Source organism: Eurosta solidaginis, chromosome 3 (genome assembly GCF_040869045.1).
Source record: "Eurosta solidaginis isolate ZX-2024a chromosome 3, ASM4086904v1, whole genome shotgun sequence".
Taxonomy (NCBI): domain Eukaryota; kingdom Metazoa; phylum Arthropoda; class Insecta; order Diptera; family Tephritidae; genus Eurosta; species Eurosta solidaginis.
This window is the reverse complement of record NC_090321.1, coordinates 171130499-171202587: the sequence shown is the minus strand read 5'-3', so window position 1 is coordinate 171202587 and position 72089 is coordinate 171130499. Positions and strand designations below refer to the sequence as shown.

The 72089-nt window shown below is 37.9% G+C and overlaps 1 long non-coding RNA gene across 1 annotated transcript; it reads left to right on the top strand.

Annotated features, from left to right (window-relative positions):
* Positions 1-11528: 11528 nt before the first annotated feature.
* LOC137246785 (uncharacterized) lies at positions 11529-35486 on the top strand. The gene is made up of 2 exons (XR_010951695.1): positions 11529-11871; positions 35214-35486. It is a non-coding gene; the product is annotated as an uncharacterized lncRNA (long non-coding RNA).
* Positions 35487-72089: the final 36603 nt, after the last annotated feature.

The window sequence follows — 72089 nt, the reverse complement described above, 5'->3', positions numbered from 1 at the left end:
GATCCTGTATAAGTCGAGAAAAAATTCCGAAATTACTCCGACGGGATCCCGGACGGATCACGAAAACCATCTAGAATTGATACCGGAAGGTACCCCAAATGATGCCGAAATAGTCCCGAAATGACATCGACGGCATCCCGGACGGATCCCGAAAACCATCCAGAAATGATGCCGGAGGAGACCCCAAATGATCCCGCTAAAGTCCCAAAATGACCCCGACAGGGTCCCGGACGGATCCCGTAAACCATCCAGAAATGATGCCGGAAGAGACCCCAAATGATCCCGCAAAAGTCCCGAAATGACATCGACGGGATCCCGGACGGATCCCTTAAACCATCCAGAAATGATGCCGGAAGAGACGCCAAATGATCCCGCAAAAGTCCCAAAATGACCCCGACAGGGTCCCGGACGGATCCCGAAAACCATCCAGAAATGATGCCGGAAGAGACCCCAAATGATTACGCAAAAGTCCAAAAATGACCCCGACAGGATCCCGGACGGATCCCGTAAACCATCCAGAAATGATGCCGGAAGAGACCCCAAATGATCCCGCAAAAGTCCCAAAATGACCCCGGCAGGATCCCGGACGGATCCCGTAAACCATCCAGAAATGATGCCGGAAGAGACCCCAAATGATCCCGCAAAAGTCCCAAAATGACCCCGACAGGATCCCGGACGGATCCCGTAAACCATCCAGAAATGATGCCGGAAGAGACCCCAAATGATCCCGCAAAAGTCCCAAAATGACCCCGACAGGATCCCGGACGGATCCCGTAAACCATCCAGAAATGATGCCGGAGGAGACCCCAAATGATCCCGCAAAAGTCTCAAAATGACCCCGACAGGATCCCGGACGGATCCCGAAAACCATCCAGAAATGATGCTGGAAGAGACCCCAAATGATCCCGCAAAAATCCCAAAATGACCCCGACAGGATCCCGGACGGATCCCGTAAACCATCCAGAAATGATGCCGGAAGAGACCCCAAATGATCCCGCAAAAGTCCCAAAATGACGCCGACGGGATCCCGGACGGATCCCGTAGACCATCCAAAAATGATGCCGAAAGGTTCCCCAAATGATCCTGTATTAGTCGAGAAAAAGTTCCGAAATGACCCCGAAGGGATCCCGGATGGATCCCGAAAACCATCTAGAAATGATGCCGGAAGGTACTCCAAATGATGCAGTAATAGTCCCGAAATGACATCGACGGGATCCCGGACGGATCCCTTAAACCATCCAGAAATGATGCTGGAAGAGACCCCAAATGATCCCGCAAAAATCCCAAAATGACCCCGACAGGATCCCGGACGGATCCCGTAAACCATCCAGAAATGATGCCGGAGGATACCCCAAATGATCCCGCTAAAGTCCCAAAATGACCCCGACAGGGTCCCGGACGGATCCCGTAAACCATCCAGAAATGATGCCGGAAGAGACCCCAAATGATCCCGCAAAAGTCCCAAAATGACCCCGACAGGATCCCGGACGGATCCCGTAAACCATCCAGAAATGATGCCGGAAGAGACCCCAAATGATCCCGCAAAAGTCCCAAAATGACCCCGACAGGGTCCCGGACGGATCCCGAAAACCATCCAGAAATGATGCCGGAAGAGACCCCAAATGATCCCGCAAAAGTCCCAAAATGACCCCGACAGGAACCCGGACGGATCCCGAAAACCATCCAGAAATGATGCCGGAATGGACCCCAAATGGTCCCGAAATGACACCGACGGGATCCCGGACGGATACCGAAAACCATCCAGAAATGATGCAGGCAGGTACCCCAAGTTATCCCGAAATAGTCCCGAAATGACCCTGACGGGATCGCGGACGGATCTCGAAAACCATGCAGAAATGATGCCGGAAGATACCCCTAATGATCCCGAAATAGCCCCGAAATGGTCCCGAAGGGATCCCGGACGGATCCCTAAAACCATCCAGGAATGATTACGGAAAGGACCCAAACTGACCCCGAAAAAGTCCCGTAATCATCCCGGAAACATTCAAGAATTTATCTCTTGAAGGTACGCAAATGATCCCGAAAGTACCCCGACGGGATCCCGGACGGATCCCGAAAACCATCCAGAAATGATGCCGGAAGGGTCCCCAAATGATCGCGAAATAGTCCCGAAATGATTCCGGAATAGTCCCGAAAATGTCCCAAAATAACCCCGACGGGATCCCGGACGGATCCCGAAAACTATACAGAAATGATCCCGGAAGGGTCCCAAAATGATCCCGAAATAGTCCCGAAAAAGTCCCGAAATTACCCCGGCGTAATCCCGGACCGATCCCGAAAACCATCCAGAAATGATCCGCGGAGGGTCTCGATATGACCCTTACGGGATTACAAATAAGGTGAAGCTAATTATAAAACCATGTTAATAAGGCAGCAGGCGCATTGGAGCGAATAAAAAGTTACATAGAAACATACAGGTAAAGCTAATAAAAGCGTGCTAATAAAAACAATTGATGGAGGGCGGTTGGCGGGAGTAGAGGAGAGGACCACTGATCGTTCCTCCAAAATTGTCTAGATCTCGTTCTGTATGTACCAGATACCAAAAACTATTGATTTAGGAGAAAATTTATATTGAGTTATAGCAATTTATAGATTTTACACCAGAGGGGGAGATAAAGGAAGGGGGGCGGGCGGAGGGTGTCACTGCTTACTTTGTAAGCCCTCGACTTATTTGACCCCTTGAGTCTGTGATATTGGTGAAGGCTGTATACGTAGTTATAATGTGTAAAAATTATTGAAAAATAATTTCTCGAAGGGGTCGTGGGACCCCCACCCCTCTTTCCATGTTCGAAAAAAATTTCGCTAGTATACTACTGTCTGTGTCCCAAATTTCATCAAAATCCGTGTAGCCATTCTGGCGTGATTCAGTCGCAAAGACGAAAAAATATAATAATTGGAGTTTGCAACGGGTCAATTTACAATTTACAACGTTTAAGTGTGGTCGTAAATGAAGTTTCCTTAAATTTATGTATGGGGTATTCCATCCCATTTCGACCAATTTTGAACCCGACCCCTTTAGAATTGGCTGAAAGTTTTTCTTCTTTTTCTAGATTACGAAAGACGTTTTTCAGAATTTTTTCAAATTTTTTCATCTAACTCAAAAAAAGTTATGAATTTAAAAAAAAACACTGTTTTTGTTTTCAAAATGCTATAATTTTTCAAAAATTGACCGTTTGGGATCTTTTTTTTTAATTTGTTTTTAAATCTACTTTTCGGAAAAAATACAAAAAAAATAAAAAAAAAAATTTTTTAATTTTTCAGTTTTTCGAGATTTTTCGAATTTCGCCATTTTATTTTTTTTTCTCATAAAAAACTTCAATCAATTCTGCAATCATCCCCACTAATCCCGGAGTGGGCCGATTTTTTTTTATATTTTTTTTTATTTAATTGAAAAAAAATTTTCAAAAATAACAATTTTTTATCAATTTTATTTATATAACAAAAAAATGTAAGAAAATGATTTTTAAGTATTCTTTTCTTTATATATTATGGTAATCTGCGATTAAAATAACCAGTATTAATGACTGACACAGTAAACATGTAAGTTTTCTAAAAATAATGTAACAAATTATGAATTTATTTATTAAAAGAAGACTTAAAAACCATTTTCTTACATTTTTTTGTTATATAAATAAAATTGATAAAAAAAAACTTTTATTTTTGGAAATTTGTTTTTCAATTAAATAAAAAAAAATAAAATCGGCCCACTCCGGGATTAGTGGGCATGATTGCAGAATTGATTGAAGTTTTTTATAAGAAAAAAAAAGAAAAACAAAAAAAATGGCGAAATTCGAAAAATCTAGAAAAACTGAAAAATTAAAATGTGGAATGCCCCGCAATATTTATTTTAATACATACATCAGGTGATATAGTATACATTGCGGTAACACCGTTCTAATACATAAATCAGGCGATCCAGCATGCCCAATCATGAGAAACAATTTTAAGAATAAAAGCATAAAAGGAATACATAATCACCAGTTTCTCAACAACAGGTTTTTCGGCCGCTATAAAAGTCTTCGCGCAATTTCTGTACATGAAGTTAAGTCAGTAATTTATAATACTTTGTAATGTTCGGATCACTTAAATAAAGAACGAAGAACCTAGTTTTCGTTGTTTAGTTATTGGATAGCCAAAGCCACCACAACTGGTGACCCCGACGTGATCGCGTGATTAGTTTTTAGCAGTTTTGGAAGTAAATTATATTGCGTTAACTATCCCGCGAAAATGAAAGTACATTTTTTAGTGCACTTTGTGGTCTGGTTTTGTGAACGCACGCAAACGTAGTTCTATCGTCCACGTACAAAGTTCAAACTTCCTTTGGAATTTTTGAGAATTAATATCTTTTTATGGTGGTGTGATTCACTGATATCGTCATGCCAAACAACACTGATACACCGCCTGATAGTACGGCGCCACTTCAACGTGTTTCGATACGGTGCCCCGCTTTCAATGCGGAACGCCCAGCTTTATGTTTCGCCCAACTTGAAGGGCAGTTTCATCTTGCCGGAATCACTGAATAGCTAACAAGGTATCACTACGCTTCATCGCAGCTAGACGCCAAAGCCGCCGCTCAGGTTGAAGATATCCTCTTAAACGTGCCAGTAGATACGCCTTACAGTCGCCTCAAAGAAACGTTAGTTGATAAAGAGACATTGGGGGACAGAAAACCATCACAGTTTCTCCGGCATCTCAAGAACCTAGATGTCTCAGTGCCTGAACATATTTTACGTACCAAGTGGCTCTGCAGATTACCGATGACAACGCAGTCTATACTCGCATCACAGCAGATATTAATCTAGAAAAGCTGGCAAGCCTTGCTGACAAAATCCACGAAATCGCTTTGCCGACAGCACACATAAATACCGTACAGGAGCCAACGACAACAGCATTAGAAGCACGATTTTTCCGTCAGGAAGTTTCAGTTAATGAATTAGCCTCTGCGTTCAAGGACCACATGCTCGGTGCACGGTCTCGCTCTCGCTCCAGACCTCGTTCGAATTCTCGAGCAGCCTCACCAGCACCCGAAAATAATATGTGTTGGTATCATCAACGCTATGGTAGCAAAGCCAAACATTTTGGAACTCCTTGCTCGTTTCAGGGAAACGCTACAACGGACCGTTAGCGGCGGTTAGCGGCCGCTCATTTAAATCAAACCGCGTTTTCGTAACTGATCGTGTCACCAAAGTCCAATATCTGGTAGACACTGGCGCTAACCTCTGCACATTCCCGAAATCTGTTGCTCCTGGTGCATTAAAACGAGTAAACTACTCCCTTATTGCGGCCAACGGCTCAACCATCAACACATATGGCTGTATAACCCTATCGCTGAACTTGGGCCTGAGACGCGATTTCAAATGGCGCTTCGTTGTAACTGACACGACCAAACCTATTATTGGCGCAGATTTCTTAGAGCTTTTCGGCATTTTACCTGACCTGCAGAACAGCTGACTCATCGACTCAACAACTGGCTTAACAACCTCATGCAAAATGTCGATATCTAAAATTGTATCAGAAATCAAAGTCGCACCACTTGATTCTTTATGGTCGGATCTTCTCAAAGATTTCCCAAATTTGACGAAACCTGAAGGTATATGCTTACCAGCGAAGCACGCTACAGTACATCACATAGCCACTACACCTGCACCTCCCATATCTAGCAAAGCGCGACGTCTCTCTCCTGACAAACTAAAAATTGCCAAGGCGGAGTTCGATAAAATGATGCAACTGGGAATTACTCAACGTTCGAAGAGCCCCTGCTAAATGCCGTTTTGGGCAGGCAGAAATAGACTTCCTTGGGCATCGCATTTCTGCACAAGGAATTTTACCGCTCCCTGCGAAAGTAGAGGCGATCGTCAACTTTCCTCGCCCTACAACGATACGTAAACTGCGTGAGTTCTTTGGTATGATTAATTTGTATCGTAAGTTTCTTAAAAATGCCGCCAAGTTTCAGATTTCGCTTCACGAGTACACTCAAGGGGCATCTATTAAAGGTTCTAATCCGGTAGAATGGACACCGGAGGGCGAAGCTGCTTTTGTCGCAAGCAAAGAGGAATTACGAAAAGCCACGTTACTGGTATATCCGGATACAACGCTTCCGTGGGCTATTTTCACTGATGCATCTGAGTACGCTATCGGAGCTGTCCTCCAGCAACGGCGAAGACAAAACTGGGAGCCACTCGCGTTTTTTAGCCAAAAACTACAACCCGCACTTCGGAAACACTGCCCATACGATCGTGAGCTCCACGCTATCTACGCCGCATTACGAAAATTTCGTTATATTTGTGAGGCTCGGCACATCACGATCTTTACGGATCATAAACCATTGCTTCACGCTTTTGCCAAGGATCCCGACCGAGCGACGCCGTGGCAGTTTCATCGCTTAGACTTTATTGGTCAATTCACCACCGACATCCAACACATAGCTGACAAAGATAACATCGTTGCTGATGCCCTTTCCCGCAATGAAGAAATCTCAGCAGCAGTGTCTGTCAATGAGCTTGCCGATGCACAAGCAGGCGATGACGAACTTCAACGACGTATAAAGGGCCAACAAGACGATGCACTTGCCCTGCGTCCGGTAATTATTCCAGGATGTGATAAACCTATGTACTGCGATGTTTCCGGTGACTTAATTCGCCCATTTGTTCCTGAACCTGTGAGGAAGAGAATTTTTGACGCCCTTCATAGTGTCAGTCATCCTGGGGTACAAGCTTCTACAAAACTGGTAACACAACGCTATGTATGGTCCAACATTAACCGAGACTGTAGACTGTGGGCTCGCACATGCATATCTTGCCAGCGAAATAAGGTAACGTGTCATGTCTTATCACCTATTCAAGATTTGCCAGGACGCACACGCCGCTTCGAACATATTCACGTAGACATTATCGGACCATATGCCCCATCTAGAGACTACCGTAATTGTCTGATGATCATCGATCGTTTCACGGGGTTCCTAGAGGCGTTCCCTATCGATAACATTGGAGCTGGATGTGTTGCCCGCACGCTTTTTGCGGGGTGGATATGCCGCTATGGAGTACCACTGCGAATTACTACCGACCAAGGAACACAATTTGAAAGTCAACTTTTTAACTCCCGCGCTCGTCTCCTGGGCAGCAAACACATACACACCACCACTTTCCAACCACAGTCCAATGGAATGGTGGAACGCCTACACCGCCATTTGAAAAATGCGACACGATGTCATGAAAATAATTCATGGGTGGGCATGCTACCTATCGTGCTACCCGGAATACGCGCTTCTTGGAAGGAAGACCTTCGAGCAACTCCAGCCGATCTCGTTTACGGTGAGCCGCTTCATTTACCCGGAGAATTTCTTGCTCCTTCGCCTCATCCTGAGCTGCCACCTTCAAATATCGCAGAACATTTGAAAGATCACTTCGCTAACATCGCTCCTCAACCCATCACCCGACATGGTCAGAGAAAAACATTCATTTTCAAGGAATTAGCGAATTGTTCACACGTTTTCGTTCGTCGGGACGCCCCGCACCCTGCGTTCCCCATATGAGGGGCCTCACCGAGTTATTTCAATATATGATAAATATTTCGTGGTAGAGATCCGAGGCGAAAACATTGTAATTTCTATCGACCGCCTAAAACCAGTATTTTTGCTAGCAGAACATGATCAGCCTGCTAGTGAAAACACCATTAATTCGAACGACAGCGATAGAACACTTACCGAACCATCTTCACCTGAGTCACCTCAATTCCGAAGATCTGGCCATTCTTCATCTTATCGTCCATCTGAATCCGATTCCAGCTCAACTACGCCGGCAACTCCAAAACGCGTCAGATTTCAATAAGCTAAATCAATTGTTCCCAACATGTAATACTATTAATACTTTTTTTCGAAGAAGGGGAGTACTTGTGGAATGCCCCACAATATTTATTTTAATACATACATCAGGTGATCTGGTATACATTGCGGTAATACCGTTCTAATACATAAATCAGGCGATCCAGCATGCCCAATTATGAGAAACAATTTTAAGAACAAAAGCATAAAAGGAATACATAATCACCTAACAGTTTCTCAACAACAGGTTTTTCGGCCGCTATAAAAGTTTTCGCGCAATTTCTGCACATGAAGTTAAGTCAGTAATTTTTAATACTTTGTAATGTTCGGATCACTTAAATAAAGAACTAAGAACTTAGTTTTTGTTGTTTAGTTATTGGATAGCCAAAGCCACCACATAAAAAAAAAAAAATATTTTAAAAATTTTTTTGTATTTTTTCCGAAAAGTACATTTAAAAACAAATTTAAAAAAAATCCCAAACGGTCAATTTTTGAAAAAGTTATAGCATTTTGAAAACAAAAACGGTATTTTTTTAAAAATTCATAACTTTTTTTGAGTTGGATGAAAAAATTTGAAAAAATTCTGAAAAACGTCTTTCGTAATCTAGGAAAAGAAGAAAAACTTTCAGCCAATTCTAAAGGGGTCGGGTTAAAAATTTGTCGAAATGGGATGGAATACCCCGCATATATCCCTACAAAATTGGAAGTGGTACTTTCGGCTTCTGATTTACGGCTTCAAAAAGCTTAAAATTTTCTTCTTTTCTAAAATTTTACCAGCTTTCTATTTTACTTCCTTCATATTAGTTTCGTTTCATGTTTGTCCGCGAATTTCAGTACAAAATTGGGGAACCTAGTAATCCATTTTGAGATACTTCCCGAAGAGCTAGAACCTTGATACTTGGAACACTCAACAGACCCCTATGAGAATTTAACTTTAAACGTTGCTCTGTAGCTCTATTCGGTTGTAATATTTAAGATACTTTGACGAGCTTTTTATATGATACAGGGCAACATGAGAAAATTCAAAAAATCGTCCGAACTTGGAAACTTTGCTTTCGTGTTTTAAGGAACTTTTCTATAACCCGGACACCCGAAATTTTGAACGTAGATTTGGTCTTTACCAGGTTGTATTCTTTGGATAAAAATGTTTTCTATATGGGACAGGTATCGGGATACATATATAGAGATATTTAGAAAATTCATTTAGAATATGTGGATCTTGCGATCGCGATTTGAGTAACTTCCCGTAGAGCTACATAGGTGCTTGACACTAAGAACATACTTTTAAATCCCATGACAATACAATATGAGGGAAAAAATGTTCCCTAAGTGGTTCAGGGATCGAGGAAACTTGAAACCTTACACTTAGTTTATGATAAATTTCAAAATCAAAATGCCTCAACATTGTGTTTGTGTTTAAGTACACACTTTGCAGTGCCTTTTGATACATTTATATATAAAGGAAGTACTAAAAAAATGTGTACTTCCTATTTATTTTTATTACTTTTCAACTTTTTATGTTTACTAGCTGGAGCTTTCGATGAAACAAAACAACGTAAGTTCCACCAAAAACTCGCCTGCACTATTAGGCCGGGGTACTGAAGTACTTTTTAGCAGGGGCTGTACTAAATAAAAGTACGTTTTTATCGAAAATTCCATCACTCATTAATGTACATCACGAATACATATCTATGCGAGCGTTTATGAACAAGAACTAGCGAGATGAACAAAACCTAGCACAGATCGTTTGATCTCTCTGTTTGCTCAGTACGAGAAGATAAATTGCATTGTACTCTAATAAAGCATTGTTCAGTTAAACTTTTTGGTTATCAATTGAAAAATGTCACGCTCATTCGTAACAGCCACTTAACGCCACCACCAAAAACTACTCCAGCGAGAAGTGGTGGCGAAGGAAATTTGTATAGATATAAACGAAAACAAAGATCAAAATGGAAATATGAATCTTAAATAAAATTTGTATTGCATACAATACAATAACATAAGGCACAGAAAAATAAAACCAGACAAACATTTCGGTGTGTATGTACGTATGTATGTATGAAGTATTTATTTTTGTACAAAAATTATTATTTGCATGGTTTTTATACTCAGCGTGCTTTGTATGCAGAGTATATTAACTTTGTTAACATAACGGTTGGTTGTACAAAGGTAAAAAGGAAGCGGGATAGATATAGACTTCCATATGTATATCAAAATCATGAGTATCGAAAAAAAAATTGATTTAGCCATGTCTGTCCGTCCGTCTGTCCGTCCGTTAACACGATAACTTGAACAAATATTTAGATATCTTCACCAAATTCGGTATACGGGCTTATCTAGACCCAGAATAGATTGATATTGAAAATGAGTGAAATCTGATGGTAACCACACCTACTTTTTATATATATAACATTATGGAAAATACATAAAACCTGATTAGATAGTAAATAATACATCTAGAATGTTGAAATATTATGTGTGAACTGATATTAAGACTCTTTATAAAAATTTTAAAAACTTTTTGAAAATGAGCGTGGCACCGTCCACTTGTGATAAAATAAATTTTAAAAATATTATTGATCATAAATCAAAAACCGTTACAGCTACCAGAGAGCAGAGAGCTTTCCTTTACTATAAGGAATGCTTTGTAGAAAAATTAACGATATCGGTTAGGGACCACGCCCACTTTTATATAAAAGATTTTTAAAGGGGTCGTGGGCGTATAAAATAAGCTACATATATATTTCTGAAAAAGCTTTATATCAATTATATTTCTTTTCCCAAGTGGAATTATAACAAGAAGTAGGAAAAAAATGTTTGAAAATGGAAGTGGCACCTCTTACGACTAAGCAATTTTCTATATATGGGGAGCCACAACTCGAAGAAAAATTACCGGAGCGTAATGAGATTGAGTACACATATTTTTCTTATAGCAGGAAATATTTATAGTAAAAATGGACGAGATCGGTTAAAGACCACGGCCACTTTTATATAAAAGATGTTTAAAAGGTTGTGGACTAGAATGATAAGATATATTTTAGCGAAAAATAGTTTTGTATCAATGATATTTCACTTACCAAGTTTTATTGTAAGATGAAATTGGGAGACATTTTTCTTTAACCCTAGAATATCATACTTCGTCGAAACGACGACGCATGTTTTTGTTTTTGGTTTTTCTGCTTAAATTTTATGTTTTTTTTTGCTGACTTTTTGTATAGAGTCAGTGTTTGCTGAGCTCTCTTACTGTGCGCATGTACAGCTCCTTTTCGTTGGGTAAGTTTGTTTTTTTTTTGTATTTGCGTCGTCGAAACGACGAAGTATGATGTGTAATTTTTAGTGACTTGGCATGTGATTTCATAGTGTTTATTTTTTGTGTAGTTTTTTAGTGTTTACTTTAATGATTAAAATTGCAACTAGTACACGATTAACTGATAAAGAAATTGAACAATTTCTTGCAATTTGCGATGAGGAAATCGAATTGGACGATGATCAAGATCAAAATTTTGAAGATAGCAATGTATCAGATGATGAGCTATTAGAAGAAGATGAATATAATCCATCAGATGAACCAATCATTCAGATAACGACGATGTACCTTTGAACACTTTAAATGTGCGATGCCACGTGTTATGTAGAAAAGTAATTTATTTGAAATGAACTGTACAATTGAAGCTCACGCTGAGTATATAATGTTCGGTTACACTCGAACTTAAGCACCCTTATCTATTATTTTTAAATTTATTTTTACAAATAAAAAAATGTTGATTCATATGAAGTTTCAGTGTTAAAGTGTTAATGAAATAGTAAAGAGGCGAAAGTCAATGGAATCGAGCTCGAAATATTGAAATATATCATTAAAAATCATTACTTTCATGAACAAAAAATAAATATTTCAAAAGTGAAGTGAAATGAATTCGACAAGAAAGTGCGTTCTAGTTTTGTTTTGTCTGTGCGTTCTATTTTTCAGCGCCAAACGTCAAATTGAAGCAAAGCCGAGTAATGCTCTCTCTTGGGTGCTTCGCAATGCTGCGGTGTGTGTTTTTAATATAATAGGGGGACTCATAGGAACATATAAATTTATAAGGTGTAAAATTATATTCACCTAGTAATATTCTTTTTTGAACTTAATTGTCAATCAGCTGTATTATTGCCAAAAAAAAATTTTTTATTGTTATACCAATTAAAAAATGCCAAGATTAATTGAAAAAATCAAAACTAAAACGTCTCTACTAAGATATTCTTGTAAATGACTTGCTGATGTTGGAGATTTCTGATGAAAATTAACATGAAATATGATCGTAAATTTATACAAATTGTGTAAATGATTTTTCATACAAAATTTTACTGTTTGTTTACACACTAGATTATAAATTTATCCAGTTTACACAGTTTATAAGGCATTTATGAGGTTAATTGAGTCCCTTAATATTATAACGTATTTTAATTATTTAAAATTGGAGATAAAAATTAGATTACAAAATTTAAGCACTTCCTTTGATTTTGAAATTTAAACAACATCCGTTGTAAACAGGTTATCAAAAACAAAACAGTAAAGGTGGAGCCCAAACGCCGAACTTATTTTCAAGCTCATGTAGATTGGAAACTTCGCAATTACATATATTAACTGACCTGTCTTCATAGAGTATTTGCGGGTATAGTGGTTGACACTGGTAATGTAGTTCACAAGCTTTAATCGAAAACTACAAATGTTAAAGAACCTGGGGGTCAATTCACGTTCGATGAAGTGAAAAAAAAAATCATGCTCGCCTGTGAAATTTATTTTTTCACTTTATCACATCACTTTTTCATGTTAGGCGATTTGTGTTCTTTGCAATACTCGTTGTGAAAATCTAATAACAAGCACTGTGGTGAGTAAAAAAAATTATATTTTCGGTCAAAAAAAAAATGTTATTAATAAATGTAGTAAATATTTTCAACTTTTCAATAAGAAAAGAAGAAAATGCCCAATATTCGCCTTTTTAATTCTTTGAATTCTCATCTAAAATATTAAAGGTAAGTGCATTTATTGCCACTTATTATATTTAGTTATCATAAATGTACAATGGAGGGAGGAAAGAGGATAGAGAGATGGTTGTAAATAGGGAGAGGGAGAATGAGAAGTAGAGGGAAAGTAGGGACAGACGGCGTGTGGGAGAGGACTGGAAAAGGATAAGAAAATGAACAAGGAAAGAAAAGGAGAGACGAGAGGAGAGGGGGAAGACACTGCACTAGATAGATACATATGTTGTGAGGTTAAGTACTGCGACCTATTGGTTTATTGTACCCTCATTCTCTTCACAACACCTCGTCCAAACCGTGTTCTCTGAGAAAATCCAGAATGGTTCTCGGCTTCAAAGAGTGTATGTGACTATTTTCTAATTTTGGTGATCTTAGGATCCTAAGACTTCCTCTCGCGACTGCATCGCATTCCATCAGGATGTGTTCTGCAGTCTCATTTTCGCAATGCAGTGACCTGTGAGTATGCCTGTTAAAATTCTAAGGCTGCCTTTTATCTCGCTTTATATCGCTTTGAGTTGTACCCTCCTATCCTGGACTTTCGCGCCAGTGTTGTTCTCTGAGGAACGCTTATTTTTGCCTGAACTCTTCCCTTGTTGTATTTGACCCTATCGGCACGATGGACTCGGGACCTATTGGCTTTTCAGCCGCCGCCAACCTGGCAATCTCGTTGCCATCCACTCCTCTGTGCCCAGGTACCCAGGCTAAACGGATGGATATTGGCCCCTAGACTGTTTAACCTCTCTACGCACTCAAGGACTGTTGATGATTTAATCTCAACTGAAGATAGTGCCTTGAGCGCAGCCTGACTGTCGCTGAGTATAGTGATTCCCTCGTTTGTATATCCCCGCTATAAATTTATCTCTGCACGTCGGCTTATGACGAAAACTTCGGCTTGGAAGATGCTCGGATATTATCCGAGTGATAGGAACATTTTGGTTCGAGGGCCGAAGATCCCCGCTCCTGTGGCCTTCGGTGTCTTCGCGCCATTGGTGTACCATATTAGAGTGTGTTCCTCGTGAAGCACTTCAATTCTGGAGATGTCCCACATACACTTGTTCCCCAGCTCTATTTTGAAGCGCTTCTCAAACTTAATTAGCTTCCTCGTGTCATCACTGGGAAGTTGGATGAGTGGAACCTGCTCGTTCAGCTTCTCCATGTTCCGTTTCTGTATCACTTTGCCTCTTCCACGTCCTTCTTTAGCTATGTTTACTACAGTACTCCTGGCTGCCCACTCCATTATTATATATAGAGGCGTTAACTTGAGCAGCACCTCTATTGCCGCCGTCGGGCATGTTCGCATGGCTTCCATAATGCAGACACATGCCAAGCGTTAAAGCTTAGTAAGTGACTTCTGTACGGTCACCATGGTTATCCTTGATGCCCACGCAACTGCTCCATACACTATGATAGGTCTAAGTATAGTAGTATACATCCATCTTAGGATCTATGTGCTGCATCCCCAGGATCTTCCTGCAACACGTCTACACATCATTATTGGTCTTGTGGCCTTTGATATGGTGTTGTCCACGTGCTTTCTCCATAAGAGCTTAGAGTCGAACGTGACTCCCAATTATTTCACCTCGGTCGTGTGCTCCAACTGTACTCCATCCATTGCGATGTGCCTCATCCAAGCGTTAAAGCTTCGTAGGTGACTTCTGTACGGTCCCCATGGTTATCCTTGATGCCCACGCAACTGCTCCATACACTATGATAGGTCTAAGTATAGTAGTGTACATCCATCTTAGGATCTTTGTGCTGCATCCCCAGGATCTTCCTGCAACACGTCTACACACCATTATTGGTCTTGTGGCCTTTGATATGGTGTTGTCCACGTGCTTTCTCCATAAGAGCTTAGAGTCGAACGTGACTCCCAATTATTTCACCTCGGTCGTGTGCTCCAACTGTACTCCATCCATTGCGATGTGCCTCATCCGTTCCAGTTTTCTTCTCCTGGCGAAGAGCACAATGGCTGTCTTGTTAGGGTTGATACTTAGCCCTACTTCAGTACCCCATTCTTTCGTTAAACTAAATGTTCTTTGCATTGTGTCGCAAGGGGTGCTCTCAAATCTGCCTCTTACAATTATAAAAATATCATTCGCGTACCCCTGACATCGGATTCCGTTTTCTGAGAGCCTCTGTAGAAGATCATCTACTTACAGGCTCCACAGCAGGGGTGACAGGACGCCCCCTTGTGGACATCCCTTCGTTGTCTTGATCTCTACTGTAGCGTCCCCACTCAAGATTTCGTTAATCCTCGTACGCTGTAGGGCGTTTATCTACATACGGATCGGACGTTGTATCTCTCTCCTCTCGAGTGCCCCATTCACACTCTCGTGGGCCGTGTTGTCGAATGCCCCCTCTATGTCCAAAAATGCGCAGAGCGGAACGTCCCCGCATTCGTACGCACTTTTGATTTTGTGGACAGCTGATACAACGCAGTTTCTGTCGACCAGCCTGTCGTATATGCATGCTGATCTCAATGTAGTGGTATTCTATCTAGAGCCTTTGATCTAATCTAGTGGTCTCCAATCTTCTCCGTTGCTTTCAGAGCAAAGGATGTCAGATGCTGCAGTGACCAGCCAACTTAAATTTGCTGCCTATATATAGATCTTGACAAAAGAACCCCACCTACCTTTTCGTCCATATTCGGCCCATCCCTGAACAAGTAAACCGGTCCCCTTCCCCGGATGAGTCCTCTTCCCAATTCCTCTCCCGGGGAATGCTGGGGTGAATGATGCACAGGGAACAGTTATCGGCATACAATAGTCCGTCCTGTCAGGGATAAATTCGAAGGCTAGAGTGTCCGAAATCAGACAGTCCATAGCCCATATCAGTTGATCCCCTAGTAAATAATAAACTTTGGAAATTTTGGGCATTTAGCATCTCTTTAGCCTCATTCTTATGGCTCTTCCTCTTCTCCATCTTTTTATCTCCCTCCCACTCATTCTACTTCCCCTCCCAACACCCCTCTCCCTCCGCATTCCTCTCCTCTCCCTTTCTTTCCCCTCTTCTTTTCGTTTCCTTTTTTCTTCCCCTTTACCTTCTTTCTTTCCTTCACCTTTTTCTTTTCATTCTCTTTTCCTCCCCCTTCTCCTTTTCCTTATCTTTCCCCTTCTCCTTTCCTTCCCCTCTTTACGTTTCCTTTTTCCTTCCTCTTTTCCTTTTCGTTCTTCTTTCCTTCCCTTTTTTCTTCCCCTTCTCCTTTTCTTCTCCCTTACCTCTCCATCCCCCTCTCCATCTCTTCCATCTTTTTATCCCTCTCCTTCTCAGCCTTTCTCTCGTTCGCCCTCCGGATCTCTTACTCTTCTCCATTTCTTTTCCCTATACTTTTTAGTTTTCGTTTCCGTTCCCTTTTCCATCTCCTATACATTTTTCCTCTCCCTATTCCTATGCTTTTTTAACCTTATCTGTATTCTTGTATCTATTCTTATTCGCAGGATAGGGACCATTCCCAAGAAATGTGTTTACCTCAAGTGGTATGCATCACTCTTTATCACTATATATTATACTAGCCTTTGCCCGCGGCCTCGTCTTCAAAGAGAAAATAAAATATATGGACTATTCAAGCTAATCTGCTTATCAAGTTATTTGTTTAAAAAAAATTTTCATATAATAGAGTACAAAAAATAACTAAATGAGCTGATAACCTTATAGGATCCCCAAATGAATAAAATTGTCAAGAAAAAGCCACGAAATAACCCAGACGGTATCACGGACGGATCCCGAAAACCATCCAGAAATGCTCCCGGAAATGTCTCCAAATGGTCCCAGAATAGTCTCAAAAAACTCCCGAAATGACAACGACGCGATTCTAGACTGATCCAGAGAACCACACAGAAATGATCCCTGAAGGGTACCCAAATGATCCCGAAATAGTCTCGAAAAAGTTCCGGAATAACCCTGACGGGCTCCCGGGTGGATCCCTAGCACCATCAGGGAAACGTCCCTAAATTATCCCGAAAAGTCCCAAAATGACCCCGACGTGATCCCGGCCGGATCCCGAAATCCATCCAGAAATGATCCTGGAAGGGTCCCAATATGACCCCGACGGGATCCCGGAAGGGTCACAATGATCCCGAAATAACCCTGACCGGATCCCTGATAGATCCCGAAAATCATCCTGAACGGATCCCGAAAATCATCAAGAAATGATGCCAGAATAGTCCTAAAATCATCCCGAAGTAGTCCCGAAATGGCCCTGAAGGGTCCCCAAATGATCCCGAAATAGCACCAAAATGTTCCGAAATGACCCTGACGGGACCCCGGACGGATCCTGAAATAATCCCGGAATACTCCCAAAACAACCCTTACGGGAAATGATGCCGGAAGGGGCCTCAAATGATCCCGAAATAGTCTCGAAATTACCCTGACGGATCCAGAAATGATCTCGGAAGGATACCGAGAATGTCCCGAAATAACCCCGATGAGGTCACAGATGGGTTCCGAAAACCATCCAGATATGATCCCGGAAGGATCCCCAAATGACCCTAACATAGTCCCAAAATAACCCCCACGGAGGGATCCCTAAAACTATACAGAATTGATCCCGAAATGACCCCGACGGGATCCCGGACGGATCCCGAAAACCATCCAGACGGGATAAAAAGTATCCTATGTTCTAAGCAACCTCTCGCGCCAATTTTCAGCCAAATCGGCTCTTCCGTTCTTGAGTTATAAACAATGTAACTAACACCACTTTCTTTTATATATATTGTCACGGATATTAACAGCACTAAGTTATACCATCACTAAGGCGATGCCAAGGCCACGATAAGCAGTATTTACGTCAATAATCAAATCATGTATACACATATATAAGGCAGCCGAAAGATGTCACACACAGATGCATTTACTTATACGCCTATGTATGCGCGAGAGACTGTAAACTACAAACATTCACATAAATAATTCAATCATTATGTATCTACATAAACGAATAAATAATTGCGTCTACACATATGTACGTATACGAGCAGCGGAGCGGCAATGCACAAACACATGCATATATCTTATCTGAGTTGTCACAAGAGAGAGCAATAATTTGTGCACGTAGTTGTGGCTGGCAATTTTGTAGCCGAACTAACTAGTAACTTCTGGAAATCGAAGAGCCTAGAAGTATGCAGCGTAAACTATAAAAGCGGAGCAGGCGAGTAAGAAGTAATTCAGTTTGATTCGAGTTGTCAAGTAGTTTGATTAAGACGATATCTAGCGAGCAATAGCAGTATTATTTTGAATAGTAGAGTTTCATTGAGCTATCAATCTTACTTACTTAATTGGCGCTTAACCGTCTAAACGGTTATGGCCGTCCAACAAGGCGCGCCAGTCGCCCCTTCGCTCCGCCAACCGGCGCCAATTGGTCACACCAAGGGAGTTTAAATCGTTTTCCACCTGGTCCTTCCAACGGAGTGGGGGCCGCCCTCTACCTCTGCTTCCATAGGCGGGTTCCGATAGAAACACTTTCTTGGCCGGAGCATCAATCAGTGTGGTTATTAAGCAAGCTATTCGTTTCACAGTTTGTTATTGTGAAGTACTTTAATAAAGGCCATTTTGCATTATTACAAATTGGAGTTATTTATTCAACAGTTTAGTGATTCGAACTTAGCAGAGGATTGCAAATAAGAGGATTTGCAGCAAATTCGTTACAATATATATTTTTCACGGGCTAATTCAACGGTGAAAATATATTCGTTAAATGAAAAAAATTTGACAATAAATATAATTTTTTTTTAACTGAATCGCATATCAGCTTAAGTGGTGAAAAATGCTTTCACTTCACCACTTCATAGAACGTGAATTGACCCACAGGATCTATCTAAAAAGCTGGGCGTTCTTTGATGTTGTGAGTCAGATTTTATAAAAGTGTTTTTTGAGCATACATGGATATTCTGTTGACTTCCAAAACATTCAATGTTCCCAAACTGCTCTGCAGGGCATGTGAAGAAGTGAGAAACCCATCGATGAACTATTGGAATCCTAACTACGGCAACCTCCAATTTTAACTGCAGCAATTATAGAAGGCAAATTGAAAAGTTTGTAAGAAATGAGTCGAGATATCGGTGGCTAACATACTGTAACGAACATTAGCAGCACTATGGGATACTATCATCTCTAAGCCGATGCTAAGCAGTGACTTGCATGCACATCAATAATTCAATCATTATGTCTACACAACCACATGCATAAATCTGAGATACTCCCGAAAGTATGCAATGGTTGTGCAAGTTTCGCTCACACATACAAACACATGCAGATATCTTATCTGAGATGTTCCCAAAAGTATGCAGTTATAATTGTGTTCACACATACATACACGCGCATATGAGAAGCTAAAAACTTAGTAATTTTATAGCTGATGGCCAACTAGTAGATTCTGGAAATGGAAGCGCCTAGAAGATGCGAAGGAGAAATCAAAGCGTATAAAAAGGCAGCAACAGCGAAGGCGCGACAATCAGTTTCATTTAAGCAAGCTATTGGTAGTGAAGTATAAGGGTTATTGTGAAGTACTTTAATAAAGGCCATTTTGCATTATTAAATATTGGAGTTATTTGTTCAACAATTTGGCGATACGAACGTCAGTAGAAGGTTGCGAATAAAGAGCATTTGCACTAAATTCGTTACAATTGGTGTCAGAAGAGGAATTGTTGAATAAATTCCAGAGGACAACAAGGACATGGCAAAGTTAATTGAATTGAAGATCCAGCAACTGAAGAAGGAGTTGGAGGGCCGTGGATTGATCACAAGCGGCATTAAACTCGAACTTCAGGCACGACTGCGAGAGGCAATGGAAGCAGAAGGAATTAACGTGGAAGAGTATGTCTTTCATCTCGATGTCGACGAGACAACAACAAAAATTGAAGAGAAAAACGAAACATCGAAGACACTTACGAGCACAGACTTGAACACTATTTTGGCTGCAATATCTGCTCAAACATCGACAGTCTCATTTCAACTGGCAGAACAGAAGACATATATGGCATCGCAATTGGAACCACAGGAGACACGTATAACCTCCAAGATTGAAGCCCAGGAAAGACAAATGTCATCTCAACTGGAATCGCAAGAGACACGTTTAACATACAAGATGGACTCACAGGAGACACGTATATCCGAAATGTCGTCAGAAATAGCATTCAGGATTGAAGCACAGGAGGCACGTATATCCCAAATGTCGGGACAAATTTCAGCACAGGTATCATCGCAGATCTCTGCACAACTAGAAGCCCGTTTAGACGAAAAAATAATGCAGTTTAAGAACAAAATCGAGGTTGAGATAGATGCTTTAAAAGGTCGTATACAGGAGCTGCAACTAAATCGCCCAGTTGTTTCAGCAAGCAATACGAAGGTAAAAGCGCCATCTTTTGACGGCTCTGTTCTTTTCCAGGTATTTAAGCTCCAGTTTGATAAGACCGCAACAGTGAACAACTGAAATGCTGAAGACAAAGTTGCTGCACTATTCGTGGCATTGAAAGAATATGCTGCTGAAATACTACAGACGATTCCCGAGGGAGAGCGGAACAACTACGAAACTTTGATGAGTGCTCTAGAGAGGCGATACGGAAGCGAGCATAGAAAACAGATATACCAAATTGAGTTGCAAAACCGTCTCCAAAGAGCGAATGAGAATTTGTAGGAGTTTGCCTCGGATATTGAAAGATTGGCGCATCTCGCAAATGCGGACGCACCCGTGGAATACACCGAGAGGGTAAAATCCAGAGTTTTATAAATGGCATATGGGACGTGGAAACGAAGCGTGCTACATACGCAAACCCAAAGCTGACATTTGTTGAAACAACACCCCAAACACTGACTCAGAAAACAGCCTCACTTTTAAGCAAGCCAGCGTACACAGCCCATCGTGTGGAAGTGAAAAGGCCAGATTGGGTATACAAAATTTTGGAAGCACTGAAGGGATCACAATAGAAAAATACGGGAGTTATGAAATGTTTCAAGTGCGGAAACCCAGGTCACATTATACGCAATCATATTTGACCAGGATGGTTCCAAACCAGGCCGCACCAATGTTTTGAAACATCAAATTGACACTAGAGACGCGAGGCCGATACGTCAAGCTCCTCGTCGTGTTCCACTGGCCAAGCGGGAAGTTGTGAGTCAAATCGTACAAGAAATGAGCTACAGCGGCGTCATCGAACCATCAGCTAGTCCATGGAGCTCACCGGTGGTACTTGTGAAGAAGAAGATGAACGTCGTCACGAAAAAGGATAGCTACCCATTGCCAAGAATTGACGACACTCTGGACTCGCTCTCTGGTACGAAATGGTTTTCCACACTGAACTTGAAAAGTGGCTACTGGCAAGTGGAGGTGAAGGAGGAAGAAAAAGAAAAAGCAGCCTTCAGCGTCGGAGATGGTCTTTTAAAATTTACAGTAATGCCTTTTGGACTTTGTAATACACCAACTACTTTTGAGAGACTAATGGATCAGGTATTGAAAGGACTGAATTAGAAACCATGCTTGGTATACCTGGACGACATCATCGTATTGGGCAAGAACTTCGATGATAATCTTAAAAACTTGGAGGAAGTTTTCCAGAGAATAGCTGGCGCTGGTCTGAAACTAAGTCCCAAGAAGTGTGCGCTGTTCAAAAAGGAAGTAAATTATTTGGGTCACAAGGTAACGACAGAGGGTATCTGCACTGCGAACGAAAAGATAGAGGCAGTAAAGGATTGGCCAAGACCACAGAACTTGCATGAATTAAGAAATTCCTTAGGCTGTGCACATATTACCGCCGATTTGTACCAAACTTTTCCTGCGTAGCCCATAGCCTCCATGAGCTTACAAGAAAAAATAAAGCTTGTGAATGGAAGAAGGAGCAAGAAGTGGCTTTCCAAACATTGAAAGAGCGTTTGTGCACTGCCCCAATGTTGGCATATCGGATTCCAGGAGCAACCTTTATTCTAGATACAGATGCGAGTGGATATGCTATAGGAGGCATTTTATCACAACTAGTCGATGAACAGGAGAAGGTAGTTGCATACCACATCCGTTCGATTGGAAAACCAGAGAGGAACCATTGCGTTATACGGAGAGAGCTGTTGGCATTGGTAGAGTGCATTAAATATTTTCACAAATACCTCTACGGCCAGCGATTCCGCGTCAGGACAGATCACGCAGCGTTGAAATGGCTTCTGCAGTTCCGTAATCCAGAAGGACAATTGGCACGGTGTATCGAGCTACTACAAAGCTATGACTTTTCCATTGAGCATCGAAAAGGTAGTACCCATGGAAATTCTGATGCAATGTCACGAAGACCATGTAGTTTGGAATGCAAGCACTGCTCAAAGGCCGAGGCTAAAGAAGACATTATAGATATCCGGCTAATGGCTATAACGTGTATGGATGAATGGGACAAGGAACAACTAATAAAGTGTCAGCTAGAAGATACAGATCTGTCACATGTTATGCAAGGGCTCGAACGAAACGAAAGACCAAACAGAGAAGAGATGTCAGCAGAGAGACCCATTGCGAAGTCATATTGGGCACAGTGGAACAGTTTAGAATTGATATCCGGTTGCTTGCATCGAGTATGGGAGAATGAGAATGGTCAATTCAACAAGAAACTGATAGTTGTTCCCAGAAAGAGGATTCGTGACGTGCTCAGCGAACTGCATAATGGTCCAAGCGGAGGTCATTTTGGAATCAAAAAGACGCTCGAGAAGATTAAACAGAGATTCTCTTGGGTTGGTTGCCGTCAGTCGGTCACTGATTGGATTGTGAACTGTGAGGTTTGCAGCAGAGCGAAAGGGCCCAAAACCCGAAGTCATGGCCAGATGAAGAAATATAACTGAGGTGCGCCATTTGAAAGGATCGCTATGGATGTCGCAGGTCCATTTCCTACTAGCAACTGCGGAAACAAATATATACTGGTGGTTATGGATTATTTCAGCCAGAGGTATACCCAATCCCAAATCAAGAAGCGGAAACATTAGCAGAAGTGTTTATAAACAATTGGGTTGCAAATTATGGGGTACCAATGGAGTTACATTCTGACCAAGGCAGGAATTTCGAATCAGCTGTGTTCCAGGAAATGTGTAAATCATTGGGCATTCGAAAAACACGGACAACTGCATTCCATCCTCAGTCCCATGGTATGGTGGAACGTTTCAACAGAACCTTGGAGGAGCATTTAAGGAAAGTAGTAGACAAGTACCATAAGGAGTGGGATACCCGCATACCATTATTCTTGATGGCTTACCGATCAGCAGTGCATCAGATAACGGGCCAAACCCCTGCAAAAGTAATTTTTGGCAATGACCTTCGACTGTCAGCTGATTTGAAGTTTGAGATAGATGCCGATGCGGAGAGAAATGTCAAGAAATCCACCGGTGTCTTGGAAGAAGAGCTGATCATGTACCTCTATCTTTTAAATCAACGAGCAAAGATTATTAGTGACAAGATGAAAGCCAGATACGATAAAGCGCTTAATTCGGAAGGTTTTCAGGAAGGAGATTTGGTGCTGTTATGCAACCCACAACGAAAAAAAGGTTTGTCCCCGAAATTGCAGTGTAATTGGGAAGGCCCATACAAAGTTATAAAATGGATCAACGATGTAGTTTACAGCATACAAACCACGAACCAAAATGAAAGTGGTTCATTTGGAAAGGCTGGCAGCGGGACGATCAGGCTTAGGTGGAGAGCAGTGTAAAAAATATTAGCAGCGGGATACTATCATCTCTAAGCCGATGCTAAGCAGTGACTTGCATGCACATCAATAATTTAATAATTATGTCTACACATATGTACATATACGCAGCGAAGAAGCAACGCACAACCACATGCATAAATCTGAGATACTCCCGAAAGTATGCAATGGTTGTGCAAGTGTCGCTCACACATACAAACACATGCAGATATCTTATCTGAGACGCTCCCAAAAGTATGCAATTATAATTGTGTTCACACATGCACGCGGATATGAGAAGCTAAAAACGTAGTAATTTTATAGCTGATGGCCAACTAGTAGATTCTGGAAATGGAAATTCCTAGAAGATGCGAACGAGAAATCACAGAGAATAAAAAGGCAGCAGCAATGGAGGCGCGACAATCAATTTCATTTAAGCAAGCATTTGGTAGTAAATTATCAGTGTTATTGTGAAGTACTTTAATAAAGGCCATGTTGCATTATTAAATATTGGAGTTATTTATTCAACAGTTTAGCGATACGAACGTAAGTAGAAGGTTGCGAATAAGAGGATTTGCACTAAATTCGTTACAATATTGTGACGAATAATAGCAACACTAAGGCATACTATCATCTCTAAGCCGATACTAAGCAGTCACTTGTATCTACATAAACAAATCAATCATTATGTCTACACATATGTGTGTACATACAAGAAGCGGAGAGATATGCACAAACACATGCATATATCTGAGATAACTCACAAAAGTATGCAATCATCAATCACATAAACACGATCATATTGCTATGCGAGAAGCTATAACGTGCATCTATAGTTTATAGCTGGTAATTTTAAAGATGGTAACTAAGTAGTAAGTTCTAGAAACACCTAGAAGTATGCGAACGAGGAAATCGAAGAGTATGAAAGAGCGCAAGCTGAGCATTCATGGATTCAGTTTGATTTGAGCACGCTATTGGTTGCGAAGTATAAGTCTTATTATGAAGTGCTTTAATAAAGGCCATTTTGCTTTACTGAATATTAGAATTATTTATTCAACAGCTTAGCGATACAAACGATAGTATAAGGTTGCAAATAAGCGGAATTGCACTAAATTCGTTACAATATGTAAATGTCCGATCAAAGTGCGAAAAAGAACAATAAATTCTGACATCATAACTCGCGTTAGTGCTGTTTTTATATTTCCGGAATATAAAAACCAAAATATTCTTCTCCAAAGAACGCACCGCCTGCACAGCGTCTGTTTGTCATTTGTCAGGGTCAGTTCACATTTCTAACTTCACAGTCGTTCAGACTTTTTTTAAGTTTTAAAAAACCAGCTGCATCTGAACCTGTGCCTTATATCGGGTCATTATTGTCACACTCGCAGTGAAGTTACTGATCTTGCATGCGAACACAAGGTCACCATCGTTACATTGCCCTCTCAGTTCGACCGATCTTTTCTTATGCAAAAAATATGCAACAAAGGCCATTAGCAAAAAGTGGAATGCCTCAGATTATCCACCTGCTAAGAAATCGAATTAAATAATCATTCCTATTAAGTCATTTGCTAATTGAAGTTCAGGTGGTAGTGTAGAAACTCCTTCCGACATTCCACCAACAAAAAAAAACCTCATATAACTGTTGCGAAAAACTGTTTCGGGATGAGGGTATTATAAAGCCATAGGTGTCCTGTTTACAATGCGAGGAAATTTGGGCGCATCAACGAGGTACTCTCAACCGTAGTGCTACTTTTCTTAGCGTTTAGTGTAAGTGAGTCTAAGATCCTTTTTTAAAATATCAAACCAATTTATTTGCAATTTTTTGGAAACGAAATGAAATTTGGCTTTGCGTTCCTTGTCAGGAACTATCTCAGAGTCTTTTCCTCATCTGAACTTTAAATTTTATCTGCAATATAAACACAAATTTTGTTCACCAAAAATTATTTATCGGACAGGTAAAACCTGCAGTTTACTTCAGTCTCATATGATTTTTTTAAAGTTTAAATACATTTCGTTTTTAATTTTTCAGTTTTTAAGGCGGGTTGCCTAAGTTGCACCTAAATACACAAAAAACCTAAATCACTGGAAAATGTCGGCAAGGCAGTGCAAAATAAAAAGAGAAGACTATATTCACTTGCTTTGCATACTTCATTCCATGTTTCTTCCACCAAAACAATTTTCGGGAGCTCGAAAAACTTATTAAAAACATTCTTTTCTAGGCAGATATCTATATATACATATAAAAAGAAGTGTACATTTTGATTGTCACTCCATAACTCGAGAACGGATAGAAAGACTGCCATGATAATTTTAGTTAAGATACAGGAAGGAGAGATGATGGTTAGTTGATTTTGAAATCCCAAATCGGTTTAGCCATAAGAATATAAAAATCAAATTCTGTGTATATGTTCGCTATGAAAACGTATTTCCCACACTTCAATCATCACCAAATTTTGGTTATAGGTTCTTTCGACCAACGGGAAGGTTTTAGCCTAAAAATAATTTCGATATATAAAAGGGGCGTGGCACCTCCTATACAAATGGTATCTTTGGTACTGCATAACTCTGAAGGTATACATGCCAGAACATTGAAATTCAGTAAGGAGTTATATGAGGTCAATTCCTAACACCACCAAGAAAATGTGGGATTGGGAAAACGGGGCGATGAAGATAAAATTGTGAATTATCCAATTGAATTTCTAAACTCTTTAGAGCCACCTGGAATACCTGCGCATATATCAACTTTGAAAATTGGCTCACCAATCATGCTTCTTCGGAATTTAAACCCACCAAAATTGTACAAATGGACTTTGCGTTTAGAAATTAATACCGAATTTAATTGAAGCAAAAATCATCAGCGGTAAAAGCAAAGGTGAAGATGTGATCATACCACGGATCCCAATCATTCCTACAGATTTGCCATTCAATTTTAACCGCTTACAGTTTCCTGTACGCCTTGCTATTACAAGCACAAGGACAATCGCTTACTATTGCATGCTTAAATTTAGAGTCCGTGCTTTTCCCATGACCAGCTATATGTTGCTTCCTCTAGAGTTGGAAAACCAAAAAATTTGCTTATCTTTGCACCGAACGAAAAAACCAAAAATATTATGTACCCACTTGCATTACAATAAGATACAATAATAAAATGTTTTAAACGAAAATTTTACCAAATATGCGTACAAAATTCAATTCAATTTACAGAACAATAAATTAAATTATCAGAAAACAAGTAAGGAAGGTTAAGTTCGGGTGTAACCGAACATTACATACTCAGTTGAGAGCTATGGTGGCAACATAAGGGAAAATAACCATGTAGGAAAAAGAACCGAGGGTAACCCTGGAATGTGTTTGTATGACATTTGTATCAAATGAAAGGCATTAAAGAGTATTTTATGAGGGAGTGGGCCATAGTTCTATAGGTGGACGCCATTTAGGGATATCGCCATAAAGGTGGATCAGGGTTGACTCTAGAATTTGTTTGTACGATATGGGTATCAAATTAAAGGTATTAATGAGGGTTTTAAAAGGGAGTGGTGGTAGTTATATAGGTGGTCGCCTTTTCGAGATATTGGTATAAAAGTTGACCAGGGGTGACTCCTTAGTTCTATAGGTGGACGCCTTTTCGAGATATCGCCATAAAGGTGGACCAGGGGTGACTCTAGAATGCGTTTGTACAATATGGGTATCAAACGAAAAATGTTAATGAGTATTTCAAAAGGGCGTGGGCCTTAGTTCTATAGATGGTCGCCTTTTCGAGATATCGCCATAAAGGTGGACCAGGGGTGACTCTAGAATGTGTTTGTACAATATGTCTATCAAAACAAAGGTGTTAGTGAGTATTTTAAAAGGGCGTGGGGCTTAGTTCTATAGGTGGACGCCTTTTCGAGATATCGCCATAAAGGTGGACCAGGGTTGACTATAGAATGTGTTTGTACGATATGGGTATCAAATTAAAGGTATTAATGAGGGTTTTAAAAGGGAGTGGTGGTAGTTGTATAGGTGGTCGCCTTTTCGAGATATTGGTATAAAGGTGGACCAGGAGTGACTCTAGAATGCGTTTGTACGATATGGGTATCAAAAGAAAGGTGTTAATGCGTATTTTAAAAGGGAGTGGGCCTTAGTTCTATAGTTGGACGCCTTTTCGAGATATCGCCATAAAGGTGGACCAGGGGTGACTCTAGAATGTGTTTGTACGATATGGATATCAAATTAAAGGTATTAATGAGGGTTTTAAAAAGGAGTGGTGGTAGTTGTATAGGTGGTCGCTTTTCGAAATATCGGTATAAAGGTGGACCAGGGGTGACTCTAGAATTTGTTTGTACGATATGAGTATCAAAAGAAAGGTGCTAATGAGTATTTTAGAAGGGAGTGATCCTTAGTTCCATAGGTGGACGCCGTTTCGAGATATCGCCATAAAGGTGGACCAGGGGTGACCCTAGAATTTGTTTGTATGATATGGGTATCAAATGAGAGGGGTTAATGAGCATTTTAAAAGCGTGCAAATAAAACTAGATTATTCCACTATTATCCCAACGTTTCGCTAATCTTTGTTAGCATCTTCAGGGGGGTATTTATTTTAAAAATCCCTGCCACAAACAAAGGTTAAAATTGCAAGATAGTTAAATGAGTAAAAATTTTTTTAACAAGAAACACTTACACTATTGGATTTCGTATCGAAAACATGAACATAAAACAACAAAAACATTAGTCACTTAAACATATACATGAATAAACTATAATCAGTACCATCTAACCATCATGGTAGTCTTGTCAATACTAAATATTCTTATTTTTATATTTGTAAACATGCTATGTAGGCGGCAGCAATGTTTTCTGTATCCTCGCGTTTTTTCATTGTCTTTTCTCGTCTTTCCATTATTCTCAGGCTTTCCAATGTGTATCTTGTTGTTATTCTCTTTTCTTTGTCTATAATTTTCGCGTTTTTAAAATCAGCTGTATGACCACTTGTCAACATTTGCTGTGATAACGCTGTGCTGGTCTTTTTTTTTTTATGTCAGCTTCATGTTCTCCCAGTCTAACAGCTAAGGCTCGCTTTGTTGTGCCAATATATATTTTATCGCATTTTTCATGTCCTCTTCCTTTGCATTTTATCTCGTATATAACGTTGTTTTGTTGTTGAGGCTGTATAGGATGTTTTGTTTTTGTATATATTGTAGAGACGGTGTGGTTTGATTTGTAAGCAAGGGTTGTGTGTTGTGTTGTTGCTATATTGTGATGAATATTTTCTGTCAACTTTGGAATGTATGTAACGCTGTAGAATTTCTTTTGTGTTTGTACTTCAGTACTTGTTCTTTTATCGGGTTGGTTGTTGTTTTTCATGGTCTCCTGGTCTATAAGTTCGCGTATTAAATTTATCGGGTAATTGGTTTTTCTTAGGATTGATAAATTTTATTTTAAAAAGAGAACTGATCGGAATATACAATTAATACAATTAGTTATATTTTGCGTCAATAAACTAATCCAAATACCATGTTTCATCCCTTTTTTCGTATTTGGTATAGAATAATGGCATTTTTTTCGTTTTTCGAAATTTTCGATATCGAAAAAGTGGGTGTGGTCATAGTCGGATTTCGGCCATTTTTTACGCCAATACAAAGTGAGTTTAGATAAGTACGTGAACTGAGTTTAGTAAAGATATATCGATTTTTGCTCAAGTTATCGTGTTAACGGCCGAGCGGAAGGACAGACGGTCGACTGTGTATAAAAACTGGGCGTGGCTTCAACCGATTTCGCCTTTTTTCACAGAAAACATTTATCGTCCTAGAATCTAAGCCTCTACCAAATTTCACAAGGATAGGTAATTTTTTGTTCGACTTATGGCATTAAAAGCATCCTAGACAAATTAAATGAAAAAGGGCGGAGCCACGCCCATTTTGAAATTTTCTTTTATTTTTCCATTTTGTTGCACCATATCATTACTGGAGTTGAATGTTGACATAATTTACTTATATACTGTAAAGATATTAAATTTTTTGTTAAAATTTCACTTTAAAAAATTTTTTTTAAAAGTGGGCGTGGTCGTTCTCCGGTTTTGCTAATTTTTATTAAGCGTACATATAGTAATAGGAGAAACGTTCCTGCCAAATTTCATCATGATATCTTCAACGACTGCCAAATTACAGCTTGCAAAAATTTTAGATTACCTTCTTTTAAAAGTTGGCGGTGCCACGCCCATTGTCCAAAATTTTACTAATTTTCTATTCTGCGTCATAAGTTCAACTCACCTACCAAGTTTCATCGCTTTATTCGTCTTTGGTAGTTAATTATCGCACTTTTTCGGTTTTTCGAAATTTTCGATATCAAAAAAGTGGGCGTGGTTATAATCCGATATTGTTCATTTTAAATAGCGATCTGATATGGGTGCTCAGGAACCTACGTACCAAATTTCATCAAGATACCTCGAAATTTACTCAAGTTATCGTGTTAACGGACATACGGACATGGCTCAATCAAATTTTTTTTCGATCCTGATGATTTTGATATATGGAAGTCTATACCTATCTCGATTCCTTTATACCTGTACAACCAACCGTTATCCAATCAAAGTTAATATACTCTGTGAGCTCTGCTCAACTCAGTATGACAAAACAGAAAAAATAACGCAACATTCATTCTATCTCGGGCGTTACAACGTACGCCTGGTAAAGCTAGTTTCATATTAAACAAGTAAGGAAGGCTAAGTTCGGGTGTAACCGAATATTACATACTCAGTTGAGAGCTGTGGAGACAAAGTAAGGGAAAATCACCATGTTGTAAAAAGAACCTAGGGTAACCCTGGAATGTGTTTGTATGACATGTGTATCAAATGGAAAGTATTAAAGAGTATTTTAAGAGAAAGTGGGCCATAGTTCTATAGATGGACGCCATTTACGGTTATCGCCATAAAGGTGGACCAGGCTTAACTCTAGAATTTGTTTGTACGATATGGGTATCAAATGAAATGTATTAATGACAATTTTAAAAGGGAGTGGGCCTAAGTTCTATAGGTGGACGCTTTTTCGAGATATCGCCATAAAGGTGGACCAGGGGTGACTCTAGAATTTATTTTGTACGATATGGGTATCAAATGAAAGGTATTAATAAGTATTTTAAAAGGGCGTGAGCCTAAGTTCTATAGATGGAGGCCTTTTCGAGATATCGCCATAAAGGTGGACCAGGGGCCACTCTAGAATTTGTTTGTACTATATGGGTATCAAATGAAAGGTGTTAGTGAGTATTTTAAAAGGGAGTGGGCCTTAGTTCTATAGGTGGACGCCTTTTCGGAATATCGTTATAAAAGTGGACCAGGGTTGACTCTAGAATGCATTTGTACAATATGGGTATCAAACGAAAGGTGTTAATAAGTGTTTTAAAAGGGAGTGGGCCTAAGTTCTATAGGTGGACGCTTTTTCGAGATATCGCCATAAAGGTGGACCAGGGGTGACTCTAGAATTTATTTTGTACGATATGGGTATCAAATGAAAGGTATTAATGAGTATTTTAAAAGGGCGTGAGCCTAAGTTCTATAGATGGTGGCCTTTTCGAGATATCGCCATAAAGGTGGACCAGGGGTGACTCTAGAATTTGTTTGTACTATATGGGTATCAAATGAAAGGTGTTAATGAGTATTTTAAAAGGGCGTGGGCCTTAGTTCTATAGGTGGACGCCTTTTCGAGATATCGCCATAAAGGTGGACCAAGGGTGACTCTAGAATTTGTATGTACGATATGGGTATCAAATGAAAGGTGTTAATTAGTATTTTAAAAGGGCGTGGGCCTTAGTTCTATAGGTGGACGCCTTTTCGAGATATCGCCATAAAGGTGGACCAGGGTGACTCCAGAATTTGTTTGTACGATATGGGTATCAAATGAAAGGTGTTAATGAGTATTTTAAAAGGGAGTGGGCCTTAGTTTAGGTGAACGCTTTTTCGAGATATCGCCATAAAGGTTGGCCAGGGGTGACTCTAGAATTTTTTTGTACGATATGGGTATCAAATGAAAGGTGTTAATGAGTATTTTAAAAGGGCGTGGGCCTTAGTTCTATAGGTGGACGCCTTTTCGAGATATCGCCATAAAGATGGACCAGGGGTGACTCTAGAATTTGTTTGTACGATATGGGTATCAAATGAAAGGTGTTGATGAGTATTTTAAAAGGGCGTGGGCCTTAGTTCTATAGGTGGACGCCTTTTCGAGATATCGCCGTGAAGGTGGACCAGGGGTGACTCTAGAATTTGTTTGTACGATATGGGTATCAAATGAAAGGTGTTGATGTGTATCAAATGAAAGGTATTAATGAGTATTTTAAAAAGGAGTGGGCCTTAGTTCCATATGTGAACCCCTTTTCGAGATATCGCCATAAACGTGGACCAGGGGTGACCCTAGAATGTGTTTGTACGATATGGGTATCAAATTAAAGGTATTAATGAGGGTTTTAAAAGGGAGTGTCCCTTAGTTGTATATGTGAAGGCGTTTTCGAGATATCGACCAAAATGGGGACCAGGATGATCCAGAACATCATCTGTTGGGGACCGCTAATTTATTTGTATATGTAATACCACGAACAGTATTCCTTCCAAGATTCCAAGGGCTTTTGATTTCGCCCTGCAAAACTTTTTCATTTTCTTCTACTTAATATGGTAGGTGTCACACCCATTTTACCAAGTTTTTTTCTAAATTTATATTTTGCGTCAATAGACCAATACAATTACCATGTTTCATCCCTTTTTTCGTATTTGGTATATAATTATGGCATTTTTTTTCATGTTTCGTAATATTCGATATCGCAAAAGTGGGCGTGGTCATAGACGGATTTCGGCCATTCTTTACACCAATACAAAGTGGGTTCAGATAAGTACGTGAACTGAGTTTAGTAAAGATATATCGATTTTTGCTCAAGTTATCGTGTTAACGGCCGAGCGGAAGGACAGACGGTCGACTGTGTATAAAAACTGGGCGTGGCTTCAACCGATTTCTCCTTTTTTCACAGAAAACAGTTACCGTCCTAGAATCTAAGCCCCTACCAAATTTCACAAGGATTGGTAAATTTTTGTTCGACTTATGGCATTAAAAGCATCCTAGACAAATTAAATGAAAAAGGGCGGAGCGACGCCCATTTTTAAATTTTCTTTTATTTTTGTATTTTGTTGCACCATATCATTACTGGAGTTGAATGTTGACATAGTTTACTTATATATTGTAAAGATATTAACTTCTCTTTTAAAATTTGAATTTAAAAAAAGAATTTTTTTAAAAGTGGGCGTGGTCGTTCTCCGATTTTGCTAATTTTTATTAAGCAGACATATAGTAATAAGAGTAACGTTCCTGCCAAACTTCATCATGATATCTTCAACGACTGCCAAATTATAGCTTGCAAAACTTCTAAATTACCTTGTTTTAAAAGTGGGCGGTGCCACGCCCATTGTCCAAAATTTTACTAGTTTTCTATTCTGCGTCTTAAGTACAACTTACCTACCAAGTTTCATCGCTTAATCCGTATTTGGTAATGAATTATCGCACTTTTTCGATTTTTCGAAATTTTCGATATCGAAAAAGTGAGCGTGGTTATTGTCCGATAAAGTTCATTTTAAATAGCGATCTGAGATGAGTGCCCGGGAACCTACATACCAATTTTCATCAAGATACCTCAAAATTTACTCAAGTTTTCGTGTTAAAGGACAGACGGACGGACGCACATGGCTCAATCGAATTTTTTTTTCGATACTGGTGATTTTGATATATGGAAGTCTATATCTATCTCGATTCCTTTATACCTGTACAACCAACCGTTATCCAATCAAAGTTAATATACTCTGTGAGCTCCGCTCAACTGTGTATAAATATGTCCAAGGCATGGTGCTCGTCATTTTTTCTTTTTTATTTAAAATAACTATGAAATTAATTTAGTCGTATTCGTTAATATAAAATCCATGAAAATTAGAAAAATTCGTAACATTTTTCAATCTGGTAGCTTGTTTTTGATGAAATTGTCATTGTCCCCGCAAAAGTCAAGTAGCTAACGTCACACTAAATGGAACTACCTCCAATTTTTGTATAATGTTTCAACCTAAATTGAAATGTCAAACTTGAACAACAAAATAGAAATTGATTTTTATTTTATTTATTTTTGTCGATATGCGCTTATGCATGTACCATGGCATGTACCGTTTTGTTCAGTGGACGATGGCTGTTGCTTTAGTTGGTATGGCAACTGGGCTTCCAATATAGTGTGGTGCTGTTGGCGGAGTCTCCAAATGGTTCCTCGTGGATGCTGGATTTAGAAGACTACAAAATGAGGATCAATCGTGCATCACAATCCTCTCACAATGACCAGCCATGTGGCCCTAGAGTGTTAGTGAGATATAGTTGACATGCCGAGTGTAAACAATTTCGTGGTGAATGTTCCTCTCCACCAGCTGGTAAAAATTTCAAAATAAGTTTCATGGCGGAACCATACAAGGTGGCAGCATGGTGACATACCTACAAACATAAATAAAAATACCATGTACATACTGTGTTTTTGTAAATGCGATGGACTAATGTCAAAATCGTACTGCGCCAAGAGTTGATGTATCAAAGTGCAAATCAGCTGTCCCGTGCTGCCACCTTGTATAGTTCCGCCATGACAAGTTTGAAGTCTGAATTTTTTTTTAATATTTGACAAAATATTCACCGCTTTGAGTACAGCTGTAGGAAAAAACGTTGATGAGTGATTTTGTACCGTCATGATTGCCGTAATACTTTTGCCCAGGCGCTATTACGTTACGATCAACTTCACCGTCTTACTAGTTTCCACATAATTACTTTAAAATTGAACCATTTTTGACAACGTACTCTAACTCTATGTAACGGCCGCTATATAGCGGCACCGCTTTCGAGGAAACCAATCCTTAAGATTATGGTTTCTTGCGTCCTTTATTCGCAATCCTTGTACAAACTGATCAAGGTATTTTGATTAAGAATGCATGCAAATTTTTGATTTTAAAGACGAAAATGGATGAGTATATTACCATGTCACCCGCACTTACACTAACTATAGTTAGAAACCGGATGGCGCCGAACTTTTTGGTTAAGCCTTAACGAAGAGCACCGTGAAGGACTATTGTTTTAACTTCAAAATTAAAATTCATCTTTATGTCGTATTTTACGACACATTTTAATGGTTGGTTGTACAGGTACAAAGGAATCGATATAGACTTCCATATATCAAAATCATCAGTACCAAGATAAATGTTGATTGAGTGAAATCGCCCATTTTTTATATACATATATAACATTTTGGAACTCATATTAAGACTCTTGATACAAATATGAAAAACTTTTTGGAAATGGGCGTGGCATCGCCCTTTTTATGGCTAAGCAATTTTCTATGTTTCGAGAGCCATTACTCGAAGAAAAATTACCGGATCGTAATAAGATTGGGTACACATATTTTCCAAATAGCAGGAAATATTTCTAGTAAAAATGGACGGGATCGGCTAAAGACTACGGCCACTTTTATATAAAAGATATTTTAAGGATCGTAGACTAGAATAATAAGATATACATATCTTAGCGAAAAATAGTTTTGTATCAATGATATTTCACTTACCAAGTTTTATTGTAAGAGGAAATTGGGAGAGAATTTGAAGATACATAGAAGATTAAAACACCCAACTAAATTTATTATGTTCAGTTTCAGTGTAAATTATGTTTCCCAACACTTTTTATCATTTCAAGGCAATATCTCGGGAATCGCTTATTCCTCATAGTCGTGTGAAACGTATACGGAGAGATGCTTTCGATGGTGTATCCAAACAGGGCCCCGAGTTCCAAAATGCCAGCGAACGTGTTAAGGAACATTTTCCTGGATGGGCTGATGATCAGGAAGATCCACAAATAATTTAACAAGTTTACTATAACAGCGACAAGGAGGTGCATTGTGTGGTGGCCATTATAAATATATTTTTATGTTTTTAAAATATTATTCAAATAAATATTTAACGTTCCGTTCATCTGTGTATTGCTATCTTAATGGACTACATTAGAAGGGTATGCTGTCTAGGCCGAAATACATTCGGTTCGACACTTGCAGTGAGTATAACTAAATTCTCCATAAATCTTCTGCAGTGCGTAAGCGACTTTACGAGTTTTTTTTTATTTATTTGTTAAGTGAAACCGATTGCCTACTCAGTCCGAAGTAAAAATTGTGGGCAAGTGTAGGTTAGGTTAAGGTGCGTACGTGGGTGTTACCCACATTTCCACTCGGAGACATTTTTGTCCATTGTGAGTGCCCTCAGTAAGTACAGGGTGGCGGCAAATTCATTTTGCCCGATTACCTCCTTGTGGCCCTAAACGAACCACTTGCTTTCCCTGATGAATCCAAGAAGAAGCGAGACGTCCACCTTCCCAACCTCTGCCAGGCTGTCGAAGAAGCGTGAGCCCAGAAATCTCAGCCTTTTTCTTTGAAGCGCCGGACATCGGTAGAGAAAGTGATAGATCGACTCCTCCACGTCCTCATCCTGACAGTCTCTGCATAGGGAGCTTGTTGATATTCGCCACCGCCGGACCATTGGTGCGATAGCACAATGACCTGTGATAACACCCGTAAGTACCCTCACCGCAGATTTTTTCAGTTTGAGAAGGAGGCTGGTGCCTTTCCTATCCTGAAGCTTACAAAAGGTAATAAAATTTGCTATAAACTGTGCATACAGCACTTTTTGGTAGGCCCTGCAGTTTCAAAGATAACGAACAATCATTACGGATTTTTTCAATTTTTTTGGTAAAGATATAAAAAAATTGTACTTTGCGAGGAAGGATCTCGATAACTTTTTATTTTTTTGCAGATTTTTTTTCTCTCTAAGCTCTGTTTTATTACAAAAAAATATGTTTTCATTCAACAAAATCGATGGACTAATACAAAAGTTATAAGCATTCAAGTAAATATATCCATTTAATACTTAAGTACCCTACTGGTACATATGTGTTAGTATTCGTATATCAGTTAGTTAGCAGGTAGAAGGGTTATTTCGTACAAGAAACTGTTAGTGTCGTTTTCTCAAACCCAGGTACATTTCAAGCAAGAGCATATTTTTAAGGCAGGTAGTGTTTTCTTTGTAGAACTAGGGAACCTTTTTGTCTAGGTAGGCTTGAATTTTTACTTGTTCTAAGTATAAATAATAGTACATGCGCCTTGTTCCTTCATAGTATCTGCAAGGTTCACCGGATACTGTTCAGTTTATAATTGCAGTTTATAACCCGTCATTTACTTAAAAATATAATACGAATAAAATGGCACGAGAGTTTGAGGGTACAAATGATCCAGATATGTTCTGTTTCATCTGCGGTCAATTTATCGTTAAAAGAATGCGACGTATGTTTTCAAAGTTTGAAAGTTACATACTATAAGTATTTTGGAATTGAGCCTAAAAGCAATGAAAAACCATGAACACCGAATACTGTGGGCACCACATGTCGAGTGGAATTGATTTTATCGGAAACCGGAATCAAAAGGTGAGTTGTACAATTTATGAATTTGCTCCCTTTTAACGCATAGCTGAAAAATTTCTGAAACTATCTATTTAGGTGACATATGAAATTTATTACATCAATGTGGAGGAGGAGTGGAGGGAACAAACCATGGCGCAACGATACAAGCTGATTATAAACTTTTTTTATTTGATTTGATACATCAACTTCCGGTGCGAATTTACAAACACAAAGTGCATGGAATTTTTATTTATATTTGTAGGTATGTCACCATGCTGCCACCTTGCATCATTCCGCTATGGAACAAACTTGCCATTCAGCGAACTGCTATATTTGTACTTCAAAAGTACTTGGGGTTGGAAAGTCGAGAAAAGTAACCTATGCGAGTATATCTACAGTGTCATCACCAGAACTAAATTCAACGGAAGCTACATTGCCGGAATCAAATTTAACTTTAGTACCGGCTCCAGTTTCATTGTCAACAGCAGTATCTGATTACGCGGCATCATGTTGCACTGGATTTCAAACGGAAAACGAAAGAAACTCTTTGTCACAAGCACAACTCAATGATTGTCAAAGGAAAAGGCCGAACTACACGCACTAAAGTACTTCCTCATAACACTTATACTTCGCAACTGATAGCTTGCTTAAATCAAACTGATTGTCGTACCTCAACTGTTGCTGCTTTTTATACTGTCTGGTTTCCTCGTTGACTTATTTCTAGGCGCTTCTATTTCTAGAATTTACTAGTTAGTCATCAGCTATAAAATTACCAACTATAACTACGTTTATAACTTCTTATATGCGCGTGTATATGTGAGTGATACTTGCACAAATGATTGCATACTTTCGGGAGTATCTCAGATATATGCATGTGGTTGTGCGTTGCTCTCCGCTGCTTGTATGGACATAAAGGGCCAATTATACATAGCAGGGCACAGCAACATTGCTCTCACAAACAATATCTGGTCAATGGGATTTGCGTGTACTTGATTAGACTACGCAGTGCATTGCATTGCATTGCATGAAAGTCTGTTGAATTTTGATTTTCATGTATGCGCTATGTGCGCGACTCTCTCACTTTTCGTGCTGTTGCAAAGAGTGAAAAAATGAGCGTCACTCTCAGAGAAAATCATATTGCTTCCTTGTGTTTGAGTATATTTTACATACAAATTTTATTTGTGTGTGTGTTTGCCCTTGTCAGCGTTAGTCTATGTACGCTACGTAAAGTATAATCAGCTCTATGCTTCACATGCTATGTACTGTTTTGTCATGCAATGCGCTGTAAGTATAATTAGACCTTATTGATTAATTTGGTTATGTGCATACGAGTCACAGCTTAGTATCGGCTTAGAGATGATAGTATCCCTTAGTGTTGCTAACATTCGTCACAATATTATAGAACTCGTCACGAACAAAAGGAGGACAGTGCAAAGATATTGCTGGTCTATTCAAACAGTTTGGTGAACCATATGATTCAAAAGAGTGGCGATTGTTCATAGAAGATAATAAATTAAGTTTAAAGGCCGTAGTATTGCATATTGGCAACCAAAATCCATCTATCCCGATCGCGCATGCAGTAAATACGAAGGAAGCGTATTAGATAATGCAGAAATTGCTCAAATTAATTAAATACGAAGAACATGATTGGAAAATATGTGCCGATCTTAAAGTCGTTAGAATGCTATGTGGTCTACAAAGTGGATACACAAAATACTGTTGCTTTCTATGCAAATGGAATAGCCGAGCTCGTCAAAACCGTTACGTCATAAAGGATTGGCCAGAACGAATAAAGTTACAATTTGGGGTGGATAACATAAAATACTCCCCACTTATGAAGAAGGAAAAATCAATTCTACCTCCGTTCCACATCAAGCTAGGCCTTATCAAAAACTTCGTCAAGGCTTTGGACAAAGAAGGCGAAGCTTTTCATCATTTGAAGACAATCTTTCCAGAGATTTCAGAAGCAAAGATAAAGGAAGGGATTTTTGTGGGACCGCAAATAAGGAATGACCAATAACCATTTCAAAGAACTACTGAAGGTCGTTAGTTCTCTTTTAGGCAAACACAAAAGTCCTAACTACGAGATGATAGTGAACAACTTAATCAAAAACTATGCGGAAATGGGTAAATAAAAAAACATATTTAAGACCGTTTTCTCAGTTAACTTTAAAACCTATCTGCCCGATAAACAAAAAATTTGTATGAAAATTTTTAAATTTACATGAGAATATATAGCCTGAATTCATCGTCCAGTTCCGAACAAACAAGAACGAGAAAAATGTAGACAAAAAATTTGTTCTAAATTGAAACATAAATACAGCCTAAGAAAATTATATATTAATGTGTCACTTATGTATTTATCTAATTTACTTTTTTATTTTCTTTCAGGAGTAAATATGTCTTTGAAAATCCATTTTCTACACTCCCATTTAAATTTTGGCGACGAAAGTGACGAGCATGGCGAAAGGTTTCACCAACAAATCAGAATGATTGAAAGTCGGTATCAAGGATTCTGGGATGTCGCTATGATGGGTGACTACTGTTGGTTTCTCATAAGAGAAACCGATCCTAATCTAAATAAGCGTCAAAACAAGACACATAACTTTTTCAATTATAAAATAAGATCATAGAGTTAAGACAGAATCATATGTACATATGCTATTATATGTGGGGTACTTAAGTTTTACTATATTGTATATATTTATTTGAATGCTTTTAACTTTTGTATTGGTTCATCGATTTTGTTGAGCGAAATCTTATTTTTTTTTTTTTTTTTTGTAATAAAACAGAGCTTGAAGAGAAAAAAGAAATCTTGAAAAAATAAAAGTTTTCGAGAACCTTCCTCCCAAAGTACAAATATTTTTATATTTTTACAAAAAAAATTTAAACAAGTAAAGGTGTCTAAGTTCGTGTGTAACCGAACATTATATACTCAGCGTGAGCTTCAATTGTACATTTCATTTTAGATAAATTACTTTCCTACATAACACGTGGCACCGCCCGTTTAAAAGAAAAATGTCTCCCCATTTCCTCTTACAATAAAACTTGATAAGTGAAATATTATTGAATCAAAACTATTTTTTGCTAAGTTATAGGTTATTATTCTAGTCTACGACCCTTTCAAACCTTTTAAACTTGTTTTATATCTAAGTTGCCGTGGTCTTTAACCGATCCCGTCTGTTTTTAATAGAAATATTTTCTGCTATAATAATTTTTCTTCGATTTATGGCTCCCAAAACATAGAAAATTGCTTATACAAAAAGGGGCAGTGCCACACCCATTTCTTCAAATCCAAGTGTTTTCCAATTTAATGTTCTAATTCAATTTAGAAAGTAAAATTCTATTGATACAAAACTCTTTTTCGCTAAGATATAGCTTATTATTTTCGTCTACGACCCTTTTAAAAATCTTTTATATAAAAGTGGGCGTGGTCTGGAACCGATCTCGTCCATTTTTTCTATAAATATTTCTTGCTATAGGAAATTTTTTGTACCCAATTTCATTAAGATCCGTTAATATTTCTTCGAGTTATGGCTCCCGAAACATAGAAAATTGCTTAGTCATAAAAGGGGTGGTGCCACGCCCATTTTTTTAAATTTGAAGTTTTTCCTATTTATTGTTATAAATCCACTTGGGAAATGAAATACCATTGTTATAAAGCTCTTTTTTGCAAAGATATAGCTAATTTTATTCGTCCACGACCCTTTTAAAAATCTTTTATATAAAAGTGAACCGATTGCGTTAATTTTTCTTAAAAGCATTCCTTATAGTAAATGCATCCTCTATGCCGAATTTTGTTACGATAGGTTTAACGATTTTTGATTTATGATTAATAATACTTGTAAAATTGATTTTATCACAAGTGGGGGGTGCCACGCCCGTTTTAAAAAGTTTTTTCAAATTTTTATCAAGAGTCTCAATATCAGTCCACATGCCAAGTTTCAGCATTCTAGGTGTATTATTTACTAAATAATCAGGTTTTTTGTGTTTTCCAAAATGTTATATATATAAAAAGTGGGCGTGGTTATCATCAGATTTCGCTCATTTTCAATACCAATCTATTCTGGGTCCAGATAAGCTCGTGTACAAAATTTGGCGAAGATATCTCAATATTTACTAAAGTTATCGTGTTAACGGAGAGACGGACGGGCATGGCTCAATCAAATTTTTTTTCGATACTGTAGATTTTGATATATGGAAGTAAATATCTATCTCGATTCCTTTATACCTGTACAACCAACCATTATCCAAAGCACGCTGAATATAAAAATCCGTAATGATTGTTCGTTATCTTTGAATCTGCAGGCCTAGCAAAAAGTGTTGTATTCACAGTTTATAGAAAATTTTATTACCTTTGAAAAGCTTCAAACTGTTTTGGAATTGCTCAATTCGATCTTGAGATATATATGATTAAGTGGAACCAATTTTTTTTTGTTTTTTTTTTTTTTTGTTTGAAAAAACGTTTATGCGTAAATATCTCAAAAACGTTACCATAGAATTAAAAATAACCTTGATTTTCGGAATCAGGGGGTGATTTTACATAGGAATTTCATAATGGGGTCTCTGGGGCATTTTGTCTGTAAACCAGTGTTATTAATTACACTGTGCTACAGTGAAAATACACTAATCAAGTGACCTAGCTAAGATTGTTTAGCTAGTCAAGTGTAACACGAAACGGTATTTGAAAAATCCGCTATACCCTCAAATTTTTTTTATTGTTAAAATCCGTTATTCCATGGTTGTCGGCACATAAAAGTTCCTAGAGGGGCTATTTTTGAACCGATTTCAATTTTTCCAACGGTTTCGGAAAGTTAAATAATGGTGTTCTTAATATATAAACAGCAGTTTGTTAGTTTATAAGGTATAAGAAGAAATTTTTCCACTTAAATCTGAAATTTTCGTAAATTTTTTTAATTGATATTAGAGAAAAATTGTAAGTTTACAAACGGCGATGGTTACTAGGACATGTTTCTGAATTTCACTTCTTCATCAGCTAGCTTTTCGGGAGCTGAGCGTTGAACTCGAATATCCAACATTCATATCAGTGCAAGCCTTTAGCTGCTAAGCCATATGAAAATTTTTTTATTTTTTCGAGTTTGACGCCATTTTTTAGGTACAATTCGAAAAATATGCTTTAATTACAACTCAGTCCGAAGTAAAAATTGTGGGCAAGTGTAGGTTAGGTTAAGGTGCGTACGTGGGTGTTACCCACATTTCCACTCGGAGACATTTTTGTCCATTGTGAGTGCCCTCAGTAAGTACAGGGTGGCGGCAAATTCATTTTGCCCGATTACCTCCTTGTGGCCCTAAACGAACCACTTGCTTTCCCTGATGAATCCAAGAAGAAGCGAGACGTCCACCTTCCCAACCTCTGCCAGGCTGTCGAAGAAGCGTGAGCCCAGAAATCTCAGCCTTTTTCTTTGAAGCGCCGGACATCGGTAGAGAAAGTGATAGATCGACTCCTCCACGTCCTCATCCTGACAGTCTCTGCATAGGGAGCTTGTTGATATTCGCCACCGCCGGACCATTGGTGCGATAGCACAATGACCTGTGATAACACCCGTAAGTACCCTCACCGCAGATTTTTTCAGTTTGAGAAGGAGGCTGGTGCCTTTCCTATCCTGAAGCTTACAAAAGGTAATAAAATTTGCTATAAACTGTGCATACAGCACTTTTTGGTAGGCCCTGCAGTTTCAAAGATAACGAACAATCATTACGGATTTTTTCAATTTTTTTGGTAAAGATATAAAAAAATTGTACTTTGCGAGGAAGGATCTCGATAACTTTTTATTTTTTTGCAGATTTTTTTTCTCTCTAAGCTCTGTTTTATTACAAAAAAATATGTTTTCATTCAACAAAATCGATGGACTAATACAAAAGTTATAAGCATTCAAGTAAATATATCCATTTAATACTTAAGTACCCTACTGGTACATATGTGTTAGTATTCGTATATCAGTTAGTTAGCAGGTAGAAGGGTTATTTCGTACAAGAAACTGTTAGTGTCGTTTTCTCAAACCCAGGTACATTTCAAGCAAGAGCATATTTTTAAGGCAGGTAGTGTTTTCTTTGTAGAACTAGGGAACCTTTTTGTCTAGGTAGGCTTGAATTTTTACTTGTTCTAAGTATAAATAATAGTACATGCGCCTTGTTCCTTCATAGTATCTGCAAGGTTCACCGGATACTGTTCAGTTTATAATTGCAGTTTATAACCCGTCATTTACTTAAAAATATAATACGAATAAAATGGCACGAGAGTTTGAGGGTACAAATGATCCAGATATGTTCTGTTTCATCTGCGGTCAATTTATCGTTAAAAGAATGCGACGTATGTTTTCAAAGTTTGAAAGTTACATACTATAAGTATTTTGGAATTGAGCCTAAAAGCAATGAAAAACCATGAACACCGAATACTGTGGGCACCACATGTCGAGTCGAATTGATTTTATCGGAAACCGGAATCAAAAGGTGAGTTGTACAATTTATGAATTTGCTCCCTTTTAACGCATAGCTGAAAAATTTCTGAAACTATCTATTTAGGTGACATATGAAATTTATTACATCAATGTGGAGGAGGAGTGGAGGGAACAAACCATGGCGCAACGATACAAGCTGATTATAAACTTTTTTTATTTGATTTGATACATCAACTTCCGGTGCGAATTTACAAACACAAAGTGCATGGAATTTTTATTTATATTTGTAGGTATGTCACCATGCTGCCACCTTGCATCATTCCGCTATGGAACAAACTTGCCATTCAGCGAACTGCTATATTTGTACTTCAAAAGTACTTGGGGTTGGAAAGTCGAGAAAAGTAACCTATGCGAGTATATCTACAGTGTCATCACCAGAACTAAATTCAACGGAAGCTACATTGCCGGAATCAAATTTAACTTTAGTACCGGCTCCAGTTTCATTGTCAACAGCAGTATCTGATTACGCGGCATCATGTTGCACTGGATTTCAAACGGAAAACGAAAGAAACTCTTTGTCACAAGCACAACTCAATGATTGTCAAAGGAAAAGGCCGAACTACACGCACTAAAGTACTTCCTCATAACACTTATACTTCGCAACTGATAGCTTGCTTAAATCAAACTGATTGTCGTACCTCAACTGTTGCTGCTTTTTATACTGTCTGGTTTCCTCGTTGACTTATTTCTAGGCGCTTCTATTTCTAGAATTTACTAGTTAGTCATCAGCTATAAAATTACCAACTATAACTACGTTTATAACTTCTTATATGCGCGTGTATATGTGAGTGATACTTGCACAAATGATTGCATACTTTCGGGAGTATCTCAGATATATGCATGTGGTTGTGCGTTGCTCTCCGCTGCTTGTATGGACATAAAGGGCCAATTATACATAGCAGGGCACAGCAACATTGCTCTCACAAACAATATCTGGTCAATGGGATTTGCGTGTACTTGATTAGACTACGCAGTGCATTGCATTGCATTGCATGAAAGTCTGTTGAATTTTGATTTTCATGTATGCGCTATGTGCGCGACTCTCTCACTTTTCGTGCTGTTGCAAAGAGTGAAAAAATGAGCGTCACTCTCAGAGAAAATCATATTGCTTCCTTGTGTTTGAGTATATTTTACATACAAATTTTATTTGTGTGTGTGTTTGCCCTTGTCAGCGTTAGTCTATGTACGCTACGTAAAGTATAATCAGCTCTATGCTTCACATGCTATGTACTGTTTTGTCATGCAATGCGCTGTAAGTATAATTAGACCTTATTGATTAATTTGGTTATGTGCATACGAGTCACAGCTTAGTATCGGCTTAGAGATGATAGTATCCCTTAGTGTTGCTAACATTCGTCACAATATTATAGAACTCGTCACGAACAAAAGGAGGACAGTGCAAAGATATTGCTGGTCTATTCAAACAGTTTGGTGAACCATATGATTCAAAAGAGTGGCGATTGTTCATAGAAGATAATAAATTAAGTTTAAAGGCCGTAGTATTGCATATTGGCAACCAAAATCCATCTATCCCGATCGCGCATGCAGTAAATACGAAGGAAGCGTATTAGATAATGCAGAAATTGCTCAAATTAATTAAATACGAAGAACATGATTGGAAAATATGTGCCGATCTTAAAGTCGTTAGAATGCTATGTGGTCTACAAAGTGGATACACAAAATACTGTTGCTTTCTATGCAAATGGAATAGCCGAGCTCGTCAAAACCGTTACGTCATAAAGGATTGGCCAGAACGAATAAAGTTACAATTTGGGGTGGATAACATAAAATACTCCCCACTTATGAAGAAGGAAAAATCAATTCTACCTCCGTTCCACATCAAGCTAGGCCTTATCAAAAACTTCGTCAAGGCTTTGGACAAAGAAGGCGAAGCTTTTCATCATTTGAAGACAATCTTTCCAGAGATTTCAGAAGCAAAGATAAAGGAAGGGATTTTTGTGGGACCGCAAATAAGGAATGACCAATAACCATTTCAAAGAACTACTGAAGGTCGTTAGTTCTCTTTTAGGCAAACACAAAAGTCCTAACTACGAGATGATAGTGAACAACTTAATCAAAAACTATGCGGAAATGGGTAAATAAAAAAACATATTTAAGACCGTTTTCTCAGTTAACTTTAAAACCTATCTGCCCGATAAACAAAAAATTTGTATGAAAATTTTTAAATTTACATGAGAATATATAGCCTGAATTCATCGTCCAGTTCCGAACAAACAAGAACGAGAAAAATGTAGACAAAAAATTTGTTCTAAATTGAAACATAAATACAGCCTAAGAAAATTATATATTAATGTGTCACTTATGTATTTATCTAATTTACTTTTTTATTTTCTTTCAGGAGTAAATATGTCTTTGAAAATCCATTTTCTACACTCCCATTTAAATTTTGGCGACGAAAGTGACGAGCATGGCGAAAGGTTTCACCAACAAATCAGAATGATTGAAAGTCGGTATCAAGGATTCTGGGATGTCGCTATGATGGGTGACTACTGTTGGTTTCTCATAAGAGAAACCGATCCTAATCTAAATAAGCGTCAAAACAAGACACATAACTTTTTCAATTATAAAATAAGATCATAGAGTTAAGACAGAATCATATGTACATATGCTATTATATGTGGGGTACTTAAGTTTTACTATATTGTATATATTTATTTGAATGCTTTTAACTTTTGTATTGGTTCATCGATTTTGTTGAGCGAAATCTTATTTTTTTTTTTTTTTTTTTGTAATAAAACAGAGCTTGAAGAGAAAAAAGAAATCTTGAAAAAATAAAAGTTTTCGAGAACCTTCCTCCCAAAGTACAAATATTTTTATATTTTTACAAAAAAAATTTAAACAAGTAAAGGTGTCTAAGTTCGTGTGTAACCGAACATTATATACTCAGCGTGAGCTTCAATTGTACATTTCATTTTAGATAAATTACTTTCCTACATAACACGTGGCACCGCCCGTTTAAAAGAAAAATGTCTCCCCATTTCCTCTTACAATAAAACTTGATAAGTGAAATATTATTGAATCAAAACTATTTTTTGCTAAGTTATAGGTTATTATTCTAGTCTACGACCCTTTCAAACCTTTTAAACTTGTTTTATATCTAAGTTGCCGTGGTCTTTAACCGATCCCGTCTGTTTTTAATAGAAATATTTTCTGCTATAATAATTTTTCTTCGATTTATGGCTCCCAAAACATAGAAAATTGCTTATACAAAAAAGGGGCAGTGCCACACCCATTTCTTCAAATCCAAGTGTTTTCCAATTTAATGTTCTAATTCAATTTAGAAAGTAAAATTCTATTGATACAAAACTCTTTTTCGCTAAGATATAGCTTATTATTCTAGTCTACGACCCTTTTAAACTGGTTTTATATCTAAGTTGCCGTGGTCTTTAACCGATCCCGGCCATTTTTAATAGAAATATTTTCTGCTATAATAATTTTTCTTCGATTTATGGCTCCCAAAACATAGAAAATTGCTTATACAAAAAAGGGGCAGTGCCACACCCATTTCTTCAAATCCAAGTGTTTTCCAATTTAATGTTCTAATTCAATTTAGAAAGTAAAATTCTATTGATACAAAACTCTTTTTCGCTAAGATATAGCTTATTATTTTCGTCTACGACCCTTTTAAAAATCTTTTATATAAAAGTGGGCGTGGTCTGGAACCGATCTCGTCAATTTTTTCTATAAATATTTCTTGCTATAGGAAATTTTTTGTACCCAATTTCATTAAGATCCGTTAATATTTCTTCGAGTTATGGCTCCCGAAACATAGAAAATTGCTTAGTCATAAAAGGGGTGGTGCCACGCCCATTTTTTTAAATTTGAAGTTTTTCCTATTTATTGTTATAAATCCACTTGGGAAATGAAATACCATTGTTATAAAGCTCTTTTTTGCAAAGATATAGCTAATTTTATTCGTCCACGACCCTTTTAAAAATCTTTTATATAAAAGTGAACCGATTGCGTTAATTTTTCTTAAAAGCATTCCTTATAGTAAATGCATCCTCTATGCCGAATTTTGTTACGATAGGTTTAACGATTTTTGATTTATGATTAATAATACTTGTAAAATTGATTTTATCACAAGTGGGGGGTGCCACGCCCGTTTTAAAAAGTTTTTTCAAATTTTTATCAAGAGTCTCAATATCAGTCCACATGCCAAGTTTCAGCATTCTAGGTGTATTATTTACTAAATAATCAGGTTTTTTGTGTTTTCCAAAATGTTATATATATAAAAAGTGGGCGTGGTTATCATCAGATTTCGCTCATTTTCAATACCAATCTATTCTGGGTCCAGATAAGCTCGTGTACAAAATTTGGCGAAGATATCTCAATATTTACTAAAGTTATCGTGTTAACGGAGAGACGGACGGGCATGGCTCAATCAAATTTTTTTTCGATACTGTAGATTTTGATATATGGAAGTAAATATCTATCTCGATTCCTTTATACCTGTACAACCAACCATTATCCAAAGCACGCTGAATATAAAAATCCGTAATGATTGTTCGTTATCTTTGAATCTGCAGGCCTAGCAAAAAGTGTTGTATTCACAGTTTATAGAAAATTTTATTACCTTTGAAAAGCTTCAAACTGTTTTGGAATTGCTCAATTCGATCTTGAGATATATATGATTAAGTGGAACCAATTTTTTTTTGTTTTTTTTTTTTTTTGTTTGAAAAAACGTTTATGCGTAAATATCTCAAAAACGTTACCATAGAATTAAAAATAACCTTGATTTTCGGAATCAGGGGGTGATTTTACATAGGAATTTCATAATGGGGTCTCTGGGGCATTTTGTCTGTAAACCAGTGTTATTAATTACACTGTGCTACAGTGAAAATACACTAATCAAGTGACCTAGCTAAGATTGTTTAGCTAGTCAAGTGTAACACGAAACGGTATTTGAAAAATCCGCTATACCCTCAAATTTTTTTTATTGTTAAAATCCGTTATTCCATGGTTGTCGGCACATAAAAGTTCCTAGAGGGGCTATTTTTGAACCGATTTCAATTTTTCCAACGGTTTCGGAAAGTTAAATAATGGTGTTCTTAATATATAAACAGCAGTTTGTTAGTTTATAAGGTATAAGAAGAAATTTTTCCACTTAAATCTGAAATTTTCGTAAATTTTTTTAATTGATATTAGAGAAAAATTGTAAGTTTACAAACGGCGATGGTTACTAGGACATGTTTCTGAATTTCACTTCTTCATCAGCTAGCTTTTCGGGAGCTGAGCGTTGAACTCGAATATCCAACATTCATATCAGTGCAAGCCTTTAGCTGCTAAGCCATATGAAAATTTTTTTATTTTTTCGAGTTTGACGCCATTTTTTAGGTACAATTCGAAAAATATGCTTTAATTACAACAAAAATTATTGTTCTACTATTAATTCTGAGTAAAACTAGACCTTATTTATTGAAAAATGTTAAAAATTGACGAAGTTACAACGCTTTTTCGAAAACAAGAATTTCAACCTTTTTACCACCCACTGCATAGCAACGTATGGTTGACATGCTTGGTCGACCGGCCAGCGGTAAAACTGCATGATATCACCTCATGATAGCGACCTTTTCAGCACAACAACAGCAACAAGTGATTCCATTGATGTCAAAGGTATCATTGACCTAAACGGAACTTTAAAGGTTACTTCATTTTCGGATGTTAAGTATCTGTCAATTCTTAACTACACTTGACTAGGTAAACAATTTTAGCTAGGTCACTTGATGAGTGTATTTACTTTTTTTTTTTTGTAGCACTGTGTTATTTGACGGGGGTATCCAATAGTTGATACCTGAGCTTCATATATTATTTAATTTAGACGATGAAAGAAGTGAGAGTGGGGGTTGAATTTGGAGTGTGAATGTGTTTGGTAGTTTGAGGAAGAAGAAGAACTATAAGGGAATGTGGATAACGAAAATGAGGGCAGGACAGGAATAAGACGGAGAAATGGAAAAAAGGTTGTAGTCTTCGATAATGTGGAGTGATAGGGTGGAGGGAGGTCGACTTTTCAAACGTAGGCAACCACTTTTGGGCAGGACAACGCCTGCCGGTTACGCTAGTTTTAAATTGAATTAAAACATACAATTTTAGAGCGTTCAAAAATTTTTTCAAAAACGAGTGTTAGCGTAGAGTAAAGTAGCGTGGTTTCGAAGGTGCAAGTGCGCTGACTCTTGCCTCGAGGACAGCAGGTTCGTTTTATACTCATTCACCACCAAACCCATCAGAAAAACTCACTGGATGATGGCTTATATGTGCGAAGTGAGAAAGTTGGATCAAAAAGAGAAATAATGCTGTTAAGAATTAAGGCTCCATTACTGATACTTAGCATAGACTTGATGGCTTGCGAACTGTCACTTACAGTTCTGTTAAATGAACATTGCATGTTACTGATTACTCAAAACTTAACTTGACTTAGAAGTCTGTTGAATTTTGATTTTCTATGTAAGTTCTAAGTGAAGTTTACATTTTGAGATGCCATTTGTTTGTTTCCATTTCATTTTGACATTTTGTCATACAAATTGACATTTATTTAAAAATAAATTTCAACGCTGATTATGATACCAGATTTTATGCGCCAAGTGGAGTATAATCGTGGCTAAGTTGCCAAGTTTACGCCAAGTCAAGTCAAGTCTATGCCAGGCATGCTTAACCAACGAAACGATATCATTTCGTTACGATAATCAACGTTAATAAACGAAACGAAGTCATTTCGTTTCGTTTATTAACGTTAAGATCGTCAAATTAACGAAATGATTTCGTTTCGTTTTCTGCCATATCAAAACGAAATCAAATCGTTTATGTTGATTATTAATTTCAAACTATGCTGGCAAAGCTGATTGATGGCGGAGTCATTAAAGGTGAAAGCATTATCCAAGCTGATTGCAACTTTTCTCATGAATTTTGACAGTACGAACATTTCTCAGAGTATTTTTGACATTACCACCAACGAATTACACAAACAAATTACATAGAGTTTGTGTGTGTATGTGCGCTCGTTGTTGCCACCTTACGGCTTCACCATGGCTATAGCATTGCCAGCACAATTCAAACATAAAGTATCACGTTTTCGTTAACGTTTTTAACGTTAACGAAAGCTTTTCGTTTCGGTTAAAAACGAGATACAATTTATCTTGATAATTTCTTTATCGATAATATTTCGAAGTGTTTCAACGGAAACGGTGGAAATTTTTTGATAAACGATTAGCTTAACGTTAAGGTGCATCCCTGGTCTATGCTAAGTGTCAGTAATGGGGGCTTTAACCTGATGGAAATTAGTGGTTTTTATACTCAGCGTGCTTTGCACACAGAGTATATTAACTTTGATTGGATAAAGGTTTGTTGTACATGTATAAAGGAATCGAGATATGTATATACAGACCTCCATATATCAAAATCATCAGTATCGAAAAAAAATTTCATTGAGCCATGTCCGTTCGTCCGTCCGTCCGTCCGTCAACACGATAACTTGAGTAAGTAATGAGATATCTTCCCCAAATTTAGTACACGAGCTTATGTGGACCCAGAATAGATTGGTATTGAAAATGAGCGAAATCGGATAATAACCACGCCCACTTTTTATATATATAACATTTTGGAAAACATAAGAAACCTGATTATTTAGTAAATAATACACCTAGAATGTTGAAATTTGACATGTGGAATGAGACTCTTGATAAAAATTTGAAAACATGTTTTAAAATAGGCGTGGCACCGCCCACTTGTGATAAAATCAATTTTACAAATATTATTAATCATAAATCAAAAATCGTTAAACCTATCGTAACAAAATTCGGCAGAGAGGTTGCATTTACTATAAGGAATGCTTTTAAGAAAAATTAACGCAATCGGTTAAGGACCACGCTCACTTTTATATAAAAGATTTTTAAAAGGGTCGTGGACGAATAAAATAAGCTATATCTTTTCAAAAAAGAGCTTTATATCAATGGTGTTTCATTTCCCAAGTGGATTTATAACAATAAATAGGAAAAACTTCAAATTTTAAAAAATAGACGTGCCTTCGCCCCTTTTATGACTAAGCAATTTTCTGTGTTTCGGGAGCCATAACTCGAAGAAAAATGAAGGGATCATAATAAAGTTGGGTACACATATTTTCCTTATAGCAGAAAATATTTCTATTAAAAATGGCCGGGATCGGTTAAAGACCACAGCAACTTAGATATAAAACCAGTTTAAAAGGGTCGTAGACTAGAATAATAAGTTATAACTGAGCAAAAAATAGTTTTGAATCAATGATACTTCACTTATGAAAGTTTACTGTAAGAGGAAATAGGGAGACATTTTTCTTTTAAACGGGCGGTGCCATGTGTTATGTAGAAAAGTAATTTATCTGAAATGAAATGTACAATTGAAGCTCACGCTGATTATATAATGTTCGGTTACAACCATTCTTAGGCACCTTTACTTGTTTTAAATTAATGGAGAACCATAATAAAATTTTAACAAACATGGAAGAAGTACAAGAAAGGTTGTCGGATGTAAACGAACTTCATATACTCAGATAGAGATACATCGTACAGTTCCTTTAGTTCAGTTTTTTGGCCCTAAGCATTATCGAAAGAGGAGTTTTTATTTAATGACTTTGATTCTTTTGTAAGAAGTATTCCTCTTTGTACGGGCAAAAAGTTTAAAAATGTTCTTCACAGTAGGGCAATTCTTCTCCATTGCTCAAAAGAGGTTGCCACACCCATTTAAAAATGTTTAAGTTACTTCAATCGGTCTTCGAGTTATGGCTCCAGAAACGGTAGCCAATGTATGATCAAATAAGGGGCGGTGCCACGCCCGTTTATAAAGATTGTTGCCATTCACTTAATTGTTATACATAAACTTTAGAAGAGACATAGCGTATTAACACCTTTTTATAATGTTTTGTCGGGCATGGCTCTCGAAAATAACAACAAACCCGATCCTGGGCATTTTTAATGGAAATGTGCCACGCTTTAACGTTAGGTTATCTGCCCAAGAGTTTGGAAATTAATTACCTACATACATACAAAAAAACAATTTGAGGGTGCGGTACCGCTTTTTCATAAACTTTTATTTTTTCATGCAAAATATGTGCAGTCTAATGTACATATATAAATATGTATATATATGCGATAGGCAATGTTGGTCTAATGGCGTTTTCTTTTCTGGAAGAATCAAGTTGCCCTTTTAAATCCTAACTTTTAACCTAAGTCCCCTGGCGATCTGCAAAATAGCTCAATTAATACGTAATAGTCCCCTTTTCTTATTCAGTAGGAAACATTTTGCGAAAGGAGCACGCAAACTTACGATAAGGCTGAGAAAAACCAACCGGATGACATGATTTTCAGAAAAGAAAACGCCATAGGAATCTAATATTCTTTGATTTGCGTGTCGAAAGCTTTTTACAATTTTGACAAATTTTCTGTATCAACTTACTGACAATGAGAGTGATAATTAAAAAGTCAACACTCACTCACAGTAGGTAAAATATTCTCAATACTGTGCTAATATTAATTACAATAGAATTTATTTGATTTGTTTTATGACACTTTGAACTACATATTAAAATTTGAAAATATACTTGCGTACATAGGTAAGCCAATATTAAGGAAATTATGTGAAGAGGAGTAGAAGTCGAGGCATGCGAACGCGAATTCCTTTGTAAGAGCAACACTTTACTACATTTTAACTTCGTGCACTATGCTGAGTTCTAGTTATTCCTAGCTAAGTTTCCTCCAAACGTCTTTTTCTGGTATTTTACTATGCACATTCCTTGCCAAGTACTATCGTTAACGCATGTGGACGAACATCTCGCCACTATACGCATAAAATCACAATGGTTTAATATTTAATTCATCTGCGTCCATGCACAGCCGGTGGAGAAGGACGATGACTCGAAGGACGCATTCTACCAGCGCCTAGAAGGCACATTCGAGCGCTGCGCTAGTCACGATATAAAAGCCGGGTTAAATGAACTTGACGTCAAATAGGCAAGGAAGGTGTTCTTGGTCCACGGTCGGAAAGTTCAACCTCCACAATAAAACCTCCTACTTAGGCTGATCGACTTCGCCGGTGCTAAAAAACGCGGTAGGGCCAGCACTAGGTTTAAGCATCAGAGCTTACATCAAACTTGATGGCTGTCCCCCGAAATACATGTTACCAAATCGACTACGTTGTGATTCGAGGATCTAAAATGGAGCCGGATCACGCAACGAAACAAAAAACTTAAGGGAAGTAAGACCTCGAAAGGCTTCAAACACAGCAGACTGCCAGTGATTTCGCAACTCGACTATCACACCTGCTCTTCTAGAGCACAAGTTAGCCCGACGGAATGCAATGGGAAAATATATCTGAAATACTGAAAGAAAGTACGCTGCCTACATTAAAAGCACACGCGACAAGAAAGTGTGTGAATGCTACCGCGGGTTGAGAAGAGAAGCGAGATAACTTCACAGGGGGGAAAAGGCAGAGCTCCAAAGGCGTTAGTGCGAGGAAACTGAACTGCTATCCACCAGGAATAAAACCAATAAAATTAGGCGACAGACAGAAGATTTTAACCTTGGGATAAAATCTGGTAAAAACGAAATCGGGGGCCTGGTAACGGATGTCCATAGAGTGCTTAGATTATGGGGGGAACACTTTTCTGTGCACTTAACAAGGCCGCGGGATTACCTGCGGAGCTCTTCAAGTAAGTAGTAAGACGTATTAATCAACTTCTGTGCAAAATTTGGTAGGACGAGTGAATGCCCGACGATTGGAATCTAGGTGTCCATTGCACAGTCCACAAGAAGGGGAACCCTGCAAACTGCGCCAACTATAAAGGAATCAACCATCTTGGTTTGGCATATAAAATCCTGTCAAACGTGTTGTGCGAAAGATTGAAGCCCACCATGAATCGGCTGATTGGGCCTTCTCAGTGCGACTTCAGACCTAGTAAATTAATCATCGACCATATTTTTACTATACGCCAAATCCTGGAAAAATCCGCAAAAAAATTATTGGCACACATCACTAGCGCGAAAAGGAGCTGCCTATAAGCCGCCGTGTCTGAATTTAGTTTCACCGCAAAACTTATACGGCCGTAAAAGAAGGATATTGGCAACCACGCTACTGTTGATAGGCATAGATTTTAAATAATAAGGCACTTCGTTCATTTGGAAACAAGTCTTAACAGAAACAAAAACGTCAGCCTTGATATCTTGTCAATAAATGCAACTTTGCACTAAGTAAGCAATTGAGAAGTAAAGTCCACTCTCGCTAAACGTAAATCATGTTTTACGGGTACGGTACCCGTCCTAATATATGGCTCAGAAGCATGGACATTGTCAACATCCGCCTGGCTCTGGAAGTGCTCCCGATAAAAGTAGTTCGAACAAGTAAGGAAAGCTGAGTTCGGTTGTAACTGAACATTACATACTCAGCTGAGAGCTTTGGAGACAAAATAAGGGAAAATCACCATGTAGGAAAATGAACCTAGGGTAACCATGGAATGTGTTTTTATGACATTGGTATCAAATGAAAGGTGTTAATGGGTATTTTAAAAAGGAGTCGGCCTTAGTTCTATTGGTGGGCCCCTTTTCGAAATATCGCCATAAAGGTGGACCAGGGGTGACTCTTGAATGTGTTTGTACGATATGGGTATCAAATGAAAGGTGTTAATGAGGGTTTTAAAAGGGAGTGAACCTTAGTTGTATATGTGAAGGCGTTTTCGAGATGTCAGACCAGGGTGACCCAGAACATCATATGTCGGGTACCGCTCATTTATTTTGGGCTTTGGAATTCGCCCTGCAGAAATTTTTCATTTTCTTCTACCTAATAAGGTAGATGTCACACCCATTTTACAAAGTTTTTCTACAGTTATATTTTGCGTCAAATAACCAATCACCATGTTTCATCCCTTTTTCGTATTTTGTGTAGAATTATGGCATTTCTTTCATTTTTCGAAATTTTCGATATCAAAAAATTTAGCGTAGTCCGATTTCAGCTAACATAAATCGCTTAGCTCTCCATATTGATTCTCTAAACGAATTTGCGAATATGAACATGCGATCACAAGAGCGATTGTTTATTTATACATGCCTTTGTGTTGGAGCTGTTTTGTTTTGCCACAAAGGGTTAAGAAGTTAAGCACGTGATCAATGTTGCATACTTTTAGGCGCACTCTTGCTTTTGGCTTTTGGTTAGATTAGCGAACGCTTTGCTATAACAAACACGTCACAACCAGGTTTTCATATAGATGCGTCTAACGCAATTTTAGCTGTGTTTTTTATACTCAGCGTGCTTTGCACACAGAGTATATTAACTTTGTTGGATAATGGTTGGTTGTACAGGTATAAAGGAATCGAGATAGATGTAGACTTCCATATATCAAAATCATCAGTATCGAAAAAAAATTTGATTGATCCATGTCCGTCCGTCCGTCCGTTAACACGATAACTTGAGTAAGTATTGAGATATCTTCGCCAAATTTGGTACACGAGCTTATCTGGACCCAGAATAGATTGGTATTGAAAATGAGCGAAATCTGATGATAACCACGCCCACTTTTTATATATATAACATTTTGGAAAACACAAAAAACCTGATTATTTAGTAAATAATACACCTAGAATGCTGAAACTTGGCATGTGGACTGATATTGAGACTCTTGATAAAAATTTGAAAAAACTTTTTAAAACGGGCGTGGCACCCCCCACTTGTGATAAAATCAATTTTACAAGTATTATTAATCATAAATCAAAAATCGTTAAACCTATCGTAACAAAATTCGGCATAGAGGATGCATTTACTATAAGGAATGCTTTTTAGAAAAATTAACGCAATCGGTTCACTTTTATATAAAAGATTTTTAAAAGGTCGTGGACGAATAAAATTAGCTATATCTTTGCAAAAAAGAGCTTTATAACAATGGTATTTCATTTCCCAAGTGGATTTATAACAATAAATGGGAAAAACTTCAAATTTTAAAAAATGGGCGTGGCACCACCCCTTTTATGACTAAGCAATTTTCTATGTTTCGGGAGCCATAACTCGAAGAAATATTAACGGATCTTAATGAAATTTGGTACAAAAAATTTCCTATAGCAAGAAATATTTATAGAAAAAATGGACGAGATCGGTTCCAGACCACGCCCACTTTTATATAAAAGATTTTTAAAAGGGTCGTAGACGAAAATAATAAGCTATATCTTAGCGAAAAAGAGTTTTGTATCAATAGAATTTTACTTTCTAAATTGAATTAGAACATTAAATTGGAAAACACTTGGATTTGAAGAAATGGGTGTGGCACTGCCCCTTTTTTGTATAAGCAATTTTCTATGTTTTGGGAGCCATAAATCGAAGAAAAATTATTATAGCAGAAAATATTTCTATTAAAAATGGCCGGGATCGGTTAAAGACCACGGCAACTTAGATATAAAACCAGTTTAAAAGGGTCGTAGACTAGAATAATAAGCTATAACTTAGCAAAAAATAGTTTTGAATCAATATTTCACTTATCAAGTTGTATTGTAAAAGAAACTGGGGAGACATTTTTTTTTTTAACAGGCGGTGCCACGTGTTATGTAGAATAGTAATTTATCTGAAATGAAATGTACAATTAAAGCTCACGCTGAGTATATAATGTTCGGTTAGACCCGAACTTAGACACCTTTACTTGTTTTTTTTTTACATCTATAGACGTTTACGCTTAAATTTTATATGGAAAATTAGTACTACTAAATTTCAATACGAACTATACTCAGATGTATCTGAAATATGTGTCTATGTTTCACCTCTACACTAATTCTATGTATCACCTCTTAAAATGGTGCGGGTCCACAATGCATCGCAACTGATTCAGCTATATGTTATACACTATGGCCATCAGAGGGTTGTGTCTCCGCTTTTCGTTACACCTTTTGCTGTAGCTAGTTGTTTAACCACTGCCGCTAAATGGGTCTCCTAGGCATTATCTAAGCGAGGATAAGCGTTTTATTACGTGCAAACGCGCATTGTGTCTCGGCCATAAATACGGTTGAAGTGAGCAAGAATAAATGTGTAGTTGTGTTGGCTTTTTCGTATGCGATACATTGAACGACAAGCGACGTTATACTAAGTTCAAACACACACCAAATTGGCAATTTCTACTATTTGGGCAATTTATTACGCAATTTGTCATATAATAAATTGTAATAATAAATTGCCAATTTAAAAAAAATTGCGTAATAAATTGTTTCAAACTGCAAATGCAACATTGTAAAGTGTGTTTATTGAGTATATTTCAACGTCAGTTACGCATGGCTGAACTATATGGTTGGCTCATCTCATCAGCTGATTTTATGTCTTTCATTTCACTGGAGTAGGGATTGTCAAAAGAAGATGGCAAACTCAAAATGAAACCAAAACATTGAACACATTTTCTTACAACACACAAAAATTTCAAAGTTTTATGTTTTCATTCCATTTCATTCGCCTAATAATGTACGTGTTCATTTTGAAAGTCTGAACAAAGGTATGTTCTTGATGTAGAGATGAGCCAACCAGCTATCAAATTACTATTGTGTAAGCTAAATCGAGTTGTATGAACAGCACTCAATTCAAATCGAAATTTCCTCAATTTATTTTTCTGTTTGAACATAGTATTATGCCAAAGAGGATAGATATAATAAGAGACGTCAATCGAGAAAAAGTAGCGAATTTGCTCGCTCGAACGAAGCAACGAATGTTTGCTGAGACATAGTCGGCCAGTACTTGCCCATTTATATTCGTATTTCATTTTACCAATTTTACCAAAGAGGATAGATATAATAAGAGACGTCAATCGAGAAAAAGTAGCGAATTTGCTCGCTCGAACGAAGCAACGAATGTTTGCTGAGACATAGTCGGCCAGTACTTGCCCATTTATATTCGTATTTCATTTTACCAATTTTACTCAATTGTGGTGTATTTTCTCGGTGGCCATTATGAATGTGGGGAAATATGCCAAAATGAAATGAGTATCCATATTTACTTGAGCAACTTGAGGTCTTTGCAGATTTTGAGTTTTTGTGTATTTGCAGCAAATTGCAGAAATTTTGCTTATTTCTTTACAAACAAAAACCTATTCATATACCCAAAATATGCCCTTACATGAAATGTATGTAAATCAATCAATTATCCCACCCCTTTTTGTTAATAAATTAAAATGTTAAGAAAATAAATGCAAATTCAAATATGCATGTAAATAGTTTTTTGCCGACGGCATTTGCACACTAGGAATTTCTGTACAAACGAAATCCATTGCATATCCATAAAACGTTAATTTTCATAAAATGTATGTATATTAACCATGAAGTATGATTATTAATAAATTGAAAAATTTAAATAAATAAAATATTTGATAACAATTGAATAAACAAAAAATATTTAGTTATTATTTGGACTATGGGTGGGAGGGGAGGTACCTATAAAAAAATTCCCTAAAGCATTTTATATGTGTTATTTGGATTTCATTAGGCATTCGATTAGTCACTAATGAAATAATTATAGATTCGAATCTTGTATGGAAGATTGAGCTCAATAAGCGTGTTATACTGTTTTCATACAGAAACTTAATGATCTCATTTCACCTTCCAATGAAATCGTAAATTTTTTGCTTTCACACAGAAGTTACTGCTCGATTAGTATGAAGGATGAAATGTCAAGCGAATAAAATCACAAATGCTATATGACAGACAATAATGGCGGAACGATACAAGGTGGCAGCATGGTGACATACTTACAAACATAAAAAAAATTCCATGTACTTGTAAATTCGATGGACAAATGTCAAAATCGTATTGCGCCGGTAGTTGATGTATCAAATCAAATAAAAAAGTTTATAATCAGCTGTTCGATGCGGCCACCTTGTATCGTTCCGCCATGCAGCCAATGACATTTACTTTGACAAATGACATTTTTAAGCACTGAACACACCAAAAACTAAGAAGCGGAACGCTGCCAACAGAGTTGCATTGTGCTTTTGACTTCATTAGGCATTCGATTATTTACTAATGAAATAATTATAGATTCGAGTTTTGTAGTGAAGATTGAGCTCAATAAGCGTCTTAATGTAGAAAACTGCCTTTATTATTCAATAAGCCGTGCGTGTGAAAATAGTATAAATCTGAAACTTGTTTATCTTAAATACATATGTACGTACATATATGAATGACCAAACAAAATTTAGTTTAAAATTTCGATTATACCTGTCGTCGTGAAAGTTATAGCATTTTCTTTTCTGTAATAAATTGTTGCCTAATAGAGTTACTCCTATCCCAGAAAATTTTGAACATTTATAGTGCATGCAAAGAACATAAATGGCTACCCCGTGTATTAGCTGATTTTCACAAACGCGATATCAATGATAATAAAAATTCATTAACAATTATTTCCTTCATTTCAATTTTCTTCGCCTAAAAATATGTGAAGTTACGAAAATAAATTGTCACGTTCAGCTAGTTTAGAGTTGCACCGGCACACCGCCATTTTATGCAGGGTAAAAGTGTAACTCTTTTGCGTTGCGAGCAGGCAACAATTTTCACAAAAGAACGAAATACCCCGTAAAGGCGTTGCCTGTTTTTTAGAACAGAACAAAATATATTTACAACCCTTGCGCGACGTACAAAAAGCGTAACACTTTTGCCAGAAAAGAAAACGCTATTATAGTGTGCAAATCTGGGTTTCAATTTTATGTATTTATTTATTTAATTCAGTCAAAAAGTACATGCTTTCTTACAGACTAGTTAATAATAGAAAACAATTCAAGCTTAAACTTATATAAGCTCGTTATTATACCTTTCATGAAAATGAAATGGTATATTAATTCCGTCACGAAACCCAAAATTGTAAGTCTTTAAAGGAAAATAGATAGACCCACCATTAAGTAAACCGAAATAATCAGGATGAAGAGCTGAGTTGATTTAGCCATGTCCGTCTGTCCGTCTGTCCATCTGTCTGTTTGTATGCAAACTATTCCCTAAATGTTTGAGATATCTTGATGAAATTTGGTGAGCGGGTGTACTTAGGTGTCCGACTAGACATTTGTCGGAACCGGCCGGATCGGACCACTATAGCATATATCCTCCATACAACCGAGTTTTCAGGAAAAGAGGATTTTTGTCATATCTTACTCAATTTATCAGATTGAAGCTTCAAACTTTACCATATACTTTCGTATGTTGCACATATTGTTGCCTGAAAAAATTGATGAGATCGGTCGTATATATAGTATATATCCCCCACATCCGATTGTTCAGATAAGAAACTTTTCGTAATTACTGCCCTATTTTAAGAGCTAGGGGCTTCAAATTTCAACGAATACTTACGTATATAGCATATATTGTTGTCTGAAAAAATCATAAAGATCGGTGGTATATATAGTATATATATGGTGGTATATATAGTATTTATATATAGTATATATATATATATATTTTCGCAATTTTAGCCCCATTTTAACAGCTAGAAGCTTCAAATTTCACCGAATGCTTACGTATATAGCATATATTGTTGTCTGAAAAAATCATAGAGATCGGTTGTATATATAGTATATATCTCATTCAACCGATTGTTCAGATAAGAAACTTTTCGCAATTTCTACCCAATTTTAACAGCTACAAGCTTCAAATTTCACCAATTGCTTACGTATATAGTATATATTGTTGTGTCAAAAATCATAGAGATCGGTGATATATATAATATATATATGATGGTATATATAGTATATATATATATTTTTTTTTTGCGATTTCGGCCCCATTTTAACAGCTAGAAGCTTCAAATTTCACCAAATGCTTACGTGTACAGCATATATTGATGTCTGAAAAAATCATTGAGGTCGGTGGTATACATAGTATATATCTCATACAACCGATTGTTCAGATAAGAAACTTTGGGCAATTTCTGCCCCATTTTAACAGCTAGAAGCTTCAAATTTCACCAAATGCTTACGTATATAGCATATATTGTTGTCTGAAAAATCATAGAGATCGGTGGTATATATATTATATACCGGATATAAACTGTATTTTTTTCCCCCTTTTTTACGGCTTTTCAAAATTCATCAAATTTCATCAAATAGTTACGTTTAGGTCATATATTTTTGAAATACGTGATTCGTAGTCATATTTTTTACATGCAGACCACAAAAAACGTGAAGCTTTGCATCCTCACACAAAGTACCTACCTATTTTTTATTTTATATTTATCTTAAAAATCGTTTAGATATGTTCAAATTTCACCAAATGTTTACGTGTATAGCATATACTGTTGTCTGAAAAAATCATAGAGACCGGTGGTATATATAGTATATATCTCATACAACCGATTGTTGAGATAACAAACTTTGCGCAATTTCTTCCCCATTTTAACAGCTAGAAGCTTCAAATTTCACCAAATGCTTACGTGTATAGCATATATTGTTGTCTGAAAAAATCATTGAGATCGGTGGTATATATAGTATATATCTCATACAACCGATTGTTGAGATAATAAACTTTGCGCAATTTCTTCCCCATTTTAACAGCTAGAAGCTACAAATTTCACCAAATGCTTACGTGTATAGCATATATTGTTTTCTGAAAAAATCATTGAGATCGGTGGTATATATAGTATATATCTCATACAACCGATTGTTCAGATAAGAAACTTTGCGCAATTTCTGTCCCATTTTAACAGCTAGAAGCTTCAAATTTCACCAAATGCTTACGTGTATAGCATATATTGTTGTCTGAAAAAATCATAGAGATCGGTGGTATATATATTATATACCGGATATAAACTATATTTTTTCCCCCTTTTTTACGGCGAGAAGCTTCAAAATTCATCAAATTTCATCAAATAGTTACGTTTACGTCATATATTTTTGAAATACGTGATTCGTAGTCATAGTTTTTACACGCAGACCACAAAAAACCTGAAACTTTGCATCCTCACACAAAGTACCTACCTATTTTTTATTTTATATTTATCTTAAAAATCGTTTAGGTATGTAGATCTATTCATTATATATTTCTTATCTTGTACATCCGATTATTCGGAGATTACGAACGGGATAAGATTATTGTTCACCCCCCTTCATGAAAGGTATGAAGTCTTCGGCACAGCCGAAGGCAGTCCCGTCCTTACTTGTTAAAATTAAAAACGCTACTAAATCGATTTGCTAGAGGTAGAAGTTATAGGATCATTCCTAGCATAATTCGTTTTATGAGTTTTTTCGATAAATAATCTATCATGCCGAAGATCACGCAATGGAATATATGGAGTGAATAAATTAGATAAATCAGAGCAATTTATGTTAAAGTTTATTACATTATAGGTACAGGGGCAAGCACGAGTGAGATACAAGTTCTTCTGTCGTGCGAAGCCTGAAGACCAAACAATTTGCGGTTCCTGGTATACGATGATGGGAATCTGGCCAATGAAGCATACGTAAAGCATTCTTCGTAAAGATTTTTTGAACTCTCTCAATTTTGTAGGAGTTACATTCATAGAAAGGATTTCATATTCTTGAGCAATATTCAAGACGACTTCTGACCAAGGATATATAAAGAGCCTTCAACGTCATAAGGTCCTTAAAGTCACTGGTGTTACATCTAATGAACCCATCCATTGCAAAGGATTTTGAAACAATGAAGTCAATGTGGCTAGAAAAAGAGAGGTTTGAGTCAAAAATTGCGCCCAAATCTTTAATCTCTTGACAACGATTAAAAGATTTAGCATTTAGTTTGAAGATAAAATATGTCGCAGTTGTCTTTTTAGAATAAGACACAATGCAGCATTTGTTTGCATTTAAAAATAAATTATTGTCTGCACACCATCCGGAAAAGAGTCCAGATCAGATTGCAAGTTAGTGCAGTCAGAGCTATTACGGACAGTTAGAAATAGTTTGACATCGTCTGCAAACATCAAACATTTTGCGAATTTGAATTGCGGTAAAAATCATTTATAAAAATTAGGAATAATAAAGGGTCACAATGTGTACCCTGCGGAATACCTGACCAGACATTAATGAGCAGAGATGACTTGTCGACTCCAATTGCCACATACAGCTTCCTGTTTGATAAAAAACTCGTGAAAAATTTCAACAAGTTTCCATTGATTCCATATTTGGCTAACTTTTGTACCAGAATAGTATGATCAACCTTATCAAATGCTTTCGAGAAGTCAGTATATATGATGCCGAGTTGCTCAAAGTTCTCTAAAGCACGGACAATTTGATTAGTAACTAAAGTTAAATATTTGGAAGTGGACCTCCATGCTGGCATTCAACTATAGAATTGCCTATATAAATAATAACAATTTACGTTGAAGTACACGGTCGAATATTTTTGCCAGAGTACTCTGTTTAACAATCGGTATGTAGTTGCAAATGTCATCGCGGTTACCAGACTTAAATATGGGATTTATGGCGCATAATTTCAACGAGTCCACAAATTTTGAAAAGGAAGAGCTAAGGGTTCTGCAATGGAGTTTTGGCATATTTTGAAAAGTATCGGAGAAAACCCTTCAGTACCTGTTAATTTAGAGATTGACAGAAGAACGTCATCTCCGGTAACAACGAAATTAGAAATTTGGTATTGGTACCCAGAGTGAAATATAGGATTAGGTGAAGAGGTAAACTTTTTGGAATGATTTAGCGAACGAGTTATAGGCATCCTGTGGATGACTGGAAACTTCGCTATCATACTCCATGGTCGTTGGAAAACCATTGGTTTTTCTTTTGGAGTTAATAACCGACCAGAAACTAGACGGATTTGACTTTATGATCATATGTATTTAATTAGCGAGTTTTGCTCATATTGCTTTATACAATGGTTTTTGTTATTGATATTAGAGAAAAATTGTAAAGTTTACAAACGGCGATGGTTACTAGGACTTTAGTTTTGATTCGAGTTAAAGCATATCTTCCTTAAATAGAGACTTATTAAGGCAATCGAATTGCTTTTTAAACTAGAGAAGCCTACACAAAAAAAAAAAAATCTAGTGGCTGTTGCCTGAACAATGTTAAAAAGAGAACGTATTGTAACGAATTTACTTGCAAATCCTCTTATTTGCCCTTTTGCTAGGTTCGTATCGCTAAACTGTTGAATAAATAACTCCAATATTGAACAATGGAAAAATGGCCTTTATTGTAGTACTTCACAATAACACTCAAACTGTGCAACGAATAGCTTAATAACCAAACTGATAGCTCAAATGAAACTCCACTAATCAAAATAATACTGCTATTGCTCGCTAGATATCGTCTTAGTCGTAACTGCTGATCAACTCAAATCAAACTGAATCACTTTTCACTCGCTTGTGCCGCTTTTATAGTTTACGCTGCATACATCTAGGCTCTTCTATTTCCAGAACTTACCAACTATTTCGAGTGTTTATAGTTCTTATATAGTTTCTACTTGTTTACAATTTTCTACTTTTCAGCGTCTCTCAGATGTATGTGAGTTTGTAGTTTACAGTCTCCCGCACACACATAAGCGTATAAGTAAATTCATCTGTGTGTGACATCTCATCTCTCGCTGCTTTGTATGTAAATGTTGCTCGTCGGAATGTGTACATATGTGTAGACGCAATTATTGATTCGTTTATGTATATACATAATGATTGAATTATTGATGTGAATTCACGTCACTGCTTAGCATCGGCCTGGAGATGGCAGCACTCCTTAGTTTTGCTAATATTCGTAACACTGCCCTCCACCTCCACAGACAAATCTCCCAATCTAAACGCCGCTAGCATCTCCAAATGTACCACCCTTCTAATCCGTGGTTTCCCAGTGGTTTGTATGCGGTAGATGGTATCACTGATCTTCTTCACAACTTTGTACGGGCCTTCCCAACTGCACCGAAATTTGGCTGGAACACCTTTCCGCCGGTGAGGGTTGTTTAACAGTACCATATCTCCCGCCAAGAAATCTTCCGAATTAAAGTTCTTGTCATGCCAGTGTTTCATCTTACTACTCATTACCCTGGACCGTTCCTTCACACTCTGTTGTTTGGTCAATGAACCACTTCGTAGAGCTTGCGCTGGACGGATTTGCTTTGCATAATCGGTATCGTTCCCACATTTCACAAGAGTAGTGCGCTCCGGCTTGAAACTACCCTCGCATTCTTTCTCGGAAATTCGTTGCTTCGTTTTCCTGCGTCTTTTAGGTTTTGTCAATGCCAGTGTTTCTCTCGCAGGTACTTTTGATTTTGATTTATTTGGCCCATTCGATCTATCAACCTTTGCCTTTGACTTTCGTGGTCTTTGTCGAGTCTTTTCCGCCAGTACCCGATTACTGCTGAACCCTTTTTCCAAACTAAAGTTAAGTGGTATGTCCTGGTTCTTATAGCGCATAATTTTTCTCCGCATATCGATCCTGACGTCATGGTCAACCAAGAAGTCCACTCCCAATATGACTTCATCAACGATCTCCGCCACAACGAATTTGTGTAGAACCATGACTTTCCCAATTAATACCTCACATAGCACTTCGCCTTGGACTTGATTATATTCGCCTGTGACCGTACGCAACCTTGCTCCAGGTAATGACTTTACTCTCCTGTAGACCAAATCAGATCGAATCAAGGAATGAGATGCCCCCGTATCTACAGTCAGTACACGCTCTTTACCATCCACATTCCCTCTGACGGTAAGACTGCTTGATTTCCTTCCAATTTGCGACACAGATATCACAGGACATTCAACAGCCGTGGCAAGTTTTCATTCTTTACATTCGACACGCTCTTGCTCATTTCCGCCAGCTTTGCGTTTACGCCCACCCACATTGTTGGAACTATTAGGACCAAGACCGCAATGACGTGCAATGTGACCTGGGTTGCCGCACTTGAAACATTTAATAACTCCGGCATTCTTCTGTTGTGATCCCTTCAGTGCTTCCAAAATTGTGTCTACCCATTCTGGCCTTTCTACTTCTACACGATGAGCCTTATATGCTGGTTTACTTAATAGGGAGGCAGTTTCCTGAGTCAATGCATGTGATACCGTTTCAGCAAATGTCAGTTTTGGGTTCACGTATGTAGCTCGCTTCGTTTCTACGTCTCGTATGCCATTTATAAAACTCTGGATTTTTACCCTCTCGGTGTATTCCACGGGTGCGTCCGCATTTGCGAGATGAGCCAACCTTTCAACATCTGAAGCAAACTCCTGCAATGTATCATTTGCTTTTTGGTAGCGGTTTTGCAACTCAATTTGGAATATCTGTTTTCTATGCTCGCTTCCATAACGTCGTTCTACAGCAGCCATCAATGCTTCATAATTGTTCCGCTCTCCTTCGGGAATCGTCTGTAGGATTTCCGCTGCTGGCCCCTTCAATGCCACGAACAATGCAGCAACTTTATCTTCCGCATTCCAATTGTTCACTGCTGCGGTCTTCTCAAACTGAAGCTTTAAGACCTGGAAAGGAACAGAACCGTCAAAAGATGGAGTTTTTACCTTTGTATTACTCGCTGAAGCAGCCGACCGATTAAGTTGCAATTCCTGTATACGACCTCTCAACGCATCCACCTCTGCCTCGAATTTTTCTTCAAACTGCGTTATTTTCTCGTCCATACGCGCCGGCTCTCCAACTCCTTCTTCAGTTGCGGGATCTTCAATTCACTTAACTTTACCATGTCCAAGTTTATTCGAAGTCTTCGGAATTTATTCAACAATTCCTCTTCTGACACCAATTGTAACGAATTTACTTGCAAATCCTCTTATTTGCCCTTTTGCTAGGTTCGTATCGCTAAACTGTTGAATAAATAACTCCAATATTGAACAATGGAAAAATGGCCTTTATTATAGTACTTCACAATAACACTCAAACTGTGCAACGAATAGCTTAATAACCAAACTGATAGCTCAAATGAAACTCCACTAATCAAAATAATACTGCTATTGCTGAACTGAACTCAAACTGAATCATTTTCACTCGCTTGTGCCGCTTTTATAGTTTACGCTGCATACATCTAGGCTCTTCTATTTCCAGAACTTACCAACTATTTCGAGTGTTTATAGTTCTTATATAGTTTCTACTTGTTTACAATTTTCTACTTTTAAGCGTCTCTCAGATGTATGTGAGTTTGTAGTTTACAGTCTCCCGCACACACATAAGCGTATAAGTAAATTCAGCTGTGTGTGACATCTCATCTCTCGCTGCCTTGTATGTAAATGTTGCTCGTCGGAATGTGTACATATGTGTAGACGCAATTATTGTTTCGTTTATGTAGATACATAATGATTGAATTATTGATGTGAATTCACGTCACTGCTTAGCATCGGCCTGGAGATGGCAGCACTCCTTAGTTTTGCTAATATTCGTAACAGTATTGTTACGAATATTAGCAAAACTAAGGAGTGCTCCCAGCTCTAAGCCGATCTAAGCAGTGACGTGAATGCACATCAATAATTCAATCATTATGTATCTACATAAACGAATAAATAATTGCGTCTACACATATGTACACATTCCGACGAGCAACATTTACATACAAGGCAGCAAGAGATGAGATGTCACACACCGATGAATTTACTTATACGCTTATGTGTGTGCGGGAGACTGTAAACTACAAACACATGCATATACCTTATCTGAGTTGTCACAAGAGAGAGCAATAATTTGTGCACGTAGTTGTGGCTGGCGATTTTGTAGCCGAAACAACTAGTAACTTCTGGAAATCGAAGAGCCTAGAAGTATGCAGCGTAAACTATAAAAGCGGCGCCAGCGAGTAAGAAGTAATTCAGTTTGATTTGAATTGTCAAGCAGTTACGAGTAAGACGATATCTAGCGAGCAATAGCACTATTATTTTGAAAGTCAGTTTCCTTTAAGATATGAGTTTGGTTATTAAGCTATTCGTTGCACAGTTTGAGTGTTATTTTGAAGTATTTTAATAAAGGCCATTTTTTTCGTTATTCAATATTGGAGTTATTTATTCAACAGTTTAGCGATACGATCCTAGCAAAAGGGCAAATAAGAGGATTTGCAAATAAATTCGTTACAATTGGTGTCAGAAGAGGAATTGTTGAATAAATTCTAGAGGACAACAAGGACATGGCAAAGTTAAGTGAATTGAAGATCCCGCAACTGAAGAAGGAGTTGGAGAGCCGTGGATTGAATACAAGCGGCGTTAAACTCGAACTTCAGGCACGGCTACGAGAAGCAATGGAAGCAGAAGGAATTGATGTGGAAGAGCATGTCTTTCATCTTGATGGCGAGGAGACAACAAAAATTGAAGAGAAGAACGAAACATCGCAGACGGTTACCAGTACAGACTTGAACATGATTTTAGCTGCAATATCTGCTCAAACATCGACAGTGTCATCTCAACTGGCAGAACAGCAGACATATATGGCATCACAACTAGAATCGCAGGAGACACGCATAACATCGAAGATTGAAGCACAAGAAACGCGTATGTCAGAAATGTCGACACAGATTACATCCAAGATGGAAACTCAACTGGAAGAGCAAAAGACATATATGACATCTCAGTTCGCTGAGCAGTTGAAAGCACAGGAGGCCCGCATATCCTCGCAGCTGGAGGCACAGGAGATAAGGGTAACATCAAAGCTGGAAGCACAGGATACAAAAATTGTCCAGCTCGAGGACAAAATTGATGCCGAGATAGAAGCTTTGAGAGGTCGTATACAGGAGTTGCAAATGAATCGCCCAGCAGTTTCAGCGAGTAATCCAAAGGTAAAAACACCATCCTTTGACGGTTCTGTTCGTTTCCAGGTCTTCAAGCTACAGTTTGAGAAGACCGCAGCAGTGAACAACTGGAATGCGGAAGATAAAATTGCTGCACTGTTCGTGGCATTGAAAGGGCCTGCAGCGGAAATCTTACAGACGATTTCAGAGTACGAACGGAACAGTTATGAAACATTGATGGCTGCTGTAGAACGACGTTATGGAAGCGAGCATAGGAAACAGATATTCCAAATTGAGTTGCAAAACCGCTACCAAAAAGAAAACGAGACATTGCAGGAGTTTGCTTCAGATATTGAAAGATTGGCTCATCTTGCAAATGCGGACGCACCCGTGGAATACACGGAAAGAGTTAAGATTCAAAGCTTCATAAATGGCATACGGGACGTGGAAACGAAGCGAGCTACATACGCAAACCCAAAGCTGACATTTTCTGAAACGGTATCACATGCATTGACTCAGGAAACGGCCTCACTATTGAGTAAACCAGCATACAAAGCTCATCGTGTGGAAGTAGAAAGGCCGGAGTGGGTAGACACAATTTTGGAAGCACTAAGGGGATCTCAACAGAAGAATGCCGGAGTTATTAAATGTTTCAAGTGCGGCAACCCAGGTCACATTGCACGTCATTGCGATCTTGGTCCTAATAGTTCCAACAATGTGGGTGGCCGTAAACGCAAAGCTGGCGGAAATGAGCAAGAGCGTGTCGAAAGTAAAGAACGAAAACTTGCCCCGGCTGTTGAATGTCCTGTGATATCTGTGTCGCAGATTGGAAGGAAATCAAGCAGTCTTACCATCAGAGGGAATGTGGATGGTAAAGAGCGTGTACTGACTGTAGATACGGGGGCATCTCATTCCTTGATTCGATCTGATTTGGTCTACAGGGGAATAAAGTCATTACCTGGAGCGAGGTTGCGTACGGTCACAGGCGAATATAACCAAGTTCAGGGAGAAGTAATATGTGAAATCCTAATTGGGAAGGTCATGGTTCTACACAAATTCGTTGTGGCGGAGATCGTTGATGAAGTTATATTGGGAGTGGATTTCTTGGTTGACCATGACATCAAGATCGATATGCAGAGAAGGGTGATGCATTATGAGAACCAAGATGTGCCACTTAACTTCAGTTTGGAAAAAGGGTTCAGCAGTAAGCGAGTGCTGGTCGAGGAGATTCGACAGAGACCACGAAAGTCAAGGAAAGTAGATCGAGCAATGGTTGATGGATCGAATGTGCCAAATAAAGCGAAATTAAAAGTACCTGCGAGGAAAAGACCGGCATCAACAAACCCTAATGGACGCACTAAATTCACTGAAAGAATTTTTCAGAAAGAATGCAAGGATGATTTCAAGCCAACGCGCACTTTTGTTGGGAAACGTCGGAACGATACTGAGTATGTGAAGCCAATCCGTCAAGAACAAGCTCTACAAAGTAGTTCTTCATTGGCCAAGCAACAGAGTGCGAGAGAACGATCCAGAATAATGAGTAGTAAGATGGACCACAGGTACGACAGGGAAAATAATTCGGAAGGTTTCCGGAATGGAGATTTGGTACTGTTAAACAACCCTCACCGGCGGAAAGGTGTCCCAGCCCAATTTCGGTGCAGTTGGGAAGGCCCGTACAAGATTGTGAAGAAGCTCAGTGATACCATCTACCGCATACAAAGCATTGAGAAACCACGGAGTAGAAGAGTGGTACATTTGGCGGTGCTAGCAGCGTTTAGATCGAGAGATTTGTCTGATCGGGACGATCAGACTTAGGTGGAGGGCAGTGTTACGAATATTAGCAAAACTAAGGAGTGCTGCCAGCTCTAAGCCGATCTAAGCAGTGACGTGAATGCACATCAATAATTCAATCATTATGTATCTACATAAACGAATAAATAATTGCGTCTACACATATGTACACATTCCGACGAGCAACATTTACATACAAGGCAGCAAGAGATGAGATGTCACACACCGATGAATTTACTTATACGCTTATGTGTGTGCGGGAGACTGTAAACTACAAACACATGCATATACCTTATCTGAGTTGTCACAAGAGAGAGCAATAATTTGTGCACGTAGTTGTGGCTGGCGATTTTGTAGCCGAAACAACTAGTAACTTCTGGAAATCGAAGAGCCTAGAAGTATGCAGCGTAAACTATAAAAGCGGCGCCAGCAAGTAAGAAGTAATTCAGTTTGATTTGAATTGTCAAGCAGTTACGAGTAAGACGATATCTAGCGAGCAATAGCACTATTATTTTGAAAGTCAGTTTCCTTTAAGATATGAGTTTGGTTATTAAGCTATTCGTTGCACAGTTTGAGTGTTATTTTGAAGTATTTTAATAAAGGCCATTTTTTTCGTTATTCAATATTGGAGTTATTTATTCAACAGTTTAGCGATACGATCCTAGCAAAAGGGCAAATAAGAGGATTTGCAAATAAATTCGTTACAGTATTAATAAATTGAGATATTTCCAGTTTAGGTGAAAAACGTTCAAAAATTGCATAAACTGATAAAAGGCTTAAAATTGAGGCCGTTCAGGAAATTCTTGTTTTTTATTATATTTCCTTGCCATATGAAAATACTCAGCTATTCTGAAAAAGTTTAATTTGGCCGCTAGTTTGGCAACTTGCCGAATCTCCCAGAGCCAGCTGTCCCAGTACTGAATAACCCTTCAAAAACGCGAGTACTCCATAAATAATGTAAGGAATACTCCTTTGGGAGTATAGGAGTGTTCCAAAACTAATCTGTATTCATACAAAAAATGTGCTCCAATTAACATTGCGATGTCCTAGGAGAGGAGTAGGTGATCCCACTCTCGCTTTGTTTGTGAGTATTCCATAGAGTACATACGTGAGAGTACTTTCCAAAGTACTTTCACTGTAGTACTCTATGGAGCACCCACAGAGGATCATATGCCAAAGTACTAAAGAGGAATTGTGTCACAAAGAATTATCGGAGT